General features: G+C 45.3%; 3 protein-coding genes across 3 annotated transcripts; all 3 read right to left on the bottom strand.

Annotated features, from left to right (window-relative positions):
- Positions 1-30,950: 30,950 nt before the first annotated feature.
- LOC123055716 (protein PELPK1-like) lies at positions 30,951-31,362 on the bottom strand. The gene has a single exon (XM_044479613.1). The coding sequence runs from the start codon at positions 31,323-31,325 to the stop codon at positions 30,951-30,953; it is 375 nt and encodes a 124-aa protein (XP_044335548.1). The 5' UTR covers positions 31,326-31,362.
- Positions 31,363-34,943: 3,581 nt separating this feature from the next.
- On the bottom strand, positions 34,944-35,682 carry LOC123052175 (protein PELPK1). Its single transcript, XM_044475280.1, has one exon. The coding sequence runs from the start codon at positions 35,609-35,611 to the stop codon at positions 35,114-35,116; it is 498 nt and encodes a 165-aa protein (XP_044331215.1). The 5' UTR covers positions 35,612-35,682; the 3' UTR covers positions 34,944-35,113.
- Positions 35,683-36,007: 325 nt separating this feature from the next.
- On the bottom strand, positions 36,008-40,768 carry LOC123052172 (ribosome biogenesis protein WDR12 homolog). Its single transcript, XM_044475279.1, has 14 exons — positions 40,476-40,768; positions 40,283-40,383; positions 40,073-40,179; positions 38,795-38,830; positions 38,588-38,670; positions 38,383-38,450; positions 38,177-38,287; positions 37,950-38,084; positions 37,398-37,541; positions 36,971-37,079; positions 36,754-36,890; positions 36,623-36,658; positions 36,413-36,543; positions 36,008-36,298 (listed from the first exon to the last, which is right to left on the bottom strand). Exons 1-13 carry the CDS (start codon positions 40,621-40,623, stop codon positions 36,451-36,453), a joined length of 1,308 nt encoding a protein of 435 aa, XP_044331214.1. The 5' UTR covers positions 40,624-40,768; the 3' UTR covers positions 36,008-36,298; positions 36,413-36,450.
- Between the last annotated feature and the right edge of the window lie 31,321 nt (positions 40,769-72,089).

Genomic DNA, 72,089 nt, shown 5'->3' with positions numbered 1-72,089 from the left:
ATGTTAAAACTGCTTTATGTGATCTTGGAGCCGGTGTTAGTGTTATGCCTCTCTCTTTATATCGTAGACTTGACTTGAATAAGTTGACACCTACTGAAATATCTTTGCAAATGGTTGATAAATCAACTGCTATACCTGTCGGTATTTGTGAGGATGTGCCTGTTGTGGTTGCAAACGTTACTATTTTGACGGACTTTGTTATTCTTGATATTCCCGAGGACGATACTTTGTCTATTATTCTTGGAAGACCTTTTTTGAATACTGCAGGGGCTGTTATTGATTGCAACAAAGGCAATGTCACTTTTCATGTTAATGGTAATGAGCATACGGTACACTTTCCGAGGAAACAACCTCAGGTCCACAGTATCAATTCTATTGGAAAAATTCCATCGACTATTTTTGGAGGTTTCGAATTTCCTCTTCCTACTGTCAAGAAGAAATATGATATTCTTATTATTGGGGATGTGCATATCCCCTTTGAGGTAACATAGTGTCATTCGAAATTTCTCTGGTTCCATGTTATTCGGAATGAGTTTGTTAACAAGACTTGATCAACCTTGTTAGTGGATTCCTTTTGATGAGCATGAGATGGATGAAACTAGAAGGCACAACCTTCTGTACCCTCCTTTTACTTTCTATTATTTAGTTGAAATAAAGCGGAAATAGTATTTTCCTGTCTGTTTTCTGAATTATCCGTGCAATATAAAAATACCCCAAAAATAAAAGTTCTCCAAATGCCCTGAAAATGGAATATGATTTTTTCTGGAATATTTGAGAATATCTGGCACTGAGAACATAGCAGGGGGAGCAAGCACCTGGCCACAAGGGTCCAGGGCGCGCCCACCCCTAAAGGGCGCGCCCCCTGCCTCGTGGGCCCACGGTGGCTCCCCTCCACTTATTCCTGCACCCACACACTTCTTCTTCCTCCCAAAAAAATCACCATCCAGCTCAAGCACGAGTTCTAGGTCATTTTGCAACGATTTTCGATCTCCTTGCTCAAAGCACCTCTCACAAAACTGCTTGGGGAGATTGTTCCTTGGTATGTGACCCCTCCATTGGTCCAATTAGTTTTTGTTCTAGTGCTTTATTCATTGCAAATTTGTGCTGCCTAGGTGACCATGTTCTTGAGCTTGCATGTCAAATTTATATGGTTCCAAGTAGTTCTAATGCATGATATAGGCTCTAGACACTTGTAGGAGTAGTTGCTATCAATTTTGTTGAGCTTGGTTCACTTTTATTTGAAGTTACTAAAATTTTCAGAAATTTTTCAGAGGAAGAAATATGTTTAGGAAAATGTTCCATGGTGGTCCTTCAAGGAAGCAAGGACCCAGGCTCGCAATGCGCGATGCCGATGATGAGGCACCTGGGAACGCTCCAGTGCGGCCTTGTGAATGGCCTTCAGAAGGCTTTATGGATCAAGCGGGAATCAAGGAAAAATTTAACGCATATTTGTGTAACGCTGATCTTGTGAGCTTCGAGGGAGAAAAGTGCAGCCAGTACCACTATCTCACTAGTTCATTTGTGAGGAGGTTTGAATATTCATCTTCACGTAATTCTCAAACTATCCTATTTGATCTTTATGAAAAATCTTACACTATGGACTTAGAGGATTTTACCACTGCTTGCAAACTTCCACAATGGGGTAGTACTAGTGAACCTCGCAAATCTGAATTTAGAGAATTTCTTGCTAGTATAACTGTGGGGGAGATATAGCACAAGCTACCATTGGGAGCATTCATTTTCCTGCTATACATTATTTTGCTCTCTTCATAGGTAGGTGCATAAATGGTAAGGATGAAGCATGTCACATGTGTGTCCCTGACCTCAGTATTCTTAGGAGTGCTGTGTTAGGAGACAAATCTTATAATTTGGGAGCCATTGTTGCACGTAGGTTGCATCGTAATAGATTTAATGGAGATTTCTTTGGTGGAATTTATGCAACTCGTCTAGCTAATTTTCTTGGTGTAGACATACGTGAGGATGATATTGAGTTGCCTCCTACTTATTTAGATTATGAGGCTATGGTTCGTCATCAGTTTATTGAAAGAAATGAACAACCTCTCCAGTACCGACTAATCTTTGACAGACGACGCACCTATCGAGTCGCTCTTCCTACTTCTGCTTTCTTTGACTTTCAGGCAAAAGGGAGACATTTTATAACCAGAGAGGAGGCGGAGGAGTATAAGAGGAGGGCTGAGATAGCTCGCCTCCAAGCTGCAGCACACGATGCAATGACTGCTGCATCTCAGTACGACCCCAACTACAACTATGGATATCCGCCAGGCCATCCATGGAAATAAACCAACTTAGGCCAAAAGCCTAAGCTTGGGGGAGTACGTATTTCTCACCGACATTACATTTATGTTCACACACACTCATTGCTAGATGTCGGTGCTTCTACTCTTTCTCTGTAATATCCATGCTAGTTTATTTTCTTTTTCTTGCTTTCTTCTTGTGTGTTTAATAAACCTTAAGAAAACAACAAAAATTAGTGTAGCTTTTGGTTAGTTTACTTTTCTTGTTGTAGTAGTAATAATTAAGAAGAAAACCCAAAAAGATTTCCCGTTCTTCTTTTGCTTGTTGGGAGCTTTCCCGTGTAAATAGTTTTATTTCTTTTCTTTGGGGTCGATAGGAGAAGACCATAATGGAATTGTTGAAGTGGCTCTTATATGCACTATTGTTGATTTAACCAGGAGCCCATATTGCCTTGTCTTCTCTTGTTTATTGAATGCTTGCAGATTCCAGCTTAGTCCAATGCACGTGCACTCTTATTATTTTCACATCGTTCGGTCGCGCAAGTGAAAGGCAATTATGACGATATATGATGGACTGATTGAGATGAGAGAAGCTGGTATGAACTCGACCTCTCTTGTTTTTGTAAATATGATTAGTTCATCATTCCTGATTCAGCCTATTATGAATAAACATGTTTGCAATGACAATTAGAGATTATAGTTGCTTATGCCATGCTTAATTAGCTATGAGTTATAATGGTTTACCTTGCGTGCCAACATGCTATTAAAATGGTTGTGATGTGGTATAGTGAGGTGGTATCCTCCTTTGAATGATTTAAGTGACTTGACTTGGCACATGTTCACACATGTAGTTGAAACAAATCAACATAGCCTTCACGATATTTATGTTCATGGTGGATTATATCCTACTCATGCTCGTACTCAATGTCTATTAATTTTAATGCATGTTCATGACTGTTGTCGCTCTCTAGTTGGTCGCTTCCCAGTCTTTTGCTAGCCTTCACTTGTACTAAGTGGGAATACTGCTTGTGCATCCAATCCCTTAAACCCCAAAGTTATTCCATATGAGTCCACCATACCTTCCTATATGCGGTATCTACCTGCCGTTCCAAGTAAATTTTTATGTGCCAAACTCTAAACCTTCAAATGAAATTTTGTTTTGTATGCTCTAATAGCTCATGTATCAACTAGGGTTGTCCGTATCTTCCATGCTAGGCGGGTTATTCTCAAGAGGAGTGGACTCCACTCCTCACTCATGAGAAAATGGCTGGTCACCGGGATGCCCAGTCCCATGCTTTATGCAAACTAAATCAAAATAATTGCAAACAAAACTCCCCCAGGGCTGTTGCTAGTTGGAGGCACTCGCTGTTTCGAGCAAGCCATGGATTGATGCTTCTTGGTGGAGGGGGAGTATAAACTTTACCATTCTGTTTGGGAACCGCCTTTAATGTGTGTAGCATGGAAGATATCGCCATCTCTTGGTTGTTATGTTGACAATGAAAGTATGCCGCTCAAAATATTATTTATCTCTGCTTTAAAACCGAGCTCTGGCACCTCTACAAATACCTGGTTCCCTCTGAGAAGGGCCTATCTATTTACTTTTATGTTGAGTCCTCACCCTCTTATTAAAAGGCACCAGCTGGAGAGCACTGCTGTCATTTGCATCCATTATTATTAATTTATATTGGGTATGACTATGATTGGATCTCTTTTACCATGAATTACAATGTCTAGTCAGTCCTTGGTCTTTAAAGGTGCTCTGCATTTATGTTTTGCGGTCTCAGAAAGGGCTAGCAAGATACCATCCTGTTATATCATATTATGATTGTTTTGAGTAAGTGTTGCCATCCGAGATTTATTATTATTGCTCGGTACTTGATTATGCTATTGATATGAGTAAACATGAGACCTAAGAGTTATTGTTAATGTGGTTAGTCATAATCTTTGCTGAAAACTTGAATGCTGGCTTTACATATTTACAACAACAAGAGCAAACAGAGTTTGTAAAAGTTTTTTTATCACTTTCAGTTTATCAACTGAATTGCTTGAGGACAAGCAAAGGTTTAAGATTGGGGGAGTTGATACGTCTGCGTCGTATCTACTTTTCCAAACACTTTTGCCCTTGTTTTGGACTCTAACTTGCATGATTTGAATGGAACTAACCCGGACTGACGCTGTTTTCAGCAGACTTTCTATGGTGTTATTTATGTGCAGAAACAAAAGTTCTCGGAATGACCTGAAACTCCACGGAACATATTTTTGGAAAATATTAAAAATACTGGAAGAAGAATCCACGTCAAGGGGCCCATACCCTGTCCACGAGGGTGGGGGCGCGCCCCCTACCTCGTGGGCCCCCTGACGCTCCACCGACCTCAACTCCAACTCCATATATTCACTTTCAGGGAGAAAAAAATCAGAGAGAAGGATTCATCGCGTTTTATGATAGGAAGCCGCTGCCAAACCCTAAAACCTCTCGGGAGGGCTGATCTGGAGTCCGTTCGGGGCTTCGGAGAGGGGAATCCGTCGTCGTCGTCATCATCAACCATCCTCCATCACCAATTTCATGATGCTCACCGCCGTGCGTGAGTAATTCCATCGTAGGCTTGCTGGACGGTGATGGGTTGGATGAGATCTATCATGTAATCGAGTTAGTTTTGTTAGGGTTTGATTGTCGGTGTCAAAACCGGCGGATCTCGGGTAGGGGGTCCCGAACTGTGCGTCTAAGGCGGATGGTAACAGGAGGCGGGGGACACGATGTTTACCCAGGTTCGGGCCCTCTCGATGGAGGTAATACCCTACTTCCTTCTTGATTGATCTTGATGATATGAGTATTACAAGAGTTGATCTACCACGAGATCGTAGAGGCTAAACCCTAGAAGCTAGCCTATGGTATGATTGTTGTTGTCCTACGGACTAAAGTTTATATAGACACCGAAGGGGGCTAGGGTTACACAGAGTCGGTTACAAGGGAGGATATCTACATATCCGTATTGCCAAGCTTGCCTTCCATGCCAAGGAGAGTCCCATACGGATACGGGACGAAGTCTTCAATCTTGTATCTTCATAGTAAAACAGTCCGGCCAAAGGATATAGTCCGGCTGTCCGAGGACCCCCTAATCCAGGACTCCCTTAGTAGCCCCTGAACCAGGCTTCAATGACGATGAGTCCGGCGCGCGGATTGTCTTCGCCATTGCAAGGCGGGTTCCTCCTCCGAATACTCCACAGAAGTTTTTGAACACAAGGATAGTGTCCGGCTCTGCAAAACAAATTCCACATACCACCGTAGAGAGAATAATATTTCCACAAATCTAATCTGCTGACGCATTTTGCAGCATGACATCACACCACGGCCCGGTCATTATTCGAACCATTTTTCACAACCAGCCACTGCACATATCGCGAGGCGGTTTCCTTCGCACGTCTTGTCGAAGCAGAGATCGTGTCCCCTTATCACGGGATTCTCATCAATACGGGCGTGGGTAACCCAACCGCGCCATCAATTACGGCTCTTGGGGAATAAGCGAGTTTACCAGGTAGGTGGGGAGGCACGTAGCTTCTTCCGCCCTTATAAAGGGACAAGGATTCACCCTTTTCACCCACGCCTTCTTCCTCCTTGCTCATCCATTCTTGCGCACTCGAGCTCCAGCGCCCAAGTTTGCGTTTTTCTCCTCAAACCACTCGAAGCATGTCCGGAGCGGGAGGCAAGTGGATGGTCTCCTCCGTTACGGAGGAGAACATCACAAAACTGCGGGGAGCCGGATATCTGGCCGCGGATATCGCGCACCGGCTGCCAGATGCGGGGCAGATCATCCCTACTCCAGAACCCCATGAGAGGGTGGTTTTCCTTACCCACTTCGTCCGCGGACTGGGATTTCCCCTCCACCCGTTTGTCCGGGGGCTCATGTTCTACTACGGGCTGGACTTTCATGATCTGGCCCCCAATTTCATCCTCAACATCTCGGCGTTTATCGTCGTGTGCGAGGCCTTCCTCCGCATCAAGCCCCACTTCGGCCTGTGGCTGAAGACCTTCAATGTTAAACCGAAGGTGGTGGTTGGCCAGCAAGCAGAGTGTGGAGGCGCCATGGTGGGCAAAATGCCCAACGTCACCTGGCTCGAAGGCTCCTATGTGGAGACCATAAAGGGGTGGCAATCGGGGTGGTTCTACATCACCGAGCCGCGCGACACCAACTGGGTGGCGGCCCCCAAATTTCGATCCGGAATCCCCATGTGGCTCACCTCCTGGAAAGAGAAGGGCCTGTCCTGGGGTTCCCCGGTAGAGCTAACTGGACTCCAAACATGCATCAAAAACATGATGAGCAAGAAAATCAAGCTCGTCAACGTGGTCCAAGTCATGCTCTTCCGCCGGATCCTCCCGTGTCAAAGACGGGCATTCAATTTGTGGGAGTTCGACCCGGCCGAGCACCAGACGCTGTGAGAGCTCTTCGACACGACGCACAAGGACGTCTGGAAGGTGCTGTTCAAGGGCACCGAGGTACCTCCTCCCCTTACCGAGGACCGCGGACTCAGCGCAAAGCGCCCTGCTAATCCAGTAAGTCTTTTATATCTTATAAGATGTTCATTTCCCCAGTATAACCACGCGCGGGATCTAAGCCTCCACGCCATTTAACAGGACTGGGTAGCGACAGCGGAGCAGATCGATTGTCCGGCTCCCCTGCCCGAAGATCCAGCAGATGCTCTCCTAACGGAGATGCTGGTTCCGGCACCTTATGAGGTGCCGGAGAAGTAGGCCAAGAAGAAGGCCACGGGGACCAGGAAGGGTCTCCGGCGCAAGGTTATATCGGACTCATCGTCCGAAAACACCAAGGCGCACTCCTCCCACGAAAACGAGGAGGAAGAAGAGGAAAGTTCTCCCCCCCTCCCCAGCCAGGGAGACAAGAAAAGGAAGGCCGCCCCGGCTGGGGCGGCCGAAGGGTCCAAAAAGGGAAGGACCCTCCTTCCGGACAACTCCACAACCGCCACCTACAGCGACGACGAGTGGCTGCCCAGGGATAAGCCCCTGGCGAAGTCGTAAGTATCCGGATACCATAGTTATTCTGGTATGTTTCGTTTTGTTGCTTCTTATCATGCCGAACATGATCACACAGCCCCTCCAAAGCTCATATCGGTTTATCCTCTTCGGAGGAGTCTTTAGGCGAGTCGGAGATGAACAGTGATTCGCTCCCGACCGCCTCCTCCCCCCGCCCTATGGACGACGCCGAGGTGTTGTCTCAAAGGGAACAGAACCAAGGGGGGACAGTTCCGGAGGCGCCCCAAGGCGACATTCCAGGTGCTGGGCGTAAGAGGGGCAAGACTCCCCTGGGCCCCAACACCGGGGGCAGCAAGTCTAGCCCCAAGCCGAATACGGCGCCGGAACCTCCAGTGGTTCCGGATTCTGTCAGGCAACCCCTCGCTAAGGGGGGCAAGCCGTCTGTGCCAATGGCCTCTGTTCATCCAGAGGCATCGGACAACTTGCTGGAAGCGCTTCGCAGCGCTTCCATCGATGAAGAGCACCGCACCATTATGAGTGCGGTGGTCAAGAAGGTTCAGTCCGCCAAGAGCGGACTGACTGAAGCCTGTGCCAGCCTCCTAACAGCTTTGAGGTAAGTAACCAGATTATAAGAGAATGTTACCGCATAGACAGTAGCCCCTGATGCTCTGTTTGGCGTTCGCAAAGGAAGGCCGAATAGAGGATCAAATAATAACCGCAGGAGTCTAATCGGAATATATCTATGTGCATATGCAGGCTTCACTGCTAGCCGCTGCCGCACGTACTGCGGAGGTCGCCGCACTGAAGCGGGACCTTGAGCGGTCCAAGGAAGAGCTCTGCCTTACCAAGAGGCAGCTCGAAAAGAACGAAGGTAAGTGATACCCCGTCTGTATATTAAAAAATTTGGTTTTTAGAATAATAGGATCGTCATCAATTTTGCTAGGGGCCGCGACCGAAGTGGCGTCCCTGCAGAAGGCGCTATCCGAGGCCGAAGACAAAGCGGCCAAGGAGCGCATCGAGCGAGAAAAACAAGAAGCCCGAGTAGGCGAGGTGCAGCAAGAGCTCCAGGCTCTCGCCAAAAAACACGAGTCCTTGGAGCTTGACTCTAAGACACAAGGGTCCGAGCTTGCGAAGGCCCTTGAAAGCGCACAACATGCCAAGGCCGAAGCCCAAAAGGCCCTCCGGGAGATTGAGGCGGTTAAGAAGATAGCGGCGGGTAAGGCGTTCATTATGCAAAGCAAGCATGTGAAGGAAACTTTCTTTTTACTTACCCGAGTTCGGAGCTCTCTAGGAGCGTTCGCAGATCTGCCCCGCAGTGTGTCGGATGCCGTGGAGTTCTACCGGGCTGAGGAGGGGAGCTCGACGTAGAAGTTGTTCTGGTCTCAGTATACTGGGACCGAACACCCTGTGCCCTTGAGCGACCAGCTGAAGCAACTGGTCGAGCTCCACAAGGCGGCCGAAGAGGCCATGAAGGGTCTTATAGTACGGATGTGGCCTGGCGAGCCCCTGCCTGATACTACTTTGGCCTGGTGAGGCAGCTTGTGAATGCCTACCCACGGCTTGAAGTCATAAAGCGGTCCGTCTGCATCGAGGGTGCGCGCAGGGCTTTTGCCCGGGCAAAGGTGCACTAGGCAAAGCTAGGCGCCGAGAAGCTGGTGAAGGAGGGGCCGCCGGAAGGCAAGGAGCATCGCCACCCCGAAATGTATTATAATAGTGTCCTGAAGGGTTCTCGCCTTGTGGCAGAGGAATGTGCTAAGGATGTAATATTCGAATGAATGTACTCATGTGATCCTGTAATATGAAATGAGTTCATGTGCGCTATGCAACGCTTGTTAATTTAAAATATTACCTTCTGTGCGGCCGTTTATGAAATCTGAGAGTTGGCCAGTCGTCGGCTTCTGCCCCCATGTAACTAGTACTGGGGTGTTCGGGATAAACCTGAGCACTCTTTATCCCAATTTTGGGTCCTTCGAAGGAGGTGTTCAGCACAGCGAACCAGGCAATCGGACTATAAAGCTTTATCACTCTCACTTAGCCATAGAAGTCTACAATTTTAAATTTTGGCGAAGCCCCTAGTATTCGGAAGGCCGAATTTGGGGCGCTATATACGCCTAAGTCGGGCAAGGCCGACTCCTCGCCCGAAGCGGAAAAAGTCTTTAAGGACTTGAGACCTCTCGAACAGCGACCAGCTCTCGCCTTATCATGACAGTCAGTTTTCGGCTTTCTCTACTAAGGTGCTCGTCCGGAAGAACCGGGACACAATCGCAGTAGTTCTCCCAGCGCTACCTTAGCCGATATTGCGGAATGTAAGGTACCAAAACATGGGAGCCGGACAAACCCAACTATTGACCCAAGACATGATTCGGAGCTGATGCATATAATGCTATAAGTTCGGGGTGCCGCACTGTCGAAAGTGTTCGGACTTCTCACGCCGTATTATGGGGTATACTGAAGCCCCTGGCGCACTGGTCGTACCAGAATGTACGGGTGCAATTTGTCATAAATAAATGGACAAGAGAAAAAAAGAAAGGATAATGCAATAATAGACTAACACTATGCATTGTTATTTAAATAATACGTCGAAGCGTACTGATACAAGTAGTGCAACTAAGCAAAAAAATAGGACTATTTGACATGTCCTATCCAAGGGCAAGCTGCGTATGGGTATTAAAAACAGGTATTTCGATCGTTATCAGAGACCACCTGGGGATTCCCTTGTACGTCTTAGCTTCTTGCCTCCTTGGTATTTCCTTCTCGTAATGCGTCCAGCAATCAGACTGCCGAAAAGGGCTTCCGGAGAGTAAGGTCCTGAAAGAGAGAAAATGGTAAAGGTACACAGCCCCTGGGGCGGTTGAGCCGCATTGTGGGGCGTGTCCTGGCCGTGCCCCCGCCTATGCCCATGGTATTTTTAGTGCGTAATTATGTACGCGTGGCACAGATTTCGTCGCTTGACCGGGACTAGGACGGAGGCCGAATTGCTAGGCGAGCTCTGAACGTGCCAGGCAATCCTGTTGCAGGTTACTCCGGACTCGCTTGAAGGTGTCCGGGGGCTTTATCGCCGAATTGGCGGTGTGCCTTAAAAGGCTGCTTTGTGCCTCTGCTGTGAGGGTCGCAGTGTGCTCCTCTGTGCGGAGCGAGCGTTCTGTGTTTCCATTGACTATTATAACCCCACGAGGTCCTGGCATTTTGAGCTTGAGGTATGCATAATGCGGTACCACATTGAATCTGGCAAATGCGGTTCGTCCGAGCAGTGCGTGATAGCCACTGCGGAACGGTACGATATCGAAGATTAACTCCTCGCTTTGGAAGTTGTTCGGAGATCCGAAGACCACTTCCAGTGTGATTGAGCCCGTGCAGCGGGCCTCTACACCTGGGATGACACCTTTAAAGGTGGTTTTAGTGGGTTTGATCCTCGAGGGGTCTATACCCATTTTGCGCACTGTATCCTGATAAAGCAGGTTCAGGCTGCTGCCGCCATCCATAAGGACTCGGGTGAGGTGAAATCTGTCAATGATGGGATCAAGGATCAATGCGGCAGAACCGCCATGACGGATACTAGTGGGGTGGTCCCTACGATAGAAAGTGATCAGACAGGAAGACCATGGGTTGAACTTTGGGGCGACCGGCTCCATCGCGTAGACGTCCCTTAGTGCACGCTTCCGTTCCCTCTTGGGAATATGGGTTGCGTATATCGTGTTCACCATTTTCACTTGGGGAGGAAATTTCTTATGTCCTCCTGTGTTCGGCGGCCGGGACTCATCCTCATCGTCTCTATGCAGCCCCTTTTCCTTGTTTGCGGTATTCAACTTGTCGGCCTGCTTGAACACCCAGCATTCTCTGTTGGTGTGATTGGCTGGCTTATCGGGGGTGCCGTGAATTTGACACGAGCGATCGAGTATGCGGTCCAAACTGCACGGGCCCGGATTGCTTCTTTTGAACGGCTTCTTCCGCTGACCGGATTTAGAACCACTGAATCCGGCATTAACTGCCGTGTCTTCGGCGTTGTCACCGTTGTTGCGGTGCTTGTGTCTGTTGCGATGTGGTCTGCCGTTACTATCTTTGGCATCTGAATTGCCATGACTTCTTGATGTGTTGTTGCTGCGAGCCAGCCAGCTGTCCTCGCCCGCGCAAAAGTGGGTCATGAGTGCCGTGAGGGCTGCCATAGACTTCGGCTTCTCCTGGCCGAGGTGCCGGGCGAGCCACTCGTCACGGATGTTATGCTTAAATGCCGCTAAGGCCTCTGCATCCGGATAGTCGACAATTTGGTTTTTCTTAGTTAGGAACCGGGTCCAGAATTTCCTGGCCGATTCCCCTGGCTGCTGAGTTATATGGCTCAAGTCATCAGCATCCGGTGGTCACACATAAGTGCCCTGGAAGTTGTCAAGGAATGCATCTTCCAAATCCTCCCAACTGCCGATGGAGTCTGCTGGCAAGCTATTCAGCCAATGCCGAGCTGGTCCTTTGAGTTTTAGTGGGAGGTACTTGATAGCATGTAGATCATCACCGCGAGCCATGTGGATGTGGAGGAGGAAATCCTCGAGCCATACCGCGGGGTCTGTTGTACCATCATATGATTCAATATTTACGGGTTTAAAACCCTCTGGGAATTCGTGATCCATTACTTCATCGGTGAAGCATAGGGGGTGTGCGGCGCCTCTGTGCCGGGCTATATCGCAATGCAGTTCATATGAGTTTTGTCTGCTGTGTTCGGCCCGGACGGATTTGCTTTTAGTGTATCTGGCATGACGGTCATCGTCCCGCGTTGGGGCGCGCCCCCGTGATCCGTAGATCGATCTTGCATGTTTTGCTTTGTTTTCCAATACGTCTCGCAGGTCCCGCGTGTTGCCTCGGGCCTTGGTATTTTTGTTTAAATTGCGGCGGGGTGCGGGCTGGACTTCGGGCTGATATGCCTCTCTGTCTCGGCCACGAGGTGGCCGATCAGCCGCATCATACGCTGGTGATGTAGGTTTCAATGATTCCTCCTCGAGTTGGGGTAGCAACCTGCGCTTTGGGTAACTCTTGGTTGGACGCTCGAGTTCGTATTTCTCGGCTGCCAGGACTTCAGTCCATCTATCCGCTAGCAGATCTTGATCAGCTCGAAGCTGTTGTTGCTTTTTCTTCAGGCTGTTTGTTGTGGCTATAAGCCGGCGCTTGAAGCGCTCCTGCTCGACGGGATCCTCAGGCATGATAAATTCTTCTTCGCTGAGGCTCACTTCGTCTTCGGAGAGAGGCACGTAATTGTCATCCTCTGATTCTCCGTTTGCTGCCTGTTCCGGAGGGCTAGCTTGTTCATCCTCCCGCTCGAGGTCTGGCTGGAGGGGATTGTCGTCGTCTTCGGCACTATCTGGAGCGTTATTGTCTCTTGTGCCGGTATCGCTGCTTTTGCTATGGCGGGACTTAGAGCGGCACCGCTGACGTCGGTGCTTGTATTGCTTCTTGGAGGGATTATCCTCCGTTGTCTTATCATCATCGCCTTCTTTGGGGGTGTCCACCATGTATATATCATACGATGAGGTGGCAGTCCAGCGCCCTGTGGGCGGTGGTTCTTGTTCGTCTCCTGCATCGTCGTCCATACCGTCGATGTCTTCGGAGCCGAAGTCGAGCATCTCGGTTAAATCGTTGACAGTGGCTACTAAGTGGGTGGTGGGTGGGGAGCGAATTTCTTCGTCGTCCGCATCCCATTGTAGCCGGACATAGTTCGGCCAAGGGTCTCCTGACAGGGAGAGTGACCTCAACGAGTTTAGCACGTCGCCAAAAGGCGAGTGCTGAAAGATATCCACGGAGGTAAACTCCATGATCGGTGCCCAATCGGATTCGATAGGCACGGACGCAGGCAGCTCGGAGTCCATGGTCGGGGATGAATCCAATGGTTTGGCAACACGGGTCTCGGAGGAGGTGAAGTCAGTATTCGGCTCTATCGCCGCCGAGTGTGCGGCCTCCGTGGTGGGGTCCATCCACCCGTCCTCAGATGGCGCAATTTGTTCCGGATTGAGGGCCGGAGTAGTTGCAGGTGTGATCTCCCGAACACTGTCCGACGGCAGAGCTAAATCATGCTCGTCGTGATTGTGCGGTGCACCTGACATGGGCTTGAATCCGTCGAAGATCAAGTCTCCGCGGATGTCGGCAGTATAGTTCAAGTTTCCAAACCTGACCTGATGGCCAGGGGCGTAGCTCTCGATCTGCTCCAGATGGCCAAGCGAGTTGGCCCGCAGTACGAAGCCGCCGAATACAAAGATTTGTCCGGGGAGGAAAACCTCACCCTGGATTGCATCGTTGCCGATGATCGAAGGAGCCATCAAGCCTTATGGTGACGGCACAGTGGAACTCTCAATGATAGCACCAATGTCGGTGTCAAAACCGGCGGATCTCGGGTAGGGGGTCCCGAACTGTGCGTCTAAGGCGGATGGTAACAGGAGGCGGGGTACACGATGTTTACCCAGGTTCGGGCCCTCTCGATGGAGGTAATACCCTACTTCCTGCTTGATTGATCTTGATGATATGAGTATTACAAGAGTTGATCTACCACGAGATCGTAGAGGCTAAACCCTAGAAGCTAGCCTATGGTATGATTGTTGTTGTCCTACGGACTAAACCCTCCGGTTTATATAGACACCGGAGGGGGCTAGGGTTACACAGAGTCGGTTACAAGGGAGGAGATCTACATATCCGTATTGCCAAGCTTGCCTTCCACGCCAAGGAGAGTCCCATCCGGACACGGGACGAAGTCTTCAATCTTGTATCTTCATAGTCCAACAGTCCGGCCAAAGGATATAGTCCGGCTGTCCGAGGACCCCCTAATCCAGGACTCCCTCATTGATCCCTAGTATCCACTATGTTCTGAGATTGATGTTGCTATGACTTTGCTATGCTTAATGCTTGTCACTAGGGCCCGAGTGCCATGATTTCAGATCTGAACCTATTATGTTTTCATGAATATATGTGAGTTATTGATCCTATCTTGCAAGTCTATAGTCACCTACTATGTGTTATGATCCGGCAACCCCGAAGTGACAATAATCGGGACCACTCCCGGTGATGACCGTAGTTTGAGGAGTTCATGTATTCACTATGTGTTAATGCTTTGTTCCGGTACTCTATTAAAAGGAGGCCTTAATATCCCTTAGTTTCCATTACGACCACGCTGCCACGGGAGGGTAGGACAAAAGATGTCATGCAAGTTCTTTTCCATAAGCACGTATGACTATATTCGGAATACATGCCTACATTACATTGATGAATTGGAGCTAGTTCTGTGTCACCCTATGTTATGACTGTTACATGATGAACCGCATCCGTCATAATTCTCCATCACCGATCCAATGCCTACGAGCTTTTCACATATTGTTTTTTGCTTATTTACTTTTCCGTTGCTACTGTTACAATCACTACAAAACCCAAAAATATTACTTTTGCTACCGTTACTGTTACTTCCATATTACTTTGCTACTAAATACTTTGCTGCAGATACTAAGTTATCCAGGTGTGGTTGAATTGACAACTCAACTACTAATACTTGAGAATATTCTTTGGCTCCCCTTGTGTCGAATCAATAAATTTGGATTGAATACTCTACCCTCGAAAACTGTTGCGATCCCCTATACTTGTGGGTTATCAATCAACGAGCTAGTCAAGTAGAGGCATACTAGTGACACTCTGTTTGTCTATGTATTCACACATGTACTAAGTTTCCCGTTAATACAACTCTAGCATGAATAATAAACATTTATCATGATATAAGGAAATATAAATAACAACTTTATTATTGCCTCTAGGGCATATTTCCTTCAGTCTCCCACTTGCACTAGAGTCAATAATCTAGATTACATTGTAATGATTCTAACACCCATGGAGTCTTGGTGCTGATCATGTTTTGCTCGTGAGAGAGGCTTAGTCAAGGGTCTGCAACGTTCAAATCCGTATGTATCTTGCAAATCTCTATGTCCCCTTCCGACACTTGATGACGGATGGAATTGAAGCGTCTCTTGATGTGCTTGGTTCTCTTGTGAAATCTGGATTCCTCCGCCAAGGCAATTGCTCTAGTATTGTCACAAAAGATTTTCATTGGACCCAATGCACTAGGTATGACACCTAGATCGGATATGAACTCCTTCATGCAGACTCCTTCATGCAGACTCCTTCATTTGTTGCTTCCGAAGCAGCTATGTATTCCGCTTCACACGTAGATCCCGCCACGACGCTCTGCTTAGACCTGCACCAACTGATAGCTCCACCGTTCAATATAAACACGTATCCAGTTTGCGACTTAGAGTCATCCGGATCGTTGTCAAAGCTTGCATCAACGTAATCTTTTACGACGAGCTCTTTATCACCTCCATAAACGAGAAACATATCCTTAGTCCTTTTTAGGTATTTCAGGATGTTCTTGACCGCTGTCCAGTGATCTACTCCTGGATTACTTTGGTACCTCCCTACTATACTTATAGCAAGGCACACATTAGGTCTGGTACACAGCATTGCATACATGATAGAACCTATGGCTGAAGCATAGGGAATGACTTTCATTTTCTCTCTATCTTCTGCAGTGGTCGAGCATTGAGTCTCACTCAACTTCACACCTTGTAACACACGCAAGAACCCTTTCTTTGACTGATCCATTTTAAACTTCTTCAAAATATCAAGGTATGTGCTTTGTGAAAGTCCAATTAAGCGTCTTGATCTATCTCTATAGATCTTAATGCCCAATATATAAGCAGCTTCACCGAGGTCTTTCATTGAAAAATTCTTATTCAAGTATCCTTTTATGCTATCCGGAAATATTGTATCATTTCCAATCAGCAATATGTCATCCACATAGAATATTAGAAATGCTACAGAGCTCCCACTCACTTTCTTGTAAATACAGGCTTCTCCAAAAGTCTGTATAAAACCATATTCTTTGATCACACTATCAAAACGTTTATTCCAACTCCGAGAGGCTTGCACCAGTCCATAAATGGATCGCTGGAGCTTGCACACTTTGTTAGCATCCTTTGGATCGGCAAAACCTTCTGGTTGCATCATATACAACTCTTCTTCCAGAAATCCATTCAAGAATGCAGTTTTGACATCCATTTGCCAAATTTCATAATCATAAAATGCGGCAATTGCTAACATGATTCAGACAGACTTAAGCATCGCTACGGGTGAGAAAGTCTCATCGTAGTCAACTCCTTGAACTTGTCGAAAACCTTTCGCAACAAGTTGAGCTTTGTAGACAGTAACATTACCATCAGCGTCAGTCCTCTTCTTGAAGATCCATTTATTCTAGATGGCTTGCCGATCATCGGGCAAGTCAACCAAAGTCCACACTTTGTTCTCATACATGGATCCCATCTCATATTTCATGGCTTCAAGCCATTTTACGGAATCTGGGCTCATCATCGCTTCCTCATAGTTCGTAGGTTCGTTATGGTCTAGTAACATGACGTCCAGGACAGGATTACCATACCACTCTGGTGCGGATCTTACTCTGGTTGACCTACGAGGTTCAGTAGTAACTTGATCTGAAGTTTCATGATCACTACCATTAGCTTCCTCACTAATTGGTGTAGGAATCACTGGAACTGATTTTTGTAATGAACTACTTTCCAATTTGGGAGAAGGTACAATTACCTCATCAAGTTCTACTTTCCTCCCACTCACTTCTTTCGAGAGAAACTCCTTCTCTAGAAAGGATCCATTCTTAGCAACGAATATCTTGCCTTCGGATCTGTGATAGAAGGTGTACCCAACAGTCTCCTTTGGGTATCCTATGAAGACACATTTCTCCGATTTGGGTTCGAGCTTATCAGGTTGAAGCTTTTTCACATAAGCATCACAGCCCCAAACTTTAAGAAACGACAACTTGGGTTTCTTGCCAAACCACAGTTCATATGGTGTCGTCTCAACGGATTTAGATGGTGCCCTATTTAACGTGAATGCAGCCGTCTCTAAAGCATAATCCCAAAATGATAGCGGTAAATCAGTAAGAGGCCTCATAGATCGCACCATATCTAATAAAGTGCGGTTACGACGTTCGGACACACCATTACGCTGTGGTGTTCCGGGTGGCGTGAGTTGCGATACTATTCCGCATTGTTTCAAATGAAGACCAAACTTGTAACTCAAATATTCTCCTCCACGATCAGATCGTAGAAACTTTATTTTCTTGTTATGATGATTTTCTACTTCACACTGAAAATTCTTTGAACTTTTCAAATGTTTTAGACTTATGTTTCGTCAAGTAGATATACCCATATCTGCTCAAATCATCTGTGAAGGTCAGAAAATAACGATACCCGCCGCGAGCATCAACACTCATCGGGCCGCATACATCAGTATGTATTATTTCCAACAAGTCTGTTGCTCGCTCCATTGTTCCGGAGAACAGAGTTTTAGTCATCTTGCCCATGAGGCATGGTTTCACATGTATCAAGTGATTCCAAAAGCCCATCAGCATGGAGTTTCTTCATGCGCTTTACACCAATATGACCTAAACGGTAGTGCCACAAATAAGTTGCACTATCATTATTAAACTTATATCTTTTGTCTTCAATACTATGAATATGTGTATCACTACTATCGAGATTCAACAAAAATAGACCACTCATCAAGGGTGCATGACCATAAAAGATATTACTCATATAAATAGAATAACCATTATTCTCTGATTTAAATGAATAACCGTCTCGCATCAAACAAGATCCAGATATAATGCTCATGCTCAACGCTGGCACCAAATAACAATTATTCAGGTCTAAAACTAATCCCGAAGGTAGATGTAGAGGTAGCGTGCCGACCGCGATCACATCGCTTTGGAACCATTTCCCACGCGCATCGTCACCTCATCCTTAGCCAATCTTGGCTTAATCCGTAGCCCCTGTTTCGAGTTGCAAATATGAGCAACAGAACCAGTATCAAATACCCAGGCGCTAGTGCGAGCACTAGTTAAGTACACATCAATAACATGTATATCAAATATACCTTTCACTTTGCCATCCTTCTTATCCGCCAAATACTTGGGGCAGTTCCGCTTCCAGTGGCCAGTCCCTTTGTAGTAGAAGCACTCAGTCTTAGGCTTAGGTCCAGACTTGGGCTTCTTCACTTGAGCAGCAACTTGCTTACCGTTCTTCTTGAAGTTCCCCTTCTTCCCTTTGCCCTTCTTCTTGAAACTGGTGGTCTTGTTGACCATCAACATTTGATGCTCCTTCTTGATTTCTACCTCCGCAGCCTTTAGCATCGCGAAGAGCTCGGGAATTGTCTTATCCATCCCTTGCATATTATAGTTCATCACGAAGCTTGTGTAGCTTGGTGGCAGTGATTGAAGAACTCTGTCAATGACACTATCATCAGGAAGATTAACTCCCAGTTGAGTCAAGTGCTTGTAAATATCGGGGGTTAGGGCATCTCCAAAGCGGACTCGTAAACCTCCCGCAATCGTTCGAACCGCGCTATCCGGACCGCCGAAGCCATCCAATGATGTCCTGTATCAGTCTGTCGCGCGGTTCGGGCGCTATTTCTCCCGCAAAACAGAGACAAAAGTGGGGTAGCTTTGCGGAAGTCCGGACACGCCAAACGTACGAATCCAACACCCCAGGCCCACCCAAAACCCTTCCCGGACCCCGCGACTCCATCCTCCTCGTTTTCTCTTATTTCTTCTTTCTCTCTTGCCATCACCGCCGCTCCGCCACCCCGGCCACCATGCCACACCCCTGCCAAAAATTTGCATCTCCCTAACCTCCAGCGCTCCAGCAGGGCTCCCCGCCGCTTCTCCTCCATCTCCGTTCAACCCCCTGTCTTCCGACCGCCCAGCCAAGTGCCATCCTCTACCATGGCCGTCAATTGTTCGATGAACCACCGGAGCTTAAAATAGATGTCCCTTCTTGTTTTTAGCAACGGATTCTGATTTGCAGTACATATACGAGCAGTATGTTGAGTCGTCCGACAGCTCGTCGGATGAGGAGGAGTACTCCGATGAGACGGCGATGATGCAGGCGGTCCTTGAAGACGCAGAGCATGCGGAGAAGTATGTTCTCAATTTCAATGGCTCGATCAAGGTCCATCGAGTGCTCAATCACAACAGGGCGCGCGGGCATTTGCCACTGATGGCCGACTACTTTTCCCCAGATGCACTATTTGCTGACCATTTTCGTCGGCGTTTTCGGATGCGCAAGACTATCTTCGATCATTTGTATCATGGCGTCCGGTCCTACGATGACTACTTAATCCTTAAGAAGGACGTCGTGGGAACGATTGGCTTCTCTGGTTACCAGAACTGCATCATCGCACTCCAGATGCTTGCATATGGCACAGCCGCTGATTCGTGGGACGAGTACCTACGGATGTCTGAGAGCACATGCAGAGATGCCATGGTCAGGTTTGCAACTGTCGTGGTCGAGGTGTACGGACCTCAGTACATGAGAGAACCAACTGTGGCAGACACGGAGAGGCTCCTAGCAATCTCAGAAGCAAGAGGGTGGCCAGGTTTGCTTAGATCTCTTGACTACATGCATTGGAAATGGAAGAACTGCCCGAAGGCTTTACTAGGGCAATATCAGGGTCATGTTAAGAAGCCCACCATCATTCTTGAAGTAGTTGCATCATAGGATCTTTGGATTTGGCACGCTTTCTTTGGCATGCCCAGGTCTCAAAATGACATCAATGTGTTGCAACAATCGTCGTTGTTTGCGAGGCTGACTGAAGGAAAAGCTCCTCCTTGCCACTATAATGTCAATGGACATGAGTACAACATGACAGTATCTATCCTCCATGGGTTACCTTTGGCAGCAAACCTAGTTAGCCAGAAAAAGGCTCACTTTGCCCAAACACAAGAAGCAGCTAGAAAGGATGTCGAGAGGGCATTTAGAGTTCTGTGGGCCCGTTTTACAGTTGTTCGTGGACCTGCTAAATGATGGGATCCGGAAACCTTGTGGGAGGTGATGACATGTTGTGTGATCATGCACAACATGATCGTCGAGGATGAGGGTGACGAGGTTGCCGCAGCTCTGGAATTTGAGAATATGGGTGATCCTATCCAACTTCCGGAACAGAATCCGGCCACGTTTGAGGAGTTTATGAAATGCATCAACAAGTTCGGCATCGACCAACTCACGAGCAGCTGAAGGAAGATCTGATTGAGCATCAATGGACGGTGAAAGCGGACAACAATGTTGAGATGTAATATTTGAACTTTTTAAAATTTGAACCTAGTGCTCCATGCGGCTATTTGAATGTTTGTACCCTTTGCATGCGGCTACTTGATCGTGCGGACTAGGAAAAAAACAGGAAGGCCGGATGTGTGCAGCTACTGTTGGATGGCGTCCTCCCGCATCCGTGTCTGCAGACTGGTCCCCCCCCCCACTCACGCGCGCGTGTCCGCTGACGGGTGCGGGAGGAAATTTACAGCTAGGATGGCTTGGGGTCGCAATCAAAGCTTGTTGTGAAATTGTTGTAATGAGGAAGCATGCATAGTTACGAAGGGCTCTTACAAGAAAAGGGTAATTGTGAGAACAACATATATTTCTCATATATATATACCAATATATAAGTAGACCACTCACAACACTCGCTGAAAACCACAACTAAACAATCAGATCATTGACACAACATGACAAATAGGTACATGTACAAGGAGCTGAGGAGGTACAACAAGGCAACAATATTGATGAGGCAGTTCTCATGGATTGGCCTCTAGCTCAGGGAGGTGGAACCCGGGAACAGTGGGCATCTCGGGTTTCGGCGGCAATGAGGATAATCCTCAAGTTCCGGACCCAGTCCGTGTAGTTGCTACCATCATCTTTCAACTTAGCTTTCTCTAGGAACGCATTAAAATTCAACGGAACAGTAGCACGGGCCATTTATCTACAACAACATAGACATGCAAAATACTATCAGGTACTAAGTTCATGATAAATTAAAGTTTAATTAATCATATTACTTAAGAACTCCCACTTAGATAGACATCCCTCTAATCATCTAAGTGATCACGTGATCCAAATCAACTAAACCATGTCCAATCATCATGTGAGATGGAGTAGTTTTCAATGATGAACATCACTATGTTGATCATATCTACTATATGATTCACGCTCGACCTTTCGGTCTCAGTGTTCCGAGGCCATATCTGCATATGCTAGGCTTGTCAAGTTTAACCTGAGTATTCTGCGTGTGCAAAACTGGCTTGCACCCGTTGTATGTGAACGTAGAGCTTATCACACCCGGTCATCACGTGGTGTCTCGGCACGACGAACTTTCGCAACGGTGCATACTCAGGGAGAACACTTGTACCTTGAAATTTAGTGAGAGATCATCTTATAATGCTACCGCCAAACTAAGCAAAATAAGATGCATAAAGGATAAACATCACATGCAATCAATATAAGTGATATGATATGGCCATCATCATCTTGTGCCTTTGATCTCCATCTCCAAAGCACCGTCATGATCACCATCGTCACCGGCTTGACACCTTGATCTCCATCGAAGCATTGTTGTCGTCTTGCCAACTATTGCTATCACGACTATCGCTACAGCTTAGTGATAAAGTAAAGCAATTACATGGCGATTGCATTGCATACAATAAAGCGACAACCATAAGGCTCCTGCCAGTTGCCGATAACTGTTACAAAACATGATCATCTCATACAACAATTTATATATCATCACGTCTTGACCATATCACATCACAGCATACCCTGCAAAAACAAGTTAGACGTCCTCTACTTGTTGTTGCAAATTTTACGTGGATGCTACGGGTTTAGCAAGAACTGTTCTTACCTACGCATCAAAAACCACAACGATTTTCCGTCAAGTGTGCTGTTTTAACCTTCAACAAGGACCGGGCGTAGTCACACTCAATACAACTAAAGTTGGAGAATCTGACACCCGCCAGCCACCTGTGTGCAAAGCACGTCAGTAGAACCAGTCTCGCGTAAGCGTACGCGTAATGTCGGTCCGGGCCGCTTCATCCAACAATACCGCTGAACCAAAGTATGACATGCTGGTAAGCAGTATGACTATTATCGCCCACAACTCGTTGTGTTCTACTCGTGCATATAACATCTACGCATAGACCTGGCTCGGATGCCACTGTTGGGGAACGCAGTAATTTCAAAAAAAATCCTACGCGCACGCAAGATCCATCTAGGTGATGCATAGCAACGAGAGGGGAGAGTGTTGTCTACGTACCCTCGTAGACCGAAAGCGGAAGCGTTATGACAACACGGTTGATGTTGTCGTACGTATTCACGATCCGACCGATCCTAGCACCGAAGGTACGGCACCTCCGCGATCTGCACACGTTCAGCTCAGTGACGTCCCACGAACTCTAGATCCAGCTGAGGTCGCAGGAGAGTTTCGTCAGCACGACGGCGTGGTGACGGTGATGATGAAGTGACTGGCGCAGGGCTTCGCCTAAGCACTGCAACGATATGACCGAGGTGGAAATCTGTGGAGGGGGGCACCGCACACGGCTAAGACAACTGTCAACTTGTGTGTTCTAGGGTGCCCCCATATATAAAGGAGCAAGGGGGAGGCCGGCCGGCCTCTAGGGCGCGCCCCCAAGAGGGGAATCCTACTAGGACTCCAAGTCCTAGTAGGAATCCACCAAGAGGGAGAGAGGGGGAAGGAAGGAAGAGGGGGAGAGGGAGAAGGAAAGGGGGGCGCCACCCCCCCCCCCCCTTCCCTAGTCCAATTCAGACCCAAGGGGCAGGGGGCGCACGGCCTGCCCTAGCCGCCCCTCTCTCTCTCTCTCTCCACTAAGGCCCATGTGGCCCATTAGTTCCCCCAGGGGGGTTCCGGTAACCCTCCGGCACTCCAGTTTTATCCGAAACTTCTCCGGAACATTTCCGGTTTCCGAATATAGTCGTCCAATATATCAATCTTTATGTCTAGACCATTTCGAGACTCCTCGTCATGTCCGTGATCACATCCGGGACTCCAAACAACCTTCGGTACATCAAAACACATAAACTCATAATACCGATCATCACCGAACGTTAAGCGTGCGGACCCTACGGGTTCGAGAACTATGTAGACATGACCGAGACTCACTTCCGGTCAATAACCAATAGCGGAACCTGGATGCTCATATTGGTTCCTACATATTCTATGAAGATCTTTATCGGTCAAACCGCATAACAACATACGTTGTTCCCTTTGTCATCGGTATGTTACTTGCCCGAGATTCGATCGTCGGTATCTCAATACCTAGATCAATATCATTACCGGCAAGTCTCTTTAGTCGTTCCGCAATGCATCATCCAGCAACTAACTCATTAGTCACATTGCTTGCAAGGCTTATAGTGATGTGCATTACCGAGAGGGCCCAGAGATACCTCTCCGAAACACGGAGTGACAAATCCTAATCTCGATCTATGCCAACCCAACAAACACCATCGGAGACACCTGTAGAGCATCTTTATAATCACCCAGTTACGTTGTGACGTTTGATAGCACACTAAGTGTTCCTCCGGTATTCGGGAGTTGCATAATCTCATAGTCATAGGAACATGTATAAGTCATGAAAAAAGCAATAGCAATAAACTAAACGATCATAGTGCTAAGCTAATGGATGGGTAAAGTCAATCACATCATTCTCTAATGATGTGATCCCGTTAATCAAATGACAACTCATGTCAATGGCTAGGAAACTTAACCATCTTTGATCAACGAGCTAGTCAAGTAGAGGCATACTAGTGACACTCTGTTTGTCTATGTATTCACACATGTACTAAGTTTCCGGTTAATACAATTCTAGCATGAATAATAAACATTTATCATGATATAAGGAAATATAAATAACAACTTTATTATTGCCTCTAGGGCATATTTCCTTCACTACTTCGTGTTTATATTTCCACACATGCAACTGAGTTTTCCACTGAATCTCATATTCAAGAATCATTGCGATTATAGCATAGAGATATAAATATTAACTACGAACATGGAAATAAAATAATACTTTATTATTGCCTCTAGGGCATATTTCCAACATGGATGTCTTTTACATATGCTGATCATTGAGCCGCTTACCAAAATGAAACCAATAGAGCAAGTGCTTTCAATAAGAGGATACAAGGGAGAGGGTTTCAGATATCCACGAGTACGAGGTCCTTTTGCTAGAATGGGGAATGTATAATATTGTATTGACTTTTAAAACTAGTAAAGTTATCTTAAAACCAGGTTTGCATTCATAAATTCCTTTTGTGGAAAGAACATCAAGGTCACTTTGTGGGAGATATTTTAGCAAATATGGTAGCTAATGATATTTTGGGTGAACGAACTATAAATTTTCACTTGAAATTTGGTTGTTTTTCATTGGTGAGAACTTTAGCCTCTTTGTGTAAATTGAAGTACCAACAATAAATATTATTATATTCTGGTTTACTGTAGAAGAAAAGAATCGGAAGTCTATTTAGAAATGGAATTCTAGGAACACATTAAACAATTTAAGTGTGTACTGTATACAAATGCACACATGTATTCTTTTTCTAGAACCGAGAAAGATTAGTATTGTCCGGCGTGATAAGGCTCCATCCATTCAACGCGGATTTTGTGCCACCTGTTCGGCGTCCACATTCCCTACCTTCTTCTAATCTCTGTATCTATAGAAAATTCACTATTTGCCTCACACTATAGAAGGGTGGAAGGCCCCCCGTATGTAGGATCACCAATCAATTTCCTTCCTCCTTTTGTTTGTGCCATCTTTACAAACTTCTACTTCTTGGCTAAGTTATAAGCATGCATTATGGTGTTGCCTTATTGTAGGCACTCCCAAGAATATGTTTACCTAACAATGATGGAAGTTGATGAAAGCACTAAAGGAACAAGTAGGGACTGATGTTTTACAATAGAAAAACACTAAGGAAATTGTGGTATTGTGAAGTTCAGAAGGTGAATTTGCCTCTAACCTTCATCATCAAGTATACCGTACCTTCTCAAATTTTATACCATTATTTGATTAGATATATTTATTCTTGCAATGAATTAGGAATTTGTATGCACATCAAAAAACAAGAATGCCTAAATTTACAGAGGCTCGTAGTACCAACTTAGTTTTAAAGTGGATCCTAGAATTTTTACAATTAATTAAAGAGAAATTGTGAATTTCTTGGATCAAATATTGCAATATAGTTCATGTAAATTCATCTTGTGCAAAGAATATCAAGATCGCTTTATGGGAGATATTTCAACAAATATGATAGCTAACGATCTTTTGGGTGGACAAACTATAAATTTTCACTTGAAATTTAGTTAAATATTTAGAGGTGAGAACTTTAGACTCTTTGTGTAAATCCAAGTACCAATGATACATATTCGTTATAACTGGGTTTACCGCTCAAGAAATGCATTGAAGTCTATTTAGACTATGAAACTCTAGAAACACATCAAATAATTTAAGTGCATGATGTATACAAATAGAAATATGTATTCTTCTGAGATTGATAAATATTAGAACTAACTCATTTTTCCTGGAGGCAGTGGATATGACTCCGTCCATTGAACGCTCATTTCCTGCCACCTGTTTGGCGTCCACATTCACTACCAGCTTATAATCCTGGTACCTATAGCAAAATCGCTATTTGCCTCACTATATAGAAGGGTAAGGTCACCAATCAAGTTCCTTTCTTACTTTGTTTGTGTCCTATTTACCAACTTCTACTTATTTTATAAGCATGTATTTCTATGTTGTCGCCTTATTATTGGCACTCCCCAAAATGTCATTTCCCAACAATGATGGAACTTGATGAAAGCACCAAAGGAACAGTTAAACAACGGTGTTTACCAAAACATGAAGGTCATTGTAATATTGTGAAGTTCAAAAGGTGAATTTTCCTCTAACCTTAGAGCATCTACAACCGGACCCCCCCCCCTACCCGGCCCAAATGCTTGAACGGGTTGCCCGATCTGTGACCGAACAAAAAAACGCCACCCAACCGGGCGCCCCATTTCTGACCAAAACGCCCAGACTGACTGGCACTCCGCATATCCGGCCCATATTTGGGGCGGATATGGGGAGGACTAGACGCGCTCGGACACGCCCGCCACGTAGGCTTTGTCAAGGCAGACCCATCCCAAATCAGAACAAAATTGACTAGTTCTCTGCATTGGCCGAACTCCTCCCGCCTCCCTCTTCCATTTCTCTCGTCACCGTGCAGTCACTCACCCCCTCCCTTGCTTGCCATCCTCATTCGCCTTCACTTATGTCATCGCCGATGATCATGTCTACCTTCATGGCCACGAATAATGCCTCGGTGGAATCACTAAGAGTCCCCGACTTGGCAGCGAATCCTTGCAAGACGGGGAACCTTGCCCGAAAGGAGCGCTGCCAGAGGCAGCACAGGCGTGAGGCGACGAAGAAGATAGCGGCATCGAAGGCAGCTGCGGACGCAGCCTTGGTGGCCGCTGCTGAGGACATGGACGCGATGTAGGTCAACCCGACGGTCGTGGCCACGGAGACAAACAACTTGTCTCTATTGCACGACTCTGTTCCGCCCTCCCAGTGGATGGGCATGCCGGAGTTGAACTTTTCGCAAGCCGTCCTCGAGGAGGACATGATGGCCCACACGCCGGAGTTCCAAATGCATCGCGCGTCCTTGGAAAATGCTGGCTCTGGGCATGCCCACTTCGAGTTCGGCGGAATGCCTAACAAAGACTCGGTATAATTTTTGGACCTTTCACATTTGCATTCATAGATTCTTTCGTTGCACATATCATCGGACCATATTAGTAGGACGGTAGTTAAATTGTGATGCCTATTGTAGGAACAAATATTGCATGACATGATAAATAATGGTCAAGAGTCTTTGCAATTTACCATGGAGGATACCAATTCCTTGGTGTTTGAAGTTGGGAAAACATCACACACTAAAAAGAACAAGAAAATTGCGAAAGTTCTGAAGCCTAGAGGTCTGGCATTCACACAATTTGAAGATGTTTTGTTGTGTGAAAGTGGGTGCAATACTAGCATGGCAATTTGTGGAACCGAGCAAAAAGGCTAGAAATATTGGGAAAATATTGGAAACTTTACCACGAGCAAAAACACTATGTAAAGCCACATCCAATATGCACCAACCATGTCCCATGCTCTCTTCAACATAGATGGTTAGTCATCCAAGAGGCCGTTAGCAAATTTATTAGTTATCTCAAACAGGTTATAGGCTGGATCCAAAGCGGCATCGAAATTCAAACCCATGTAACTCTGGCGACGGCTTTGTACCATCAAATGGAGAAGAAGCCATTCACTTGTTCATATTGTTGGTTGAAATTGAATGGGAAACCCAAGTGGCAGACCACCCTCGAGTAAATTGAGAACGGCCCGAAGAAGATGATGAAAAATGATGGGTCAAGCTCGGCTCAATCAATTGGAGTGGACGAGGAAGGAGAAGAAGAAAATGGTGGGGCGGACTTGCAACCAACTGTGCTGAAGAGAAACCGGCAAGTGATGGGGAACAAGTGGGAGAAGGAGATGGTGGCGTGTGAGGGACGGCAAGCAAAGTGTCTGCCACTTGGACAGGCATTTTTATACCAAGGAAGTGAAGGAGGGGGGTACAAGATGTTCATTGATGTGCAAAGGGAGAAGATGGAGGTCGACCCAGAGAGGTTGGTCTTGGAGAAGAACATAGTCGAATTGGAGAAGCAGGAGAAGGTTGCCAGATGGGAGCTTGAGCAAACGGTGACAATGCATGGTCTTGAGCTCGAGAAAGAGAGGTTGTGTCTTGAGAGAGAGGAGGAGGGGGGTCGAGGATCATGTTGCAGGAATCAACCTCTTGGACGAGGAAGGGAAGAAGTGGTTGCTCCGCATGAAGAAGAGGATCAGTGACCGCGAGGAGTGAAGTCATTGATTCATTCATGTGTCGCTTATCTATGTATGAACTATTGGATTTTATTTTGGCATGTACTTGATTTATTCGGGCTACACTATCTTTGTATTGTTGAATGTATAATGAGTTCGCATTGTATGATCGTCGTGCATGGATTTGCATGGATTTGGGTATTGAGATTTGGGGAGCGTGGTTGTGGAGACGTACAAATGGGGACCTGGCCGATGCTATCCGCAGGCGCGTCCGCGGGGTTATAGGGGCTCGGATTAGCTGCTTGCGGTTGTAGATGCATGCTCTTAATCACCGATTATATCATACCTTCTCAAATTGTGTATCATTATCTGATCAGATATATTTTCTCTTTCATTAAATTAAGAATTTGGCTGCACATCAAAAATAAGAATGCATGGTTATATATTTGATAGAGGACCAAGTTAGTTTTAAAGTGGATCCTATAATTTTTACAATTAATTAAAGAAAAGCTATGCATCAAATATGAGGCAGATCATACATTTATAATTCATGTAAAGTTACATACAATCTTGGTTTACTAATGCATACATTTATAATTTAATATGAGGCAGGTCGTATAATAAAGTTTGATAAAAATGGCAAGTTAGTCCCAACGTTAGGTATTGTAGAAACCCCAAGTTCAGTCTTGCCTCCATATTTGAATTATGTTGGTAAAAGGAAAATGTAAGGCACGTAAATTCTCGTATGTGGACAAACACATATAGTTCAGCCACAAATATAGAACAAAAAATACAGACAATCTTGAAAACAATAATTAACTACTTTACTGGTTATTCGTACAAATTGGAAATCAAATGAATGTATGGAAGATCAATGGAAGTTGTAGTTTGAACTTATACATTGCTTTAGAAAATAAAAAACTGAAATATTTATCATTAAGGAATGCTTTAATTCTTAATTTTTCTCTCCTAAATCAAAGATTGTAAGATGTTTAATGTAATCATAATAATAAAGTTTTCCAACATGCAAAAAATCATCCATAATCTAGAATGTGTATAATCTAACTACACACATTGTAGTAATAGTTAATCAAGATGTGGGGTCGAGTTGTTCTTTAGTGATTGTTATGAAATTGTTATAACAAACTAAAAGCAGGTAATCGTAATGTTTTTCTAAAATTTAAAAGTTTAATAATAAACGATTAAAAGACGTTGCCCGCGCAGGCCACTTTCCTGGTTGCTAGGAATTTCATAATATTGTACCCAAACCCTGCTTCATTTGTAAGGTATTTAAGCTCATCGGTGTCAAACTCAAAGGACATTGCAAATATTGCTTCTGAGAATTGGAAGTGTGTGCGTTGGTTTCTCAGTGAAAGAATATGAAGTGAAAAGCAATCTTCTGGTGAGACTGTTGATAGAATGAGTCATGTATGAGCACGGTATAAACTTTTCAAATATTCTTTGAAGAAAGGAAAGTAGTGTGATTGATTACTTTCGTATATATATACATTAACAATAATGTAAAGATCCATCTGTTTTGTACATGCACGTTCCATCTAAATAGACGCAATAGGTAAGCGCTTCACATCACACAAATGATTCGCCGAAAATCCGAGTGAATAGGATAAAACTACCACAATTCGTCACATGGTTCCAAAAAACTACCGAAAATTTGTTTGTGACTGATAACTACCATTTTTGGTGTCGGCTGTCTCAAAAAACCCAAATGGGCGAGTGGTTAACATCTGATCAGGTTTATGACAGCTGGGGTCCGCTCGTAAGATAACAGTTCGTTTGACTGTTTGTTTGACCGTTAACTTACATGTGGGTCCTACGTGTCAGTGTCTCTTCCGCATATTCAAATAAAAAAATCTTCAATCCCTCAATTAGCAATCAGGTCCCTTAAATTAAAATAAAAAGCAATCGGGTCCCTGAAAAATAAAATAAAAAGCAATCAGGTCCCCGCCGGCGAGCTCGTCGCCGGAGCTGATGTGGGCATCGGCCGGCCTTCGGCGGCGCCGTCCCTGCTGCTCTGCTGCACGCGGCGGAGCTCTAGGCCGTTGCTGCTGCCCTGCTGCACGCGGCAGAGCTCGAGGGCTCCCTGCTGCCGGCTGTGGGCGAGGCAGCCATGGCGAGCTCGCCTCGAGGCGTTGCAGATGGGGCCAAGCACGGCGGCCGTCGGACGTGAACAAGGCGAACTCGGCCTGAGTTGAAGGAGGCCAGCAGGAGGTGAGGGAGTCGGCCGAGCATCGCCGGAGTTGGGGCCGGGCGGCGCACATGCCATAGGAGGCGAGCTATGGGGAGGAGGGAGGAGGTGTGGGTGGTGGAGCTGCTCGCCGGGTGCCTCCGCGCCCGTGGCGGTGGCCAACTGCAGCCCGTCGCCGTGGCTGGCCGTGAGCCTTGTCGTACGCCGGATGCGAGCACTGCTGCACACTGGCCGACCTCCCACGCGTGTCCTCCGGCGGCCGAGGAGAGAGGTAGGCTGGGGAGGGTGGTCGCCGGGTTGGGAGGTGAGAGGGCCGTCACCGGGTCGGGAGCAGAGGAAAGAGAGAGATCAGGGAAGGGGAGGGGAGAGGGGAGGGGAGGAGAGAAGAAAGAGAAGAAGATGAATCTTACAGGTGGGCCCCACATGTAAGTTAACGGTCAAACTAACCAGTCAAACAAACGGTTTGTTTAGCAGTGGGCCCGACTTGTCATAATCCAGATCAATTTTGAATCACATGGTGATTTGGGTTTTTTGAGACAACCGACGTCAAAAGTGGTAGTTATCAGTCACAAACAAATTTCCGATAGTTTTTTGGAACCATGTGACGAATTGTGGTAGTTTTATGCTATTCACTCCGAAAATCCAGACTAAACAATCACACAAAGACACAACACGACCAACGGATACATGTAGGAGCGCGAGCAAAGAGAAGAGAAGTGAAGACGGTCTTCATGGCTTAGCCTCCGGCTCCGGGAAGTGGAACTCCGGGATGGTGGGCATCTCTGGCTTCAGTGGAAGCTCCACCTTTGGCGGCTCCGGCTTGGCTGGAAGGTGCACCTCCGGGAATGTTGGCAGCTGGGGCTTGGGTGGCAGGTGCACCTCAGGGAACGACGGCAGCTCTACCTTGGGCAGCTCGGGCTTAGGTGGCAGATGCCCCTCCGGGAATGGCGGCAGCTCGACCTTGGGCAGCATTGGCAGCTCCGGGAGGTGCTCCTCGCCTTTGGATGGAGTTGTCTCCTTCCCCAGGATTCTTGCCCCGCTGCTCATGGCGACGCACGAGAGGAGCAGCCCGACTAGGAATACAGCAGTGATTCTTGAAGCCATTTTGATGGATGCCTATGATTGTACTGTACTAGCTAGCTCTTCTGATGTGGTTTTGATGTGGGAGAGATAGCAGGTGATGTGTTCTATTTATAGAGTTAAAAAACGCTCAAGTGTTTTGGATCCAATGCTTTCCAACGAGGCTGTTCACCTACTCGCGTGCAGTTCCAGGTTTTATGTGTGCTCTTTAATTTCGAGTCCCAGTCTGGCCACCTGCTTACGAATTGGGTGAAGAGAGATTAGAGAGTTCCTTCGGCTTTTGCGGCTGATGTTGAGGATAAACACGCAATTGTTAGGCTAGCTGCTAAGACTAAACGCCTTGTCCAAGGGACCATCAGGTTGCAGAAGAGCACAAGCAAGTTTGTACATCAGCAATTGCCATTGCTAGCTGCCGCCAACTAGACTCCTCCCAAGAGGTTATGCTATACGAATAACACGCGCAGCGCACGTCTGTTTGTCAGATTTTTCGCAGATCGGATACAATTAGTAGACAATGAAAAGTAAATAAAAATTTGAGTGCAATGTCTGGTTCAAATGCCTTTTTGGGTCTCTAAACTTGTCTACTTGCCAAGGTCCTGAAGTTGGTAGTTGCCTATTTGTCTCTAAACTATTATTAAGATATTACTTTAGCTACAGACCCTGCTTAATTTGCTTGCTCAGTCGCTTAACTAGTGATGTGTTACGAAAAAAGGTTTCCCCCCGCTTTATATTATAAAGCAAAGAACCGAACATCCAACATAGTAGTACAAAGTACAATCAAGTCATAGAGTCATGTTGGGGTCACAGCAAAACAAGCCCCAAAGAAAGCTAAAAAGAACCGCTAATCCGGCTCGGGAGGCGGTGGTGGTGGAGGTGGAGGAGCAAAAGTCGCCGCCGAGGAACGAAGACCCGCCACGATGTTGTCGATGACGTCTCGGTCGCGCCGCTTGCTAAGCGGTCTCCAGAGCTGTAAGAAGCCACACATTTTATAGATCACATCAGTCACACGAGACAGAATCACTCGTTCGATGACTAGTTTATTACGAGTACACCAAAGGGACCAATCAAGGGTACCCAAAGCCACCCAAATGGGGGCGCGACTAGTGCAGGGGAGTCTAAGGATCTCCCCGAACAAATCCGGGAGGTTGTCATGGCACCAACTGCCACCAACCACCTCCCGGAAGCAACTCCATAAGAACTGTGCCGCCGGGCACCGGAAAAAGATGTGGTTGCAGTATTCCGGTACCAGACAAATGGGGCAGAGGCCATCCCCAGGGCCATTACGTTTATGGATCTCTGTGCCCGAGGGAAGGCAACCTCTAACACATTGCCAGAGAAATATGCGGATCTTCAAGGGGAGTTTGATCTCCCAAAGCACCGCTAGTTCCACCGGACCAGGAGTGGGAACAATCGCCTGGTATAGGGATCTGGTCGAGAATCTGCCGCTTGGCTCGAGGCGCCAAGATAGCGCATCGGGCTCCAGAGAGGGGGGGTGGAGGGCAATACACTCGAGCAATTCATCCCATTGCTCAAGTTCCACCGCCCCGAAGGTACGGCGGAAGGCAATCGCGCCTAAGTTAGCCAAAGCCACAGCCACGGAGATCTGTGGGCGGACACAGATCGAGAATAACGCAAAAAAACGTTCCGCAAAGGGGCGGGTACCAGCCCATCTATCCAGCCAGAATAAAGTGGCTGATTCGGTACCTACTCTGATGGAAGTCCCAATGCGCAGGTCCGACATCAGACGAATCACCGACTGCCAGAATTGGGACCCTCCAGACCTAGGTGCGAAAGTCAGCGGTTGCCCGCGAAGGTACTTTGTACGGATAATCTCAAGCCACAGGCCACCTTCATCAGTCTGGATCCGCCAAAGCCATTTGGACAAGATGGCAATATTCATCTGCTTGGAGAAAATGACCCCAAGGCCTCCTTGGTCCTTAGGTTTACAGATCTCGGACCATTTCACCATATGGTACTTCTGTTTATTGTTCTCTCCCACCCAGAAGAATCGGGAAAGGAGTTTAGTGACCTCATGATGGAGGGATTCATGTAAACTATAGAATCCCATGATATACATCAATAGGCTGATAAGGGAGGAGTTCATCAGAATCACTCGAGCGGCTTTGAAAAGCCATCTCCCTTGCCATGGCTCCATCCTAGGTTGGAGCTTGGCGATTATTGGGCGGAAATCCTTCTCCAGGAGGCGTGTGTCACTAAGTGGCATGCCAAGGTAGGTCGTCGGGAAGGATCCCAAGCGGCAATTTAAACGATTAGCGATCCGTTGGGCCTCCGAGTGAGAATATCCCAAGACTATTACCTCGCTCTTGGCAAAATTAATTGTGAGACCCGACATTTCCTGAAAGCAGAGGAGGAGGAACTTGAGGTTCTGAATATCCTCATCTGACCCTTCCACCATCATAATGGTGTCATCAGCATATTGGAGGTGGGTCAGACCTCCATTGGCCACAAGGTGGGGCCAGATCCCCCTAATGTGGCCGGCGCGCTTGGCCAAGTCAAGAATCGGGGCGAGCGCATCAACCACAAGGTTGAATAGAAACGGGGATATCGGGTCTCCTTGTCGTACCCCTTGGCCAGTCGTGAAGTAAGGCCCAACCTCCCCATTTATGTTCACAGTCGTCCGACCACTCGTCACTAATTGCATCACCCGGGCAACCCAGTGGGGATCAAATCCACGCTTGAGCAACACCTCCCGAAGGAAGGACCAATGAACAGTGTCATAAGCTTTGTGGAAATCGATCTTGAAGAACACCGCGCGGAGATGTTTGCTCTTAACCTCATGGATAATCTCATGGAGAACGAGGATCCCATCCAAAATATACCTTCCTTTCGTGAAGGCCGATTGGTTCGGGTGATGAATCCGGGGGGCGATTAAGGCCGCCCTACTGGCGTACCCTTTCGCTAGGATCCGAAATATCACATAGAGGACTGTGATAGGGCGGAACTGTCTAATGTCCGCCGCATCCGAAATATCACTAGCGATGTGTTCGCTCTGCTGGTGTGGTACTTAAGAGTTGAGCACTCGGTAACGTTGGTTTGATTTTTTGTCTTATTATTTGGCTTTTGAATTTGGCAAACCTATAGATTTCATCATACACAAGAACAAATTGGGACATGATTTGCCCACCGAACCCAACACCAAAATCCGGAGTAAGGTAACAAAAAAGTGGTCCAGCACTCTTCATCAGCGGCGCCCGTGTTGATACTTAGACACCCAGATCACTGCTACCTCCATTCGCTCGATGCTAGTCATATATTCACAGTTGGCTACTTCCTTTCAAGGTTATGACATCAGAGTTAAAAGGAGGTGAGGTCAACGAAAGAAGCGGCCATAAAACAAGCGAGTGAGCTGCCACTCCCAGGCACCCAAGAACAGTGTGATTCTGGTGACACCTTGAGACACCCTCTTGCTCATCCGCATTAAGACTATTGGCGTAAACTCAAGAACAATGTGTGGGTTGTAAATATCAGGTGTTAAAGCTAGGACAGGTTGAGGTCGAAGAAAAAATGTTTAGGCTTTATGTTTTGTAGTTGGAAAAATGACAGATGCAATCAAGGCTTGCTGTGAAATTGTTGTAAGGAGGGCATGCATACTTGCGAAGGGCTCTTATGAGAAAAGGGTAATTGTGAGAACAAAATATATATTTCCCATATATACCAATATATAAGGATCACTCACAACACTAGCTGAAAACCACAATTAAACAATCAGATCATCGACACAACACGACAATAGGTACATGTACGAGGAGCAGAGGAGGTATAACAAGGCAACAATATTGATAAGCCAATTCTCACGGCTTGGGCTCCGACTCCGGGACATGGAACACGGGAACAGTGGGCATCTCGGGCTTCGGCGGCAGCTCCACCTTGGGCATCTCCGGCTTGGGTGGCATGTGAACCTCCGGGAATGTTGGCAGCTCTACCTTGGGCAACTCCGGCTTGGGTGGCAGGTGTACCTCAGGGACCGACGGCAGCTCCACTTTGGGCAGCTCCGGCTTGGGTGGCATGTGCACTTCCGGGACCGGAGGCAACTCCACCTTGGGCAACTTAGGCTTAGGTGGCAAGTGCACCTCCGGGACCGGCGGCAACTCCACCTTGGGAAGCTCAGGCTTAGGCGGTAGGTGCACTTCCGGAAACGGTGGCAGTTCTACCTTAGGAAGCGGTGGCACCTCAGGCTGGTGCTCCTCCTTGGACGGAACGGTCTCTTCCAGGATTCTCGCCGCACTGCTCGTGGCAACACAAGAGAGAAGAAGCCCGATGAGGAGGACGGCAGAGTTTTTCAAAGCCATATTGCTCGACGTGTGCAGCACTGGCTAGGCAGTGCGGTTTGAGTCTGGCCGTGTGGGAGAGATAGCAGGTGCTGCTTGCTACTTATAGGGTGCAGGAGGCAGCTTGCGCAGAGTCCAGCGCTTTGCAACAAGTTTGGCCACCTACCTGTCTACACTGCGTTTCAGAGTCTACATCTGCTCAAGATTTGGGTCAGGAAAGGGCACTCTGTACTCTGTCTGTTTAGGCTGCAGTTGAGGACACCGTGCAGATGCGGTGTGCAGGGCAGGTACGACCGTGCAAGCTCATAGAGCTGTTAGGTCACCTGTGAGAGAGATCTTATGACACAAGCAAGTGTATATCAGCGAAGGAATGCTGAAGTAAAACAAAAACAAAAAATTGCCGAAGCAAAAACAATCTGAAATTTAACATGCTAGAACAATTATCTCGAAGTATGAATCACAACATTGTTATAATGTGTTGGCTTTTCACAGTTTCAGCAAATAAGGAGCACAAAACAAAACTTGATTGCAAAATCTGGTGACCCCTAACATGGATCTACTTATGCGCAAGCGCTGGCATAGGATGCAACAACTTCATTTGAAGTCATGATCTGACAATAGGGTGCACATGCTTCCAACCATAATTGGTATGGTTTGGTTTTTGGGATGCCTTGTCAACCAATATAGTCTGGATTGAACAGCTGTTAGCTGCAAAACATGCAAGGAGTTCAACAAAGGAAGCTAAGGCTGGTTATGCAAGATGAAATAAATGGTTATAAAACTGAATTATTTAAACCGATTCAAAATTGAGATGGTTAAAACCTTGATAGCACAAGAACAACATATGGGAGGGAATCTTCTCACGCTATCTCAACCCCTGATGAGATACACAGCTTGGAATCAGCTCCACCACTTATCACGCTGTCCCCTTTCCACCAATCAGCGCATAAAACCTACATCCAGTGAATTCTGTTGAGCATCTCATTTGCCCCAGAAGTATGCAAAAGGTAAACCACAAATTGAAAAGGTTACCTTATCTTTGTGGGAGTCCACAGAAGCCAGAGGCCACTACAGCAGGAGCAAAATCATTAACTGTATGTTTACGCAGTGATTTGAAAGAAAGAGAACGAATCAGGAAGTAAATGAGATTTACAGAAACTTACAGCTGTTCTTAGATCCCACAACATCACTTTCCCATCAAACGATGATGATATCAAATGAAACCAGGAACTTGGATGCCATTTGCAGGCGGAGATCCAGCTTGAGTGTGAAGAGAACTGGAAAATAGGAGCTGTTGTTCCTGTTCAAAGGAAAACATATGAGCTAATTTGAATGTGTTTCCAACAGAGCTATACAAAACATAGTGTTTAATATGTTTACCAGGTTTGCGGGGATCCCATACCCTCAATACAGGGTCAGAACCACCAGCTGCAATCAGTGAAGAGCCCTCGCCACCACAGTCCAAACAATTCAAGGCCTTCCCACAAAACTAGAAGAAAGATTGAAGATAAAATAGAATAAGATTGGTACAGTTATGAAACAGATCAATAGAGCTGCACTAGTCATATGACCGCTGGACAAATATACTGTATGGACTGCACAAATGGGTCGATAATAGAGTGCGTACTCTTTCAGTTTGCAAGAGACAAAACTCGGAGATAAACTAGAAAATCAGCACCCAGATTGAAAAGTTGTTCCTATCCCTACTGCTATGCTAGCACAAAAACAGCAGATGACTTGTTTTCACAGCTAGTCAGATAACAACAGAGTGCACTACATAATTTGCAACCTATTTCTCTCGGCATACCATATTCCAGGTTTCTCTCCCTGTTTGAGCATCCCACTGCCGAACAGAATGATCCCAAGATGCCGAATATATTGTTCGCTGCTCAGGCCAAGCAACAGAAGAAACACATTGTGTATGTCCCAGAAGTGTTGAAGATGCTGAACCCTGGAGTACAAACAGGATAAAAACTGTGAGTTCAACAGGATTTAACATGAGTTCATGACAACAAATGAATCCATTGTAGCACAAGGATTTCAAAAACAAGCCCAGGCCCATTTTCAAGTGAATAACTCAAATAAAGAGGTCCAGTCACTACGAAAAAGTCAAGAGTAGCTTACAACTTAACCAGAACCAAACCATTTTTAACGCTGCTGTGTATTCATACTACTTGGACTGGAATAAAAAGAAAAGCAGCATATACAAAATGGAATAAAAAAAACACCATATATACATAATGGAATGAAACATACTTGGCTTCTTAACTATATCAAGCAACAGATAAATATACTTCACCACACAGGCATTACGCATATAGGAACCAAGAATTTGTATTACAACATAACTAACAAGTACCTCTAACTGAGACTCTTCAGGTCCAGATGCATCAGAGTTCATCCTTCTCTTTTTCACAGAGACGGTGTCACTATCTTCTTCAGATCCTTCGACTGCCCATAGCTTAATAGTGGTATCCCAGGAAGCAGAACATATCTAGGTACGGAAAAATACGTTCAGAAGAAGAAATCAGGATAAAAATTATAATATAACATTGTTGTGCAACATCAGATCAAGTGAATCATTACCATATTTCTGGAAGGGTCAACAGCAATACTTTGAATAGATGATGTATGACCAGGAAGAATTTTGTAAGCTCCAATTCGCTTCGAGGAGCCGATGGTGACTGAAGTATCAAACTTCAAGAATGCATAGCATAATTTAAGATCGCAAGAAGTATATATTACAGCGTAAATAAAACAAGTCTTCAAAAAGGAAAACTGCATAGATTTACCTTGAACAGGCGCAATGACCTATCCTTTGAGCCAGTCACGACATGCAAACTGCCATCAGTTTCAACTCCTGGAACAACATTATTCAAGTTAGTTTGCTTCAAGATACATATGGCCTGATACTGGCAATGGTAGGAAAATAATTAGCAACAGGAATGCACCAGTATATCAATTTTAATAAATATTAAATACTTTTAGTATAGTAACCTTTATTGATGAAGCTGGCAGAAGTAATTGCACCACTGTGTCCCTCCAAAACTTGAGTACATTCAGCTGCATCTTTCCATATTCTATGCAAGAATGAAATTTAAAAAGGTAAGACATACAAAAGTACTACATACTCTTTATGCAACAATTGACACTTTATTCGCTTTTTTAAAACAGGATCAAACAGAAGATCTGATAGATGCACACCTTGCAAGACCATCATAGCAACCTGTTAATATGAAGCTGCCAAAAGATAAGTAGTTTAGTAATACTGGAATCCACAAAGAAGCAAACATCAAAGAATGGTCAACAATGTAGATGGTTCGCTTGAAAAAGGTTTATGCATATCAAGTAAACGATCAAAGATGCCACTATGTAACTGTGAACGAGTGCATAGTTGTACAATACTGATCCGGTTGAGACACCAAAGAGGATATTTTTACAGGATTTCAGTTGGGTTAGTTAGTGCAGTTACATGTTGAATCTTTTAACTCGCAAAGGTCCAGCCACAGAACGATATACTCCCTCCGTCCAATACTGTAAGACGTTTTTAGTGTCAAAAAACGTCTTACATTATGGGACGGAGGGAGTATTTGGGAAGTCTAGAATTTCTCGGTCGCGGCTCTCTGGCTTAGGAAGGCATGCAACTAAATTTTACTAAAGCCTTAAAAAGCTTGAATATATCTTGGCTTGGCTAAGGGTTAGCTCCTTTCAGTTGGATCAATAATTTATAAGTATGTTATGAAAATATTGATAAGCAAGGTGAGACATACTCAAAATCTCACCAAGACATGAACGTTCTATTGCTTACTAATCAAACTTCTAAAGACTGTTTAGAACCTTCTTGGCAGGAAAGTAATGGAAATATTGCACAAGTGACACATAGGTACAACCCTGATTATTTAACCTTCATAAATAGTTTCCTCGATGATACATATCATTTACACGAGATAGTTGCCTAAAGCATGTCCTAGGAAATAGATAAAGACATGCAAGTCTTTATCTACAAATATTCCAAAACTAACTCGTTTTTTGACATTGCCCGAGCACAACAGCATGTCAGAATACGAATCTGCCCTCTATTTCAGCATACTTTTAAGTTGATGTTATCGTCCCTCAGTATTACGACTTGATCACAACATATCCCCTGCTTCTACAGTGGAAGCCAGTGTGGACATGGTATAGAGAGGTATCTAAACAATGGATTATTAAAGTATTCATAAACTATTTATGCAAGCAGACCGATGATAATCCTCATTTATCCTTCTCCAGCTCAACTACCACCTACTATGAACCGAAAATGGCCATAATCAGTTTTTTTTGGCATCAAGTAGCCACTGCTATCCAACTCAGGCAAGGCATATCCTCAAATCCAAAAACACAAGGCCACGTCATCCAATTATGACTGATACACACATCGCGGAAGGTCCTTGCCAAATTAGAGCATCATTGACCAACTAAATCCTCAGCAGACCACAGCCATACCTTGGGTTGGACCCATCAACTGCGCTAACCCAGTCATCGTGTGGCAATGGTGGCTCCTGCTTCCTGGGCGCCACGGCTTTTATGTACTCCAGCTCAAGCACCCGCTCCTGCAGAAGCGTTCACACCAAATCCCCACACAATTTTCACAACCAAGTCCATCGCACAGAAACACCTCTAAAACTAAAAATTTCCAAAACACGAATTCATTACCGCCGAGATGCCCTTGGCGAGCAGGAACTGATGGAGCGGCATCCGCACGAGCTCGCCATCCACGATGAAGTCGAAGGGCTGCGCCTGGTGGTCCGGCTCGGCTGCGGAACGGGGCGACCGGTTTAGTTATAGTAAAGGAAAAATTCGCGTCGTACCGAGGCCAGGGCTAGGGTGCGTGTGCGGGCGCGCTCACCGGAGAGGAGGAGGCTGTTGACGATCTCGGAGAGGCCCATGCGGGAGAGCTCGGCGGGGACCGCGATGGCGGTGGGCGGCGCGCGGAGCGGAGGCGGCAGCTTCGTGACGAAGCGCACGCGCACCTGGCGCGACGCGTCGGCGTCCATGGCGGCGGCGGCGGACGGGAGGCGGGCGTGCGGCGGCGGGAAGGGTGTGGGGAGGGTTTTGGGACTGAAAGGTGGGCTTGCTTGGTTAGGGTTTTTGGAGTTCGCGGGGCCCGACTGCAGAACTCGGAGCAGACGCGGGAGGCAGGCAAGTCGGCTGCTTTGCAGGAAGCCCCTGCAGGTGTCGTGTTATTGCATCTCCGCCCAAGCTTACTTCCATTGTTCTGGGCTTCTGGCCCAGTGTTGGTTGAGGAGCACTGAGCGTGATGCTGGCCCAGCACACTGGCCCATTACCAGCTGGGACCTGTAATGTGTTGTTTTTTAACCTGAAATTTACTTTTTTTTAGACACACACAGACGCTTATATACATGCATTCACCCATATGAACACACACATGCACATCGTATCCCTATGAGCACCTTCAAGGGACTTGTAGTATGTTCCTTTTTTAAACCTGACATGTACTGTTTTTTAGAGACACGGTACAGACAGACGTTTTACATACATACTAGATCGTTGATGGCGCGCGTTGCCGCGCCCGTCCATTTGTCCATTTAAATATAGAAATTTGTGTGCTATTTTACAAAATGAAGAAGCATAAAATTAAATTTGCATAAACTAACTAATATATTAGACATTAACAAAAAAATATAATGTTGTAACAAATATAATGTAATTTTGCGCCTCCTGTTTGGTTTCATCTACACAACACATTCAATATAGATCAGTATATGGAAAAACAATTAGCTTGGATTGCTAATGATTAGCAGAGCGTGTGTGAAATCTGAAATGAATCAAGAGCCATCTGACAACTTATAGCCAAGCTCACTCAACAATACCAATATATAGTAGGAAATACCAAAGGTAGCACGACCATGAAAATTATTGGCTTGCATTACATCAGCAAACATGTTATTCAACACAACAATATGCATACGCTTGAATGAAAATGACAGAGAATCTGGATGATCTAAATAGTTCTGGTTGAATAAAATTTTCCTACCCCATAAATAATATCAAGCGTGGATGAGTCAACCGAAGAGATTAATCTAACATAGATGACGATACAGATCCAGTTAGACAAGAAGAAAAACTGCCCATGATATCATCGATGCTGCAGATAAATATAGGAAGATATCTCCTTAAATGCACCCTCTCTTTGCAGAGGTTACTGGGATGATCCCTATCCATGCATGCTTTCTGCAGATTAGCCTGGTCAGATGACAATGTAATTATTCTCTGATCTTCTTTACTTTTTTTTTCCACAGTAGGAGACTTGTGAATCTGCACAAAAATGTTGTATTTTGCTTTAGTGACAACTTCCAAAAAATTGCCTAGAGTATGTCATAGCGGACGATTAGTTAATCAACATTATTCTTGCTTCAGATAAGCACGACAGCAAATTTAGGGATATCGATATCTATTCATGTTGGGGAACGTAGTAATTTCAAAAAAATTCCTACGCACACGCAAGATCATGGTGATGCAAAGCAACGAGAGGGGTGAGTGTTGTCTACGTACCCTCGTAGACCGAAAGCGGAAGCGTTAGCACTACGCGGTTGATGTAGTCGTACGTCTTCACAATCCGACCGATCAAGTACCGAACGCACGGCACCTCCGAGTTCAGCACACGTTCAGCCCGATGACGTCCCTCGAACTCCGATCCAGCCGAGTGTTGAGGGAGAGTTTTGTCAGCACGACGGCGTGGTGAGGATGATGATGTTCTACCGACGCAGGGCTTCGCCTAAGCACCGCTACAGTATTATCGAGATGGACTATGGTGGAGGGGGCACCGCACACGGCTAAAAGATCAACTGATCAATTGTTGTGTCTATGGGATGCCCCCTGCCCCCGTATATAAAGGAGCAAGGGGGGAGGTGCGGCCGGCCAGGAGGGGCGCGCCAGGAGGAGTCCTACTCCCACCGGGAGTAGGACTCCCTCCCTTCCTTGTTGGATTAGGAGAAGGGGGGAGGAGGAAGAGGAGAAGAAGGAAAGGGGGGCGCCCCCCCCCCCTCCTTGTCCTATTCGGACTAGAGGAAGAGGGGGCGCGCGGCCTGCCCTGGCCGCCCCTCCTCTTCTCCACTAAGGCCCACTATGGCCCATTAAACCCCCGGGGGTTCCGGTACTCCGGTAAAAAAATCCCGATTTCACCCGGAACACTTCCGATTTCCAAATATAGGCTTCCAATATATCAATCTTCATGTCTCGACCATTTCGAGACTCCTCGTCATGTCCGTGATCACATCCGGAACTCCGAACAACCTTCAATACATCAAAACTCATAAACTCATAATATAACCGTCATCGAAACTTTAAGCGTGCGGACCCTACGGGTTCGAGAACTATGTAGACATGACCGAGACACGTCTCCGGTCAATAACCAATAGCGGAACCTGGATGTTCATATTGGCTCCCACATATTCTACGAAGATCTTTATCGGTCAGACCGCATAACAACATACGTTGTTCCCTTTGTCATCGGTATGTTACTTGCCCGAGGTTCGATCGTCGGTATCTCAATACCTAGTTCAATCTCGTTACCGGCAAGTCTCTTTACTCGCTCCGTAATACATCATCCTGTAACTAACTCATTAGTTGCAATGCTTGCAAGGCTTAAGTGATGTGCATCACCGAGTGGGCCCAGAGATACATCTCCGACAATCGGAGTGACAAATCCTAATCTCGAAATACGCCAACCCAACAAGTACCTTCGGAGACACCTGTAGAGCACCTTTATAATCACCCAGTTACGTTGTGACGTTTGGTAGCACACAAAGTGTTCCTCCGGTAAACGGGAGTTGCATAATCTCATATTCATAGGAACATGTATAAGTCATGAAGAAAGCAATAGCAACATACTAAACGATCGTGTGCTAAGCTAACGGAATGGGTCAAGTCAATCACATCATTCTTCTAATGATGTGATCCCGTTAATCAAATGACAACTCATGTCAATGGCTAGGAAACATAACCATCTTTGATCAACGAGCTAGTCAAGTAGAGGCATACTAGTGACACTCTGTTTGTTTATGTATTCACACATGTATCACGTTTCTGGTTAATACAATTCTAGCATGAATAATAAACATTTATCATGATATAAGGAAATAAATAATAACTTCATTATTGCCTCTAGGGCATATTTCCTTCAGTCTCCCACTTGCACTAGAGTCAATAATCTAGATTACACAGTAATGATTCTAACACCCATGGAGCCTTGGTGCTGATCATGTTTTGCTTGTGGAAAAGGCTTAGTCAATGGGTCTGCAACATTTAGATCCGTATGTATCTTGCAAACTTCTATGTCTCCCACCTGGACTAGATCCCGGATGGAATTGAAGCGTCTCTTGATGTGCTTGGTTCTCTTGTGAAATCTGGATTCCTTCGCCAAGGCAATTGCACCAGTATTGTCACAAAAGATTTTCATTGGACCCGATGCACTAGGTATGACACCTAGATCGGATATGAACTCCTTCATCCAGACTCCTTCATTTGCTGCTTCGGAAGCAGCTATGTACTCCGCTTCACACGTAGATCCCGCCACAACGCTTTGTTTAGAACTACACCAACTGACAGCTCCACCGTTCAATGTAAACACGTATCTGGTTTGCGATTTAGAATCGTCCGGATCAGTGTCAAAGCTTGCATCGACGTAACCATTTACGACTAGCTCTTTGTCACCTCCATAAACGAGAAACATATCCTTAGTCCTTTTCAGGTATTTCAGGATGTTCTTGACCGCTGTCCAGTGATCCACTCCTGGATTACTTTGGTACCTCCCTGCCAAACTTATAGCAAGGCACACATCAGGTCTGGTACACAGCATTGCATACATGATAGAGCCTATGGCTGAAGCATAGGGAACATCTTTCATCTTCTCTCTATCTTCTGCAGTGGTCGGGCATTGAGTCTTACTCAACTTCACACCTTGTAACACAGGCAAGAACCCTTTCTTTGCTTGATCCATTTTGAACTTCTTCAAAACTTTGTCAAGGTATGTGCTTTGTGAAAGTCCAATTAAGCGTCTTAATCTATCTCTATAGATCTTGATGCCCAATATATAAGCAGCTTCACCGAGGTCTTTCATTGAAAAACTCTTATTCAAGTATCCCTTTATGCTATCCAGAAATTCTATATCATTTCCAATCAACAATATGTCATCCACATATAATATCAGAAATGCTACAGAGCTCCCACTCACTTTCTTGTAAATACAGGCTTCTCCAAAAGTCTGTATAAAACCAAATGCTTTGATCACACTATCAAAGCGTTTATTCCAACTCCGAGAGGCTTGCACCAGTCCATAAATGGATCGCTGGAGCTTGCACACTTTGTTAGCTCCCTTTGGATCGACAAAACCTTTCGGTTGCATCATATACAACTCTTCTTCCAGAAATCCATTCAGGAATGCAGTTTTGACATCCATTTGCCAAATTTCATAATCATAAAATGCGGCAATTGCTAACATGATTCGGACAGACTTAAGCATCGCTACGGGTGAGAAAGTCTCATCGTAGTCAATCCCTTGAACTTGTCGAAAACCTTTTGCAACAAGTCGAGCTTTATAGACAGTAATATTACCGTCAACGTCAGTCTTCTTCTTGAAGATCCATTTATTCTCAATGGCTTGCCGATCATCGGGCAAGTCAACCAAAGTCCATACTTTATTCTCATACATGGATCCCATCTCAGATTTCATGGCCTCAAGCCATTTTGAGGAATCTGGGCTCACCATCGCTTCTTCATAGTTCGTAGGTTCGTCATGGTCTAGTAACATAACCTCCAGAACAGGATTACCGTACCACTCTGGTGCGGATCTTACTCTGGTTGACCTACAAGGTTCAGTAATAACTTGATCTGAAGTTTCATGATCATCATCATTAACTTCCTCACTAATTCGTGTAGGCGTCACAGGAACCGGTTTCTGTGATGAACTACTTTCCAATAAGGGAGCAGGTACAGTTACCTCATCAAGTTCTACTTTCCTCCCACTCACTTTTTTCGAGAGAAACTCCTTCTCTAGAAAGGATCCATTCTTAGCAACGAATGTCTTGCCTTCGGATCTGTGATAGAAGGTGTACCCAACAGTCTCCTTTGGGTATCCTATGAAGACACATTTCTCCGATTTGGGTTCGAGCTTATCAGGTTGAAGCTTTTTCACATAAGCATCACAGCCCCAAACTTTAAGAAACGACAACTTGGGTTTCTTGCCAAACCACAGTTCATATGGTGTCGTCTCAACGGATTTAGATGGTGCCCTATTTAACGTGAATGCAGCCGTCTCTAAAGCATAACCCCAAAATGATAGCGGCAAATCAGTAAGAGGCCTCATATATCGCACCATATCTAATAAAGTGCGGTTACGACGTTCGGACACACCATTACGCTGTGGTGTTCCGGGTGGCGTGAGTTGCGAAACTATTCCGCATTGTTTCAAATGAAGAACAAACTCGTAACTCAAATATTCTCCTCCACGATCAGATCGTAGAAACTTTATTTTCTTGTTACAATGATTTTCAACTTCACTCTGAAATTCTTTGAACTTTTCAAATGTTTCAGACTTATGTTTCATTAAGTAGATATATCCATATCTGCTTAAATCATCTGTGAAGGTGAGAAAATAACGATGCCTGCCGCCAGCCTCAACACTCATCGGATCGCATACATCAGTATGTATTATTTCCAATAAGTCAGTTGCTCGCTTCATTGTTCCGGAGAACGGAGTCTTAGTCATCTTGCCCATGAGGCATGGTTCGCAAGCATCAGCTGATTCATAATCAAGTGATTCCAAAAGCCCATCAACATGGATTTTCTTCATGCGCTTTACACCAATATGACCCAAACGGCAGTGCCACAAATAAGTTGCACTATCATTATCAACTCTGCATCTTTTGGCTTCAACATTATGAATATGTGTATCACTACTATCGAGATTCATTAAAAATAGACCACTCTTTAAAGGTGCATGACCATAAAAGATATTACTCATATAAATAGAACAATTATTATTCTCTGATTTAAATGAATAACCGTCTCGCATCAAACAAGATCTAGATATAGTGTTCATGCTCAACGCTGGCACCAAATAACAATTATTTAGTTCTAATACTAATCCCGAAGGTAGATGTAGAGGTAGCATGCCGACGGCGATCACATCGACTTTGGAACCGTTTCCCACGCGCATCGTCACCTCGTCCTTGGCCAGTGTTCGCTTAATCCGTAGTACCTGTTTTGAGTTGCAAATATTAGCAACAGAACCAGTATCAAATACCCAGGTGCTACTGCGAGCTCTGGTAAGGTACACATCAATAACATGTATATCACATATACCTTTGTTCACCTTGCCATCCTTCTTATCCGCCAAATACTTGGGGCAGTTCCCTTCCAGTGACCAGTCTGCTTGCAGTAGAAGCACTCAGTCTCAGGCTTAGGTCCAGACTTGGGTTTCTTCTCTTGAGCAGCAACTTGCTTGTTGTTCTTCTTGAAGTTCCCCTTCTTCTTCCCTTTGCCCTTTTTCTTGAAACTGGTGGTCTTATTAACCATCAACACTTGATGCTCCTTCTTGATTTCTACCTCCGCAGCTTTTAGCATTGCGAAGAGCTCAGGAATCGTCTTATCCATCCCTTGCATGTTATAGTTCATCACGAAGCTCTTGTAGCTTGGTGGTAGCGATTGAAGAATTCTGTCAATGACGCTATCATCCGGAAGATTAACTCCCAGTTGAATCAAGTGATTGTTATACCCAGACATTTTGAGTATATGCTCACTGACAGAACTATTCTCCTCCATCTTGCAGCTGTAGAACTTATTGGAGACTTCATATCTCTCAATCCGGGCATTTGCTTGAAATATTAACTTCAACTCCTGGAACATCTCATATGCTCCATGACGTTCAAAACGTCGTTGAAGTCCCGGTTCTAAGCCGTAAAGCATGGCACACTGAACTATCGAGTAGTCATCAGCTTTGCTCTGCCAGACGTTCATAACATCTGGTGTTGCTCCTGCAGCAGGTTTGGCACCTAGCGGTGCTTCCAGGACGTAATTCTTCTGTGCAGCAATGAGGATAATCCTCAAGTTACGGACCCAGTCCGTGTAATTGCTACCATCATCTTTCAACTTTGCTTTCTCAAGGAACGCATTAAAATTCAACGGAACAACAGCACGGGCCATCTATCTACAATCAACATAGACAAGCAAGATACTATCAGGTACTAAGTTCATGATAAATTTAAGTTCAATTAATCATATTACTTAAGAACTCCCACTTAGATAGACATCCCTCTAATCCTCTAAGTGATCACGTGATCCATATCAACTAAACCATAACCGATCATCACGTGAAATGGAGTAGCTTTCAATGGTGAACATCACTATGTTGATCATATCTACTATATGATTCACGCTCGACCTTTCGGTCTCAGTGTTCCGAGGCCATATCTGCATATGCTAGGCTCGTCAAGTTTAACCTGAGTATTCTGCGTGTGCAAAACTGGCTTGCACCCGTTGTAGATGGACGTAGAGCTTATCACACCCGATCATCACGTGGTGTCTGGGCACGACGAACTTTGGCAACGGTGCATACTCAGGGAGAACACTTTTATCTTGAAATTTAGTGAGAGATCATCTTATAATGCTACCGTCAATCAAAGCAAGATAAGATGCATAAAAGATAAACATCACATGCAATCAATATAAGTGATATGATATGGCCATCATCATCTTGTGCTTGTGATCTCCATCTCCGAAGCACCGTCATGATCACCATCGTCACCGGCGCGACACCTTGATCTCCATCGTAGCATCGTTGTCGTCTCGCCAATCTTATGCTTCTACGACTATCGCTACCGCTTAGTGATAAAGTAAAGCATTACAGGGCGATTGCATTGCATACAATAAAGCGACAACCATATGGCTCCTGCCAGTTGCCGATAACTCGGTTACAAAACATGATCATCTCATACAATAAAATTTAGCATCATGCTTTGACCATATCACATCACAACATGCCCTGCAAAAACAAGTTAGACGTCCTCTACTTTGTTGTTGCAAGTTTTACGTGGCTGCTACGGGCTGAGCAAGAACCGTTCTTACCTACGCATCAAAACCACAACGATAGTTTGTCAAGTTGGTGTTGTTTTAACCTTCGCAAGGACCGGGCGTAGCCACACTCGGTTCAACTAAAGTTGGAGAAACTGACACCCGCCAGCCACCTGTGTGCAAAGCACGTCGGTAGAACCAGTCTCGCGTAAGCGTACGCGTAATGTCGGTCCGGGCCGCTTCATCCAACAATACCGCCGAACCAAAGTATGACATGTTGGTAAGCAGTATGACTTATATCGCCCACAACTCAATTGTGTTCTACTCGTGCATATGACATCTACGCATAAAACCAGGCTCGGATGCCACTGTTGGGGAACGTAGTAATTTCAAAAAAAATCCTACGCACACGCAAGATCATGGTGATGCATAGCAACGAGAGGGGAGAGTGCTGTCTACGTACCCTCCTAGACCGAAAGCGGAAGCGTTAGCACTACGCGGTTGATGTAGTCGTACGTCTTCACGATCCGACCGATCAAGTACCGAACGCACGGCACCTCCGAGTTCAGCACACGTTCAGCCCAATGACGTCCCTCGAACTCCGATCCAGCCGAGTGTTGAGGGAGAGTTTCGTCAGCACGACGACATGGTGACGATGATGATGTTCTACCGACGCAGGGCTTCGCCTAAGCACCGCTACAGTATTATCGAGGTGGACTATGGTGGAGGGGGGCACTGCACACGGCTAAAAGATCAACTGATCAATTGTTGTGTCTATGGGGTGCCCCCTGCCCTCGTATATAAAGGAGCAAGGGGGGAGGTGCGGCCGGCCAGGAGGGGCGCGCCAGGAGGAGTCCTACTCCCACTGGGAGTAGGACTCCCTCCCTTCCTTGTTGGATTAGGAGAAGGGGGGAAGGAGGAAGAGGAGAAGAAGGAAAGGGGGGCGTCGCCCCCCCTCCTTGTCCTATTCGGACTAGAGGGGGAGGGGGCGCGCGGCCTGCCCTGGCCGCCCCTCCTCTTCTCCACTAAGGCCCACTATGGCCCATTAAACCCGCGGGGGGTTCCGGTAACCCCTCCGGTACTCCTGTAAAATCCCGATTTCACCCGGAACACTTCCGATATCCAAATATAGGCTTCCAATATATCAATCTTCATGTCTCGACCATTTCGAGACTCCTCGTCATGTCCGTGATCACATCCGGGACCCCGAACAACCTTCGATACATCAAAACTCATAAACTCATAATATAACCGTCATCGAAACTTTAAGCGTGCGGACCCTACGGGTTCGAGAACTATGTAGACATGACCGAGACACATCTCCGGTCAATAACCAATAGCGGAACCTGGATGCTCATATTAGCTCCCACATATTCTATGAAGATCTTTATCTGTCAGATCGCATAACAACATACGTTGTTCCCTTTGTCATCGGTATGTTACTTGCCAGAGGTTCGATCGTCGGTATCTCAATACCTAGTTCAATCTCGTTACCGGCAAGTCTCTTTACTCGTTCCGTAATACATCATCCTGCAACTAACTCATTAGTTGCAATGCTTGCAAGGTTTAAGTGATGTGCATTACCGAGTGGGCCCAGAGATACATCTCCGACAATCGGAGTGACAAATCCTAATCTCGAAATACGCCAACCCAACAAGTACCTTCGGAGACACCTGTAGAGCACCTTTATAATCACCCAGTTACGTTGTGACGTTTGGTAGCACACAAAGTGTTCCTCCGGTAAATGGGAGTTGCATAATCTCATATTCATAGGAACATGTATAAGTCATGAAGAAAGCAATAGCAACATACTAAAAGATCGTGTGCTAAGCTAACGGAATGGGTCAAGTCAATCACATCATTCTTCTAATGATGTGATCCCATTAATCAAATGACAACTCATGTCAATGGCTAGGAAACATAACCATCTTTGATCAACGAGCTAGTCAAGTAGAGGCATACTAGTGACACTCTGTTTGTTTATGTATTCACACATGTATCACGTTTCCGGTTAATACAATTCTAGCATGAATAATAAACATTTATCATGATATAAGGAAATAAATAATAACTTTATTATTGCCTCTAGGGCATATTTCCTTCAATTCATCCTTCATTTAAATGCATGATGAACCAGGCAACCTGCTCAAGGTGTCAAACATATCATGCCTAATTAATATAACACCTTATATTCTCACAAACCAGGAAGCCAGCTCAAGGTCACAAAACGGAAGAACATCACCCAGGTTGCCATCACCCAGGATACCATGTTGATAGGTTTTGACGAACTTTTTTTCATGAAAAAACCAGACGAAAAAACCGAACCGGGAGTGTCGGTGTCAAAACCGGCGGATCCCAGGTAGGGGGACCCGAACTGTGCGTCTAAGGTCGATGGTAACAGGAGACAGGGGACACGATGTTTACCCAGGTTCGGGCCCTCTCTCTGGAGGTAATACCCTACTTCCTGCTCGATTGATCTTGATGAATATGAGTGTTACAAGAGTTGATCTACCACGAGATTGTAATGGCTAAAACCCTAGAAGTCTAGCCTGTATGACTATGATGATCATTGGCCTCTACGGACCTAGCCCTCTGGTTTATATAGACACCGGAGGGATCTAGGGTTACATAAGGTCGGTTACAGAGAAAGGAATCTTCATATTCAGACGCCAAGCTTGCCCTCCACGCCAAGGAGAGTCCCATCCGGACACGGGTAAGAGTCTTCGGTCTTCGTATCTTCACAGCCCATCAGTCCGGCTCACGGCTAACAGGTCGGATGCCCGAGGACCCCTTAGTTCAGGACTCCCTCAGTAGCCCCCGAACCAGGCTTCAATGACGAGGTGTCCGGCGCTTAGATTGTCTTTGGCATTGCAAGGCGGGTTCCTCCTCCGATGAATTCAAAGAGATGTATTCGGCCTTCCATTTAATGTCGTACCCCTCGGCTTCTGTGTATCAACGACTTCAACTTCCACGTGTCGAGCGAATGCGAGAGGTCAGGGTATTTTTGCACATAACGCCCCGGCCATCTAAGAAAGAGCGTCTATTTAAAGCGATTGGATCTCAGATCCATTCGGCACCACGCGGAGAAAATCCTCTGAGCTTGCTAGGAAAGACCACTCCAACATGGCTAGCGCTCCCAGCTCCTCCTCCCGTCCCTGCGGCCCAGAAAAAGGCGATTGGGAGAGATGGTCCGTATCCCACGGTCAGCTGGTGAAGCTGCAAACACAGGGATTTCTTCCCCCCGCGGATCTGGTCCCTGTTCGGGCAGGGTTGACCTCCTTCAATGGCGGAGCCCAGGCGGAGAATTTCCCCAATCCATCTGGGGAGGAACGAGTGTGCTTCATTCCCTACTTGCTAAGAGGCGTCGGATTTCTAATTCATCTGTTCCTCCGAGGGCTTCTGGAGTATTATGGCCTCCAACTGCACAACTTCACTCCCGCCTCCATCCTGCACATCGCGGGTTACGTCGCTCTTTGCGAGCTATTCCTGGGTTGTGAGGCCCACTTTGAATTGTGGAGAAAGCTATTCTGCCTCGTCCCGCTTAACCACGAGGGATCCATATTTGAAGTGGGTGGAGCCGAGGTATGGCGCATCACCGAGACCAGATACCTGTCTGGCACACCGAAGAAGGCATCCGAAGAGTGGCCTTCCGAATGGTTCTACATTGAGGACGTCGCACTTCCTGGCCCAGTTCGGAGGGGTCTTCCCGAATTCACAAGCGTTCCGTTGAAGAAACGCCACAGCTAGCGCCCTTGGAGCCTCGAGGAGGAAGATAGTGCGGAAGTTCGTCAACTCATGAGCAAGATAAAGATGCTCGCCCAGTCCGGATTATCAATAGTCGAGGTAATGGCAACTTCCATAGTACGAGGGGTTCAGCCACTTCAATACAAAGGGGCTTCCCATGTGGCATTATAATGGGGAAGATGACGCCTCCCGCTGCGGCCGGAAGGGTCTGGATACCCCCGCCGCTTTGGCCAAAATATTGGCCGAACTGTTCAAAGGGGAGGAAGAGGAATTTCTTCGTATTAAGCGCAGAGATGGATTTTCCATGTACAATCCTCCTAGTTGGGTAAGTCCCAACCCCTCTGCCCTACTCACTCCACTCCCTGAGCCACTTTTAATGAATATTAATCCGTCCATTTATAACAAAAATGGCGAAAGATCTCTGAGGGGCTTCACAGCCCCGCCCCACAGCCAGAGGACCACAACCGGGACCTTGACCCCGGATTCGAATAGGATCCGGATATATTCGTGGTGCTCGAGGATGGGGTGTTTTACCAGGTGAGCTATGACGACACAGAAGTGGCCATCACCGCCGACTATCTCGGTCTTCTCCTGCCTCCCACGTAAGCAATCAGGAGACATCTCCTCCGAAAGAGTTTCCTCGTTCTGCCTCATCCACCGCAATGTTTCGTGCTCAAAAGGGGAGGCGTTCGGTGCGCCATGCTACCCCAGAGGCAACCCCAAAGAGAGCAGCCCCCACGCCGGGCAAGCCTTCGAAGAGGAAGGCAAACAAAGACACGGTCGAGCCTTCATCGAAGAGGTATGGATTTGTAAACATGCCCCTTGGCAGTCGCATCCAACTGTGACTTTTTCCGTTTGTCCTGTATCAGGAAAAGAGTTCGCCGGACTATGTCCAGGGGTCCAGCAGGTCATACTCCCCATAGCCGGGATCCAGATCATGCCGTAAAGACGGGGGCTGATACGGGAGCGACGCCGGATTGTCCTTCGGTCGTGGATTCGGATGATGTATCCGTCACAAACTCGGAAGTGGAGAGCGCCATGAATCATCGGCGCCGGAGGGCCGTTTTATGAGACCCCAGCTTTACAAAAGAGGCATTCAATGCCTTCAGCTCGGCTGATGCATACATCCGAGCTGCTCGAGATGGGCTTAACAGAGCCACAGAGCAGCATTTAAAAGATGTGCAGGTAAGTTCACATTGTCCGAATATGATGATTATATACCAGTAGCCCCCGAGACTTGAAGCAGTTGATACAACTGATTTAAGGATCGTTGTATAACCAGGTGCTTACGGAGAAGAGCAAATTGTTGTCTCAAGAGCTAGAAAGGTGTCGGACATAGCTAACTATTGTTACTGCCGAACTGGAGAAATCCAGGAAGGCGTCACCTGGTAATATTCCCCTCCATCCAGAGAACATAAGTATATACCAGCCATGCTAACACTGTGGCTTATCTTATGACAGGATCATCAGATCAACTGGAGGAGCAATTGAAAGCCGCTCAAGCGGGAGAGAAAGAGTCCAAAAGACTACTCGCCGCGGGCGAACGTGTGCTAACACGAGTCAGGGGGAGAAAAACAAGATCCAGGATTCCAACACCCAGCTGGGCGAAGAACTAAAAGATGTGCGGGCCCAGCTGGCTGACTCCGTGAAGGAAAATAAAAGGCTACGAGGCGGCATGTTCAAATATGTGTTCAAACTTACCTCCGAGTAATTCGGAGATGAAAGGAACTGATAGAGTTATGTTTGTAGGTATGCTGACTAGCCGTCCCGAAGAGGAGATGTCCGGATCGTCGAGCGATCTGCTGCAGGAGCTGTCGCAAATGCACGAGCAAGCTCGGCAGGCGATGTGAAGTGTTGACAAGGCCTTATGTCCATCCGCCTCTCCTCCAGGAAGTATGGAGGAGCTTGTACATCTATTCAAGGGAGCGCGGCGACGTTTCCGATTATGGAAGATATCGGCCTGCCGGGAAGGTGCACGAGAGGCCTGGGCCATGGTGAAAACACGGTATACCAAGCTTGATCCGAATCGTATGGCCCGGGTGGGACCTCTAGGGTCAGGTGGGAAAGAAGTTCCCGTTAATTTGGTATATGACCAAGTAGAAGTAGCCGCCAAATATTCACAACATGATTGTAAGTTAGACAGCCTGCTAGACGGTATAGAGGAGGAAATTTTTGAGTCCAAGTGACTATGTAATTTCCATGACATATTTATCCCTAGCCGAATTGTAAAACGATTGTCATGGCAGACCTTTTCGCTTCGACCTCTGGACCCGAAGGTGCGAAGTGTTTTCGAATACCTGAGCGGCAAAATAAACTGGGGTATGCGTGGAAACCAGGTGTAGGGGTCATAGTTGCTTGAACAGACAAGTAGTATCCGGCTAGTTATGTTATATTACATTATGATTGTAAGAAACATCTTCCAGAGAGAATAGTTCCGTTAAGGGTTCCTTTCCCTGGGTGTACATGCGTTAATGTGCATGTCCGAACTGTGGTTGAGAAAATCGCAGTGTATGTAACATCTGGGGGTTCACAATGCGGTAAATGCAAAAACATCTTTAGTTCACCGACCGAGTATTCCCTTAAGAACGCTAGCTTTCGGCTTCACCTAGTCTGGGATACACATCCGGATGACCCGGCAGTAACAATCGTAGAGGTGCTCCCTTTATGCCCTAGCCTAACTAACGGGAATGTAGGGCATAAGCATAGGAGCCAGGCAACCCAGCTTGGCCAAAACTTAAGTCATATCGATGCATATAATGGTGAAGAAAAGGTACATATGAAAAAAAAACGCATATGTGATGAGCTTGATGCTCGGGAAATAATACTAATAAGCTTCTGTCCGGGAAGCCCCCAGGTATAATGGACGTACATGTTCGAGGGTGTGTACGTCACAGGTGCATGGTTTAGCCGCGCGGAAGCTTTAAGGCTAGGAAGTAAAAAAGGAAGAACGAAAAGAGAGGAAAAAATAATGGAAGCAACAGGGAGAAGGAGACGAACAAAGAGTTCGGCGCTAGGCATAGAATCTTCGGAGTCTGGCCACGTTCCAGGGGTTCGGCTCTAGGAAATTGTCTGATGCATCACGCAGGCGGTATGCTCCTCCAGTGAGAACTTCGTCAATGATGAAGGGACCCTGATACGTCTCCATCGTATCTATAATTTTTGATTGTTCCATGCCAATATTCTACAACTTTCATATACTTTTGGCAACTTTTTATACTATTTTTAGGACTAACATATTGATCCAGTGCCCAATGCCAGTTCCTGTTTGTTGCATGTTTTTTGTTTCACAGAAAATCCATATCAAACGGAGTCCAAACGGGATAAAAATTGATGGAGATTTTTTTGGAATATATGTGATTTTTGGGAAGAAGAATCAATGCGAGACGATGCCCGAGGGGGCCACGAGGCAGGGCGGCGAGCCCCAGGGGGTCAGGCGCGCCCTGGGCCCTCGTGGCCACCCCGTAAGGTGGTTGGTGCCCTTCTTTGGCCGCAAGAAAGCTAATATCCAGATAGAGATCGTGTCCAAAATTCAGCCCATCGGAGTTACGGATCTTTGGGAATTTAAGAAATGGTGAAGGGGCAGAATCAGGGAGCGCAGAAACAGAGAGAGACAGATCCAATCGCGGAGGGGCTCTCGCCCCTTCCACGCCATGGAGACCATGGACCAGAGGGGAAACCCTTCTCCCACCTAGGGGGAAGGTCAAGGAAGAAGAAGAAGAAGGGGGGCTCTCTCCCCCTCTCTCCCGGTGGCGCCGGAACGCCGCCGGGGCCATCATTGTCACTGCAATCTACACCAACTCTTCCCCCCTCTATGCAGCGTGCTACCTCTTGAGCACAGCATTGGTTTCCCTTGAAGAGGAAAGAGTGATGCAGCAAAGTAGCGTAAGTATTTCCCTTAGTTTTTGAGAACCAAGGTATCAATCCAGTAGGAGGCCACACGCAAGTCCCTCATACCTACACAAACAAATAAGAACCTTGCAACCAACGCGATAAAGGGGTTGTCAATCCCTTCACGGCCACTTGCAAAAGTGAGATATGATAGAGATGATAAGATAATATTTTTGGTATTTTTATGATAAAGATTGAAAGTAAAGAGTGCAAAATAAACGGCGACAGAAATAGCTAGTTGACGGGAGATTAATATAATGGAGAATAGACCCGGGGGCCATAGGTTTCACTAGTGGCTTCTCTCAAGATAGCATAAGTATTATGGTGGGTGAACAAATTACTGTCGAGCAATTGATAGAATAGTGCACAATTATGAGAATATCTAGGCATGATCATGTATATAGGCATCACGTCTGCGACAAGTAGACCGAAACGATTTTGCATCTACTACTATTAATCCACACATCGACCGCTATCCAGCATGCATCTAGAGTATTAAGTTCATAAGAACAGAGTAACGCATTAGGCAAGATGACATGATGTAGAGGGATAAACTCAAGCAATATCATATAAACCCCATCTTTTTATCCTCGATGGCAACAATACAATACGTGTCGTTTCCCCTTCTGTCACTAGGATCGAGCACCGCATGATTGAACCCAAAGCTAAGCACTTCTCCCATTGCAAGAAAGATCAATCTAGTAGGCCAAACCAAACTGATAATTCGAAGAGACTTGCAAAGATATCAAATCATACATAAAAGAATTCAGAGGAGATTCAAATATTGTTCATAGATAATCTTGATCATAAACCCACAATTCATCGGATCTCGACAAACACACCCCAAAAAGAGTTACATCGAATAGATCTCCAAGAAGATCGAGGAGAACTTTGTATTGAGATCCAAAGAGAGAGAAGAAGCCATCTAGCTAATAACTATGGACCCGAAGGTCTGAGGTAAACTACTCACGCATCATCGAAGAGGCTATGGTTTTGATGTACAAGCCCTCTGTGATCGATGCCCCCTCCGGCGGAGCGCCGGAAAAGGCCCCAAGATGGGATCTCACGGGTACAGAGAGTTGCAGCGGTGGAAATAGGGTTACGTGGTGCTCCTGGATGTTTTTGGGGTATAAGAGTATATATAGGCGAAGGAAGTCGGTCAGGGGAGCCACGAGGGGCCCACGAGGGTGGGGGCGCGCCCAGGGAGCAGGCGTGCCTCCCTGCCTCGTGTGTTTCTTGACGTCCACTCAAAGTCATCTGGATCACGTTTGTTCCAAAAATCACGCTCCCGAAGGTTTTATTCCGTTTGGATTCCATTTGATATTCCTTTTCTGCGAAACACTGAAATAGGCAAAAAATACAGCAATTTTCACTGGGCCTTGGGTTAGTAGGTTAGTCCCAAAAATAATATAAAAGTGTATAATAAAGCCCATTAAACATCCAAAACAGAATATATAATAGCATGGAACAATCAAAAATTATAGATACATTGGAGACGTAGCACAGCGGTGTAACCCCTCTTTTACCCGCTGTAATCTCTACTTAAACATGGTGCTCAATGCTATATATTATTTCCCAATGGTGTATGGCTATCTTATGATGTTTGAGTAGATCCGCTTTGTCCTATGGGTTAATTGATGATCGTGATTGGTTTGAGTTGCATGTTTTATTATTGGTGTTGTCCTATGGTGCTCTCCATGTCGCGCAAGCGTGAGGGATCCCCGCTGTAGGGTTTGCAATATGTTCATGGTTGGCTTATTGTCTGCGTTGCGTGAGTGACTGAAACACAAACACGGATAAGTAGGTCATGGTGTATGGGAATAGAGAGGACTTGATACTTTAATGCTATGGTTGGGTTTTACCTTAATGATCTTTAGTAGTTGCAGATGCTTGCTAGAGTTCCAATCATAAGTGCATATGATCCAAGAAGAGAAAGTATGTTAGCTTATGCCTCTCCCTCAAATAAAATTGCAATAATGATTACCGGTCTAGTCATCGATTGCCTAGGACAAATAAATTTCTCGTGACAAAAAGCTCTCCACTAAAACTAATTTAGTTGTGTCTTTATCTAAACATCCCCTACTTTTTATTTACGTGTTCTTTATTATCTTGCAAACCTATCCAACAACACCTACAAAGTACTTCTAGTTTCATACTTGTTCTAGGTAAAGCGAACGTCAAGCGTGCGTAGAGTTGTATCGGTGGTCGATAGAACTTGAGGGAATATTTGTTCTACCTTTAGCTCCTCGTTGGGTTCGACACTCTTATTTATCGAAAGAGGCTACAATTGATCTCCTATACTTGTGGGTTATCAAGACTTTTTTCTGGCGCCATCGCCGGGGAGCAATAGCGTGGGGTGAATATTCTCGTGTGTGCTTCTTTGCTTTATCACTAAGTAGTTTTTATTCTCTGTTCTAAGTTGTTCACTATCTTTAGTTATGGATATGGAACACGAAATGCAAAAAAATTAGGTGTACTTGCTACTCGTGGAGATGGGGAACCTCCTAAAACCCTCGATGCTCATTATGTGAAAGATATTATGTACTACTTTGATAATCCTGAGAAAACCCCATTCAATTTTGTAATGGGAGACACGTTGGATCAACCTGAATACTTTAGGGATTATCGCTTGACTCAAAAAGGCAAACTATTATGGGATCAAATTTATATGTTGTATTGGTATGCTAGGCAACTATGCTTGAGATATGATTATACTTGTTGCTCTAGGATGAAGGCTCCACACCTTCCCTTTTCATTCAAATTTAATGATAATGAAACCTTGGCTTCTTATGCTAAAGGTATATATGATTACTATGATGTGGAATAGATAGAAGAATTTGTTGCTTTTATGGATGCTTATGAAATCGAATCTTTGTTTAAAGAGTGTGAAAATCTTTATGATGTTGTTTACAGGCCTGAAAATTTTGCTATACTTAAATATTGCTATGAGAATTATGAATATAATGCCGATATTGATGCATTTATTGAGAAAGTCTCCGCTGTCCAAGAAGAGACTAATATTTTGCAGGAGTCTATGGAGGAAGAAATTGATGAAACTGTGAGCTCATTGGATGAAAAAGATGACGAGGAGAGCGAAGAACAAAAGGAGGAAGAGCGGATTAGCTACCCGTGCGCAGCTTCTAATGAGAGTAACTCTTCAACTCATACATTGTTTACTTTCCCTTCGTGCTTACCGAAGGATGATTGCTATGATGACTGTTATGATCCCGTTGATTCTTTTGAAATATCCCTTTTTGATGATGCTTGCTATGCTTGTGGACAAGATGCCAAAATGAATTTGTTGGGGAACGTAATAATTTAAAAAAAAATTCCTACGCACACGCAAGATCATGGTGATGCATAGCAACGAGAGGGGAGAGTGTTGTCCACGTACCCTCGTAGACCGAAAGCAGAAGCATTTAGCACAACGCGGTTGATGTAGTCGTACGTCTTCACGATCCGACCGATCCAAGTACCGAACATACAGCACCTCCGAGTTCAGCACACGTTCAGCTCGATGACGTCCCGCGGACTCCGATCCAGCAGAGCTTCACGGGAGAGTTCCGCCAGCACGACGGCGTGATGACGTTGATGATGTTGCTACCAACGCAGGGCTTCGCCTAAGCACCGCTACGATATGACCGATGTGGAATATGGTGGAGGGGGGCACCGCACACGGCTGGGAGAGATCAACAGATCAACTTGTGTGTCTAGAGGTGCCCCCTGCCCCCGTATATAAAGGAGCAAGGGGGGAGAGGCGGCCGGCCAAGGAGGGCGTGCCAAGGGGGGAGTCCTACTCCCACTGGGAGTAGGACTCCTCCTTTCCTTGTTGGAGTAGGAGAAGGGAAGGAAGGGAGATAGGAGGAGAAGGAAAAAGGGGGGCGCCGCCCCCTCCTTGTCCAATTCGGACTAGAGGGGGAGGGGGTGCGCGGCTGCCCTGGCTGCCCCTCATCTTCTCCCACTAAGGCCCATGAGGCCCAATAAACTCCCAGGGGGTTTCCGGTAACCCCCCGGTACTCCGGTATATGTCCAAAACCTTCCGGAACCTTTCCGGTATCCGAACATAGTCGTCCAATATATCGATCTTTACGTCTCGACCATTCGAGACTTCTCGTCATGTCCGTGATCATATCCGGGACTCCGAACTACCTTCGGTACATCAAAACACAAAAACTCATAATACCGATCGTCACCGAACTTTAAGCGTGCGGACCCTACGGGTTCGAGAACTATGTAGACATGACCGAGACACGTCTCTGGTCAATAACCAATAGTGGAACCTGGATGCTCATATTGGCTCCCACATATTCTACGAAGATCTTTATCAGTCAAACCGCATAACAACATACGTTGTTCCCTTTGTCATCCATATGTTACTTGCCCGAGATTCGATCATCGGTATCTCAATAACCAGTTCAATCTCGTTACCGACAAGTCTCTTTAATCGTTATGTAATGCATCATCCCGCAACTAACTCATTAGTCACATTGCTTGCAAGGCTTATAGTGATGTGCATTACCGAGAGGGCCCAGAGATACCTCTCCGACAATCGGAGTGACAAATCCTAATCTCGAAATACGCCAACTCAACAAGTACCTTCGGAGACACCTGTAGAGAACCTTTTTTATCACCCAGTTACGTTGTGACGTTTGGTAGCACACAAAGTGTTCCTCCGGTAAACGGGAGTTGCATAATCTCATAGTCATAGGAACATGTATAAGTCATGAAGAAAGCAATAGCAACATACTAAACGATCAAGTGCTAAGCTAACGGAATGGGTCAAGTCAATCACATCATTCTCTAATGATGTGATCCCGTTAATCAAATGCCAACTCATGTCCATGGCTAGGAAACTTAACTATCTTTGATTCAACGAGCTAGTCAAGTAGAGGCATACTAGTGACACTCTGTTTGTCTATGTATTCACACATGTACTAAGTTTCCGGTTAATACAATTCTAGCATGAATAATAAACATTTATCATGAAATAAGGAAATAAATAATAACTTTATTATTGCCTCTAGGGCATATTTCCTTCAGTCTCCCACTTGCACTAGAGTCAATAATCTAGTTCACATCGCCATGTGATTTAACATCAATAGTTCACATCACCATGTGATTTAACACCCATAGTTCACATCGTCATGTGACCAACACCCAGAGGGTTTACTAGAGTTAATAATCTAGTTCACATCGCTATGTGATTAACACCCAAAGAGTACTAAGGTGTGATCATGTTTTGCTTGTGAGAGAAGTTTAGTCAACGAGTCTGCCACATTCAGATCCGTATGTATTTTGCAAATTTTTATGTCTACAATGCTCTGTACGGAGCTACTCTAGCTAATAGCTCCCACTTTCAATATGTATCTAGATCGAGACTTAGAGTCATCCAGATCGGTGTAAAAGCTTGCATCGACGTAACTCTTTACGACGGACTCTTTATCACCTCCATAACCGAGAAATATATCCTTATTCCACTAAGGATAATTTTGACCGTTGTCCAGTGATCTACTACTAGATCACTATTGTACCCTCTTGCCAAACTCATGGTGAGGTACACAATAGGTCTGGTACACAACATAGCATATTTTATAGAACCTATGACTGAATTTCTATTTTCTCTTTTCTATTTTCTGCCGTGGTCGGGTTTGGAGTCTTTACTCAACTTTATACCTTGCAATACAGGCAAGAACTACTTCTTTGACTGTTCCATTTTGAACTACTTCAAAATCTTGTCAAGGTATGTACTCATTGAAAAATCTTATCAAGCTTCTTGATCTATCTCTATAGATCTTGATGCCCAATATCTAAGCAGCTTCACCGAGGTTTTTCTTTGAAAAACTCCTTTCAAATACTCCTTTATGCTTTCCAGAAAATTCTACATTATTTCCAATCAATAATATATCATTCACATATACTTATCAGAAATGTTGTAGTGCTCCCACTCACTTTCTTGTAAATACAGGCTTCACCGCAAGTCTGTATAAAACTATATGCTTTGATCAACTCATCAAAGCGTATATTCCAACTCCGAGATGCTTGCACCAGTCCATAGATGGATTGCTGGAGCCTGCACATTTTGTTAGCATCTTTAGGATTGACAAAACCTTCTGGTTGCATCATATACAACTCTTCTTTAAGAAATCCATTCAGGAATGCAGTTTTGACATCCATTTGCCAAATTTCATAATCATAAAATGCGGCAATTGCTAACATGATTCGGATAGACTTAAGCATCGCTACGGGTGAGAAAGTCTCATTGTAGTCAACTCCTTGAACTTGTCTAAAACCTTTTGCAACAAGTCGAGCTTTGTAGACACTAACACTACCGTTAGCGCCAGTCTTCTTCTTGAAGATCCATTTATTCTCTATGGCTTGCCGATCATCGGGCAAGTCAACCAAAGTCCACACTTTGCTCTCATACATGGATCCCATCTCAGATTTCATGGCCTCAAGCCATTTTGCGGAATCTGGGCTCACCATCGCTTCTTCATAGTTCGTAGGTTCGCCTTGGTCAAGTAACATGACCTCCAGAATAGGATTACCGTACCACTCTGGTGCGGATCTTACTCTGGTTGACCTACGAGGTTCGGTAGTAACTTGATCTGAAGTTATATGATCATCATCATTAGCTTCCTCACTAATTGGTGTAGGAGTCACAGAAACAGATTTCTGTGATGAACTACTTTCCAATAAGGAGCAGGTACAGTTACCTCATCAAGTTCTACTTTCCTCCCACTCACTTCTTTCGAGAGAAACTCCTTCTCTAGAAAGGATCCATTCTTAGCAACGAATGTCTTGCCTTCGGATTTGTGATAGAAGGTGTACCCAACAGTTTCCTTTGGGTATCCTATGAAGAAACATTTCTCCGATTGGGGTTCGAGCTTATCAGGTTGAAGCTTTTTCACATAAGCATCGCAGCCCCAAACTTTAAGAACGAAAACTTTGGTTTCTTGCCAAACCACAGTTCATAAGGCGTCGTCTCAACGGATTTTGATGGTGCCCTATTTAACGTGAATGCAGCTGTCTCTAATGCATAACCCCAAAACGATAGTGGTAGATCGGTAAGAAACATCATAGATTGCACCATATCTAATAAAGTACGGTTACGATGTTCGGACACACCATTGTGCTGTGGTGTTCCAGGTGGCGTGAGTTGCGAAACTATTCCGCATTGTTTCAAATGAAGACCAAACTCGTAACTCAAATATTCTCCTCCACGATCAGATCATAGAAACTTTATTTTCTTGTTACGATGATTTTCCACTTCACTCTGAAATTATATGAACTTTTCAAATGTTTCAGACTTATGTTTCATCAGGTAGATATACCCATATCTGCTCAAATCATCTGTGAAGGTCAGAAAACAATGATGCCTGCCGCCAGCCTCAACACTCATCGGATCGCATACATCAGTATGTATTATTTCCAATAAGTCAGTTGCTCGCTTCATTGTTCCGGAGAACGGAGTCTTAGTCATCTTGCCCATGAGGCATGGTTCGCAAGCATCAGCTGATTCATAATCAAGTGATTCCAAAAGCCCATCAACATGGATTTTCTTCATGCGCTTTACACCAATATGACCTAAACGGCAGTGCCACAAATAAGTTGCACTATCATTATTAACTTTGCATCTTTTGGCTTCAATATTATGAATATGTGTATCACTACGATCGAGATCCAACAAACCATTTTCATTAGGTGTATGACCACATAAGGTTTTATTCATGTAAACAGAACAACGATTATTCTCTAACTTAAATGAATAACCGTATTGCAATAAACATGATCAAATCATATTCATGCTCAACGCAAACACCAAATAACACTTATTTAGGTTCAACACTAATCCCGAAAGTATAGGGAGTGTGCGATGATAATCATATCAATCTTGGAACTACTTCCAACACACATCGTCACCTCGCCCTTAACTAGTTTCTGTTCATTCTGCAACTCCCGTTTCGAGTTACTACTCTTAGCAACTGAACTAGTATCAAATACTGAGGGGTTGCTATAAACACTAGTACACATCAATAACATGTATATCAAATATACCTTTGTTCACTTTGCCATCCTTCTTATCCGCCAAATACTTGGGGCAGTTCAGCTTCCAGTGACCAGTCCCTTTGCAGTAGAAGCACTTAGTCTCAGGCTTAGGTCCAGACTTGGGCTTCTTCACTTGAGCAGCAACTTGCTTGCTGTTCTTCTTGAAGTTCCCCTTCTTCCCTTTGCCCTTTTTCTTGAAACTAGTGGTCTTGTCAACCATCAACACTTGATGTTTTTCTTGATTTCTACCTTCATCGATTTCAGCATCACGAAGAGCTTGGGAATCGTTTCCGTTATCCCTTGCATATTATAGTTCATCACGAAGTTCTAGTAACTTGGTGATAGTGACTAGAGAACTCTGTCAATCACTATCTTATCTGGAAGATTAACTCCCACTTGATTCAAGCGATTGTAGTACCCAGACAATCTGAGCACATGCTCACTGCTTGAGCTATTCTCCTCCACCTTTTAGCTATAGAACTTGTTAGAGACTTCATATCTCTCAACTCGGGTAGTTGCTTGAAATATTAACTTCAACTCCTGGAACATCTCATATGGTCCATGACGTTCAAAACGTCTTTGAAGTCCCGATTCTAAGCCGTTAAGCATGGTGCACTAAACTATCAAGTAGTCATCATATTGAGCTAGCCAAACGTTCATAACGTCTGCATCTGCTCCTGCAATAGGTCTGTCACCTAGCGGTGCATCAAGGACATAATTCTTCTGTGCAGCAATGAGGATAAACCTCAGATCACGGACCCAGTCCGCATCATTGCTACTATCATCTTTCAATTTAGTTTTCTCTAGGAACACATATAAAACATAGGGAAGCAACAACGCGAGCTATTGATCTACAACATTATTTGCAAAATACTATCAGGACTAAGTTCATGATAAATTAAAGTTCAATTAATCATATTACTTAAGAACTCCCACTTAGATAGACATCCCTCTAATCATCTAAGTGAACACGTGATCCAAATCAACTAAACCATGTCCGATCATCACGTGAGATGGAGTAGTTTTCAATGGTGAACATCACTATGTTGATCATATCTACTATATGATTCACGCTCGACCTTTCGGTCTCAGTGTTCCGAGGCCATATCTGCATATGCTAGGCTCGTCAAGTTTAACCCGAGTATTCCGCGTGTGCAAAACTGGCTTGCACCCGTTGTAGATGAACGTAGAGCTTATCACACCCGATCATCACGTGGTGTCTCGGCATGACGAACTTTGGCAACGGTGCATACTCAGGGAGAACACTTTTATCTTGAAATTTAGTGAGAGATCATCTTATAATGCTACCGTCAATCAAAGCAAAATAAGATGCATAAAGGATAAACATCACATGCAATCAATATAACTGATATGATATGGCCATCATCATCTTGTGCTTGTGATCTCCATCTTCGAAGCACCGTCATGATCACCGTCGTCACCGGCGCGACACCTTGATCTCCATCGTAGCATCGTTGTCGTCTCGCCAACTATTGCTTCTACGACTATCGCTATCGCTTAGTGATAAAGTAAAGCAATTACAGGGCGATTTCATTGCATACAATAAAGCGACAACCATATGGCTCCTGCCAGTTGCCGATAACTCGGTTACAAAACATGATCATCTTATACAATAAAATATAGCATCATGCCTTGACCATATCACATCACAGCATGCCCTGCAAAAACAAGTTAGACGTCCTCTACTTTGTTGTTGCAAGTTTTACGTTGCTGCTACGGGCTGAGCAAGAACCGTTCTTACCTATGCATCAAAACCACAACGATAGTTCGTCAAGTTAGTGCTATTTTAACCTTCTCAAGGACCGGGCATAGCCACACTCGGTTCAACTAAAGTTGGAGAAACTGACACCCGCCAGCCACCTATGTGCAAAGCACGTCGGTAGAACCAGTCTCGCGTAAGCGTACGCGTAATGTCGGTCCGAGCCGCTTCATCCAACAATACCGCCGAACCAAAGTATGACATGCTGGTAAGCAGTATGACTTGTATCGCCCACAACTCACTTGTGTTCTACTCATGCATATAACATCCACGCATAAAACCAGGGCTCGGATGCCACTGTTGGGGAATGTAGTAATTTCAAAAAAATTCCAACGCACACGCAAGATCATGGTGATGCATAGCAACGAGAGGGGAGAGTGTTGTCCACGTACCCTCGTAGAACGAAAGCGGAAGCGTTAGCACAACGCGGTTGATGTAGTCGTACGTATTCACGATCCGACCGATCCAAGTACCGAACGTACGGCACCTCCGAGTTCAGCACACGTTCAGCTCGATGACGTCCCGCGGACTGCGATCTAGCAGAGCTTCACGGGAGAGTTCCGTCAGCACGACGGCGTGATGACAGTGATGATGTTGCTACCGACGCAGGGCTTCGCCTAAGCACCGCTACGATATGACCGAGGTGGAATATGGTGGAGGGGGGCACCGCACACAGCTGGGAGAGATCAACAGATCAACTTGTGTGTCTAGAGGTGCCCCCTGCCCCCGTATATAAAGGAGCAAGGGGGAGAGGCGGCCGGCCAAGGAGGGCGCGCCAAGGGGGGAGTCCTACTCCCACCGGGAGTAGGACTCCTGCTTTCCTTGTTGGAGCAGGAGAAGGGAAGGAAGGGAGAGAGGAGGAGAAGGAAAAAGTGGGGCGCCGCCCCCATCCTTGTCCAATTCGGACTAGAGGGGGAGGGGGCGCGCGGCTGCCCTGGCCGCCCCTCCTCTTCTCCCACTAAGGCCCATGAGGCCCAATAAACTCCCCGGGGGTTTCCGGTAACCCCCCGGTACTCCGGTATATGTCCAAAACCTTCTAAAACCTTTCCGGTGTCCGAACATAGTCATCCAATATATCGATCTTTACGTCTCGACCATTTTGAGACTTCTCGTCATGTCCGTGATCATATCCGGGACTCTGAACTACCTTCGGTACATCAAAAACACAAAAACTCATAATACCTATCGTCACCGAATTTTAAGCGTGCGGACCCTACGGGTTCGAGAACTATGTAGACATGACTGAGACACGTCTCTGGTCAATAACCAATAGCGGAACCTAGATGCTCATATTGGCTCCCACATATTCTACGAAGATCTTTATCGGTCAAACCGCATAACAACATACGTTGTTCTCTTTGTCATCGGTATGTTACTTGCCCGAGATTCGATGGTCGGTATCTCAATACCTAGTTCAATCTCGTTACGGGCAAGTCTCTTTACTCGTTATGTAATGCATCATCCCGCAACTAACTCATTAGTCACATTGCTTGCAAGGCTTATAGTGATGTGCATTACCGAGAGGGCCCAGAGATACCTCTCCGACAATCGGAGTGACAAATCCTAATCTCGAAATACGCCAACTCAACAAGTACCTTCGGAGACACCTGTAGAACACCTTTATAATCACCCAGTTACGTTGTGACGTTTGGTAGCACACAAAGTGTTCCTCTGGTAAACGGGAGTTGCATAATCTCATAGTCATAGGAACATGTATAAGTCATGAAGAAAGCAATAGCAACATACTAAACGATCAAGTGCTAAGCTAACGGAATGGGTCAAGTCAATCACATCATTCTCTAATGATGTGATCCCGTTAATCAAATGACAACTCATGTCTATGGCTAGGAAACTTAACTATCTTTGATTCAACGAGCTAGTCAAGTAGAGGCATACTAGTGACACTCTGTTTGTCTATGTATTCACACATGTACTAAGTTTCCGGTTAATACAATTCTAGCATGATAAACATTTATCATGAAATAAGGAAATAAATAATAACTTTATTATTGCCTCTAGGGCATATTTCCTTCAGAATTACGCTTATGGAGATGAACTTGCTATAGTTCCTTATGTTAAACATGAATTTGTTGCTATTGCACCCACGCATGATAGTCCAATTATCTTTTTGAATTCTCCAAACTACACTATTGATAACCCACAAGTATAGGGGATCGCAACAGTTTTCGAGGGTAGAGTATTCAACCCAAATTTATTGATTCGACACAAGGGGAGCCAAAGAATATTCTCAAGTATTAGCAGCTGAGTTGTCAATTCAACCACACCTGGATAACTTAATATCTGCAGCAAAGTATTTAGTAGCAAAGTAGTATGGAAGTAGCGGTAACGGTGCCAAAAGTAACAGTAGCTGTTTTGTAGTGATTGTAACAGTGGCAACGGAAAAGTAACTAAGCAGAAGCAATATGTGAAAAGCTCGTAGGCATTGGATTAGTGATGGATAATTATGTCGGATGCGATTATTCACGCAACAGTTATAACATAGGGTGACACAGAACTAGCTCCAATTCATCAATATAATGTAGGCATGTATTCCGAATATAGTCATACGTGCTTATGGAAAAGAACTTGCATGACATCTTTTGTCCTACCCTCCTGTGGTAGCGGGGTCCTATTGGAAACTAAGGGATATTAAGGCCTCCTTTTAATAGAGTACCGGACCAAAGCATTAACACTTAGTGAATACATGAACTCCTCAAACTACGGTCATCACCGGGAGTGGTCCCGATTATTGTCACTTCGGGGTTGCCGGATCATAACACATAGTAGGTGACTAATGACTTGCAAGATAGGATCAAGAACTCACATATATTCATGAAAACATAATAGGTTCAGATCTGAATTCATGGCACTCAGGCCCTAGTGACAAGCATTAAGCATAGCAAAGTCATAGCAACATCAATCTCAGAACATAGTGGATACTAGGGATCAAACACTAACAAAACTAACTCGATTACATGATAAATCTCATCCAACCCATCACCGTCCAGCAAGCCTACGATAGAATTACTCACGCACGGCGGTGAGCATCATGAAATTGGTGATGGAGGAAGGTTGATGATGACGACGGCGACGGATTCCCCTCTCCGGAGACCCGAACGGACTCCAGATCAGCCCTCCCAAGAGAGTTTAGGGCTTGGCAGCGGCTCCGTATAGTAAAACGCGATGAATCCTTCTCTCTGATTTTTTTTCTCCCCGAACGTGAATATATGGAGTTGGAGTTGAGGTCGGTGGAGCACCAGGGGGCCCACGAGGCAGGGGCGCGCCTCCCACCCTCGTGGACAGGGTGTGGCCCCCTGGCCTTGATTCTTTCTCCAGTATTTTTTATATATTCCAAAAATATTCTCTGTTGATTTTCAAGTCATTCCGAGAACTTTTATTTCTGCACAAAAATAACACCATGGCAATTCTGCTGAAAACAGCGTCAGTCCATGTTAGTTCCATTCAAATCATGCATGTTAGAGTCCAAAACAAGGGTAAAAGTGTTTGGAAAAGTAGATACAATGGAGACGTATCAACTCCCCCAAGCTTAAACCTTTGCTTGTCCTCAAGCAATTCAGTTGACAAACTGAAAGTGATAAAGAAAAACTTTTACAAACTCTGTTTGCTCTTGTTGTTGTAAATATGTAAAGCCAGCATTCAAGTTTTCAGCAAAGATTATGAACTAACCATATTCACAATAACACTTAGGTCTCATGTTTACTCATATCAATGGCATAATCAACTAGCGTGCAATAATAGCAAATCTCGGATGACAACACTTCCTCAAAACAATCATAATATGATATAACAAGATGGTATCTCGCTAGCCCTTTCTGAGACCGCAAAACATAAATGCAGAGCACCTCTGAAGATCAAGGACTGACTAGACATTGTAATTCATGGTAAAAAAATCCAGTCATAGTCAAACTCAATGTAAACTAATAGTAATGGATGCAAATGACAGCGGTGCTCTCCAACTAGTGCTTTTTAATAAGAGGGTGATGACTCAACATAAAAGTAAATAGATATGCCCTTCGCGAAGGGAAGCAGGGATTTGTAGAGGTGCCAGAGCTTGATTTTGAAATAGAGATAAATAATATTTTGAGTGGCATACTTTCATTGTCAACATAACAACCGAGAGATCTCGATATCTTCCATGCTACACACATTATAGGCGGTTCCCAAGCAGAGTGGTAAAGTTTATACTTCCCCACCACTAACAAGCATCAATCCATGGCTTGCTCGAAACAACGAGTGCGTCCAACTAGCAACAACCCTGGGGGAGTTTTGTTTGCAATTATTTCGATTTGATTTGCTTAAAGCATGGGGCTGGGCATCCCGGTGACCAGCCATTTTCTCGTGAGTGAGGAGCGGAGTCCACTCCTCTTGAGAATAACCCACCTAACATGGAAGATACAGACAACCCTAGTTGATACATGAGCTATTTGAGTATACAAAACAGAATTTCATTTGAAGGTTTAGAGTTTGGCACATACAAATTTACTTGGAACGGCAGGTAGATAGCGCATATAGGTAGGTATGGTGGACTCATATGGAATAACTTTGGGTTTTATGGAAGTGGATGCACAAGCAGTATTCCCGCTTAGTACAAGTGAAGGCTAGCAAAAGAATGGGAAGTGACTAGCTAGAGAGCGACAACAGTCATGAACATGCATTAAAATTAATAAACATTGAATGCAAGCATGAGTAGGATATAATCCACCATGAACATAAATATCATGGAGGTAATGTTGATTTTGTTTCAACTACATGCGTGAACATGTGCCAAGTCAAGCCACTTGAATCATTCAAAGGAGGATACCACCCTACTATACCACATCACAACCATTTTAATAGCATGTTGGCACGCAAGGTAAACCATTATAAACTCCTAGCTAATTAAGCATGGCATAAGCAACTATAATCTCTAATTATCATTGCAAACATGTTCATTCATAATAGGCTGAATCAGGAACGTTGAACTAATCATATTTACAAAAATAAGAGAGGTCGAGTTCATACCAGCTTCTCTCATCTCAATCAATCCATCATATATCGTCATTATTGCCTTTCACTTGCACGACCGAACGGTGTGTATAATAATAATAATGCACGTGCATTGGACTAAGCTGGAATCTGCAAGCATTCAATAAACATGAGAAGACAAGGCAATATGGGCTCTTGGTTAAATCAACAATAATGCATATAAGAGCCACTTCAACATTTTCATTATGGTCTTCTCCTCTCGACCCCCAATGAAAAGAAAGGAAATAAAACTATTTACACGGGAAAGCTCCCAACAAGCAAAAGAAGAACGAGAAATCTTTTTGAGTTTTCTTTTAATTACTACTACTACAAGCATGGAAAGTAAACTAGCTAAAAGCTACCACTAATTTTTTTGGTTTTTCTTAAGGTTTTTCGAACACACAAGAAGAAAGCATAAAAAGAAAAATAAACTAGCATGGATAGTACAATGAAAAAGTATGAGCACCGACAACTAGCATGAGTGTGTGAACATGAATGTAATGTCGGTGAGAAATACGTACTCCCCCAAGCTTAGGCTTTTGGCCTAAGTTGGTTTATGGCCACGGCTGGCCCGGCGGATATCCGAAGTTGTAACTGGGGTCGTACTGAGATGCAGCCGCTACTGCATCACGAGCTGCAGCTTGGAGGCGAGCTGCTTTCGCCCTCCTCTCGTACTCATTTGCCTCCTCCCTGGTTATGACATATCTCCCCTTTGCCTGAAAGTCAAAGAAAGTAGGAGCAGGGAGATCAATATGGACAACGCGACGTCTGTCAAAGATTAGTCGGTACTGGAGAGGCTATTCATTCCTCTCAATAAACTGATGGGGTACCATAGCATTAAAATCTAGATAAGCAGGAGGCAATTCCATATCATAATCACAAATGGGTACCTCAAGATAATTAGCTAAACGGGTTGCATAAATTCCACCAAACAAATCTCCACTTATA

This window comes from Triticum aestivum, chromosome 2D, assembly GCF_018294505.1.
Source record: "Triticum aestivum cultivar Chinese Spring chromosome 2D, IWGSC CS RefSeq v2.1, whole genome shotgun sequence".
NCBI lineage: Eukaryota > Viridiplantae > Streptophyta > Magnoliopsida > Poales > Poaceae > Triticum > Triticum aestivum.
This window is presented reverse-complemented; position numbering and strand designations above follow the sequence as displayed.

Excerpts from the sequence above, each read along its gene's own strand:
- LOC123055716 (XM_044479613.1), bottom strand. The coding sequence starts at position 31,325 with ATGGCTTCAAGAATCACTGCTGTATTCCTAGTCGGGCTGCTCCTCTCG.
- LOC123052175 (XM_044475280.1), bottom strand. The coding sequence starts at position 35,611 with ATGGCTTTGAAAAACTCTGCCGTCCTCCTCATCGGGCTTCTTCTCTCT.
- LOC123052172 (XM_044475279.1), bottom strand. The coding sequence starts at position 40,623 with ATGGACGCCGACGCGTCGCGCCAGGTGCGCGTGCGCTTCGTCACGAAG. Across the intron at positions 38,671-38,794 it reads TGCTATGATGGTCTTGCAAG|AATATGGAAAGATGCAGCTG; the intron begins GTGTGCATCTAT and ends ATTCTTGCATAG. Across the intron at positions 36,659-36,753 it reads TGTGGGATCTAAGAACAGCT|TGGCCTCTGGCTTCTGTGGA; the intron begins GTAAGTTTCTGT and ends CTCCTGCTGTAG.